General features: G+C 43.4%; 6 protein-coding genes and 2 non-coding genes across 13 annotated transcripts in view; 1 reads left to right on the forward strand and 7 right to left on the reverse strand.

The window, feature by feature from the left end:
- Positions 1–5,565, reverse strand: part of dgkd (diacylglycerol kinase delta) — a 30,752-nt gene extending 25,187 nt beyond the window's left edge. The window contains exons 1-3 of one of the 4 annotated variants that reach the window (XM_076282314.1): positions 5,431–5,565; positions 820–930; positions 230–310 (exon numbers count right to left, since the gene is read on the reverse strand). In XM_076282314.1, the coding sequence (XP_076138429.1) occupies positions 230–310; positions 820–930; positions 5,431–5,565 (327 nt within the window). Of the gene's footprint in view, positions 1–229; positions 311–819; positions 931–2,854; positions 3,141–5,430 lie in introns of those variants that run through there. The other 3 variants (XM_076282319.1, XM_076282317.1, XM_076282316.1) reach the window with 3 other exon arrangements.
- Positions 5,566–8,507: 2,942 nt separating this feature from the next.
- LOC143121331 (uncharacterized) lies at positions 8,508–12,952 on the forward strand. The gene is made up of 6 exons (XM_076281688.1): positions 8,508–8,544; positions 8,757–8,891; positions 9,442–9,666; positions 11,184–11,264; positions 11,559–11,639; positions 11,893–12,952. The coding sequence occupies exons 1-6, from the start codon at positions 8,508–8,510 to the stop codon at positions 12,816–12,818; spliced, it is 1,485 nt and encodes a 494-aa protein (XP_076137803.1). The 3' UTR covers positions 12,819–12,952.
- Positions 12,953–18,578: 5,626 nt separating this feature from the next.
- On the reverse strand, positions 18,579–21,590 carry sagb (S-antigen; retina and pineal gland (arrestin) b). Its single transcript, XM_076281539.1, has 13 exons — positions 21,543–21,590; positions 21,358–21,418; positions 21,223–21,267; positions 20,900–21,099; positions 20,678–20,737; positions 20,376–20,443; positions 20,137–20,272; positions 19,933–20,017; positions 19,742–19,817; positions 19,186–19,323; positions 18,973–19,050; positions 18,822–18,836; positions 18,579–18,645 (listed from the first exon to the last, which is right to left on the reverse strand). Exons 1-13 carry the CDS (start codon positions 21,588–21,590, stop codon positions 18,579–18,581), a joined length of 1,077 nt encoding a protein of 358 aa, XP_076137654.1.
- Positions 21,591–23,915: 2,325 nt separating this feature from the next.
- On the reverse strand, positions 23,916–45,778 carry atg16l1 (ATG16 autophagy related 16-like 1 (S. cerevisiae)). Of its 3 annotated transcripts, none has more exons than XM_076282334.1 (20): positions 45,628–45,778; positions 43,680–43,791; positions 43,106–43,196; positions 40,529–40,634; positions 37,628–37,701; positions 36,905–37,156; positions 35,596–35,661; positions 35,155–35,244; positions 33,367–33,423; positions 32,139–32,183; positions 31,234–31,336; positions 30,128–30,233; positions 29,440–29,510; positions 29,055–29,126; positions 28,779–28,899; positions 28,463–28,568; positions 28,033–28,182; positions 26,796–26,843; positions 26,578–26,679; positions 23,916–26,134 (listed from the first exon to the last, which is right to left on the reverse strand). In XM_076282334.1, exons 2-20 carry the CDS (start codon positions 43,783–43,785, stop codon positions 26,041–26,043), a joined length of 1,860 nt encoding a protein of 619 aa, XP_076138449.1. In that variant the 5' UTR covers positions 43,786–43,791; positions 45,628–45,778; the 3' UTR covers positions 23,916–26,040. The 3 variants fall into 3 exon arrangements, with proteins under 3 accessions (XP_076138449.1, XP_076138450.1, XP_076138451.1); XM_076282335.1 differs by having other exon boundaries at positions 45,633–45,770; XM_076282336.1 differs by lacking the exon at positions 32,139–32,183 and having other exon boundaries at positions 45,628–45,777.
- LOC143122280 (small Cajal body-specific RNA 6) lies at positions 29,687–29,954 on the reverse strand. Its single transcript, XR_012986624.1, has one exon.
- LOC143122281 (small Cajal body-specific RNA 6) lies at positions 30,525–30,792 on the reverse strand. Its single transcript, XR_012986625.1, has one exon.
- Positions 45,779–47,056: 1,278 nt separating the features above from the next.
- On the reverse strand, positions 47,057–50,282 carry cldn15lb (claudin 15-like b). The gene is made up of 4 exons (XM_076282337.1): positions 50,063–50,282; positions 47,920–48,084; positions 47,475–47,556; positions 47,057–47,183 (listed from the first exon to the last, which is right to left on the reverse strand). Exons 1-4 carry the CDS (start codon positions 50,280–50,282, stop codon positions 47,066–47,068), a joined length of 585 nt encoding a protein of 194 aa, XP_076138452.1. The 3' UTR covers positions 47,057–47,065.
- A 2,921-nt stretch (positions 50,283–53,203) lies between these two features.
- parlb (presenilin associated, rhomboid-like b) overlaps positions 53,204–57,500 on the reverse strand; it is a 9,080-nt gene continuing 4,783 nt past the window's right edge. Inside the window, exons 8-10 of the mRNA XM_076282338.1 lie at positions 55,177–55,278; positions 54,618–54,715; positions 53,204–54,106 (exon numbers count right to left, since the gene is read on the reverse strand). Coding sequence (XP_076138453.1) covers positions 53,974–54,106; positions 54,618–54,715; positions 55,177–55,278 — 333 coding nt within the window. The 3' untranslated portion in view covers positions 53,204–53,973. The remainder of the gene's footprint in view (positions 54,107–54,617; positions 54,716–55,176; positions 55,279–57,500) is intronic.

The following is a 57,500-nucleotide window of genomic DNA, read 5'->3' on the forward strand; positions in this document are numbered from 1 at the left end:
AACTATTTCAAGACTTCTTGCGGTTTTCAGAGACAAAACTAGCAGTGGCCTTCAGCTCAATTGAATGAGTTCAGAGCAGTCGGGTTTATTGAAACACAATACATATCAACATTTTAATTTTTCTAGCTGACCTAAAAAAAAAAACTAATTCCAGGAAGTGGTAAAAAAAATACTGAACGAGAGAGAGAGAAAGAGAGAATGAGAGAAATTACACAAGTGTCTGACTCACGGTGAAGCTGTTGTTGACGTTCTTCGTGCTGGACTCTGCCACACTTGCGTCTGTCAGGTCCACTTCATCAAAAATGATGGACTGAACAGGACATAGGACAAGGTCAGGTCAACGCAGATGACGTCATGCAGAGGGTACAGACCAAAACCCCAGAGATTGAAAAAAAAGAAAATAGAGAACCCCAGAAATTGAAAATAAAACATTATAAATGTCAAAAGGCATTTGTTTATGAGTACAAGGATAAACTCATACTACCTCCATACCTTCTCCACAAAACACCTAAGCCTGTATACATATAGGAACTGAAATGAAATGGATTTAAAAAGATTTAAAACAGGAACCCATCATAAACCTTTGTTATATAGTACAGTATATAATATATATATATAACATTATGGGTTTAGGAGTTTATTTATGATGGGTTCCTGTTTTAAATCTTTAAACTATATGCACACACATATATATTTATATATACATATATATAAATATACATATGTGTGTGTGTTGAACATTATGGCCTATGGAAAGGGGTTCTTATATGACAATATAAATCCCACTCTCTCACATACACATACACACACACAATATACCTTAGCTGTCTGGGCATAGTAGAGGGTTCTTCCACGCAGCTTGAAGTAGCGTCTTTTCCAGCGCTGAAAGGAATTTGTCTGTTTCATCAACTTTCCCTCTTTTAAAATGGTCTGGTGGAAAGAGAGAGAGATAGAGAGAGAGAGAGAGAGAGAGAGAAAGAGCGAAAGAGAGTCTTTATTGGCAGGGTTCACCACTTTATTTACCACCAGTTGACAGCAGTGTGCAACGATTCAGACCCCAAAACTATTCACACACACTCCAGCTCCAAGTCATAAAGCTTCACGCCGTCTGCATACTCATCAGGCTAATCAAAAGCATCACCACTTTTTACGCAACACGCCAGCCCCCAACCCACACCCCCCAAGACTTTACGCACAAACTGTACCGAAACTTTCCAGCCAGGGAACATGTCTGCTAAGACGAGCCTCGGGAGGCCAGGAGAGTTACACTGCGTATCTGAACATCTCCCTGGCTGCTCCCTCTCTCTTTCTCTCTCTCTCTCTCTTTCTTTCTCTCTCTCCCCGAACACCTCGGCGGGGGCCGAGGTCATCACCCCCGCCTCACGCTGAGCGCTGGGACCCGAGCCCACTGAGCGCGCTCCGCTGCTGCCTGCCTGTCTGCCGCTACGCTGCTCTACTGATGCGGGCAGTGCAAGGGGGCTACGCCGCTACCAGAATGCTGTGTGTGCTGGCATGGCTGAGAGGACACACACACACACACACACACACACACACACACACACACACACACACACAGACATGTCTCTCTCACACACACACACGGTTATTCTCTGTGTAATTCACACACATACACACACACAAACAGACTCTGGCATGTGTGTATTGACGCTTAGGCTCGGCTCCTGGTTCCATCACCCTGATCGAAGCTCACAGGTGGGGAGTTCCAGTCAATACCACAAGAATGAGACAGAGCCTTCTCTTCCCCCTGATCAATACCCATCAGAGGTCATACAAACACACACACAAACACACCTCAAATATGACATAACGCTACTTACTTAAGACAGTGATAATATCTGTCAGCAAATATTGATCCCAGCACACACCATTACAAAAACCTAGCCTACTGCTCTCAACCCACCATCATTAGGCTTTAACATATATGCATACAAAACACTACACTGGACTCAAAACACACACACACACACACACACACACACAAAATACACACATGCTACAATAAACGACCAAAATACACCCTGGGCTTACACTGAACACACAGTGACCACGGCAACTGTGCAATCTTGAAACGATCGCTTGGCCCGACAATTATGAGAAACAAGTTTCTTGGCCTGTCATTTTCCCCTGGTGAGAGACCACCCCAGCAGCGGCGCGTGTTCCCCCAACCACCAGCAGGGGGCTGCAGAGCCTCACAGATCCAGCGATCCACTGAGCGCACTCCCAACTCACCAGGGACCTACCCCATCCATCAGCGGGAAGCCAAAAATAGTCAAGACCAGCTGGAACGGGGGAAGGTGAAAGGCGGCTGAGATGAGGAAAGGAGGAAGAGAGGAAAGGAGGGAAAGAACAGGAAAAGAGAGAGAGAGAAGAGAGAAAAAGAGAAGACGAGGAGAAAGGTGGAGGGAAGAGAAGTGAAGAGGATGTGGGGAGAGAGATGAAGGAGGAGGAGAGGTGAAGTGGCCATTGAGAGCCATCTGGGTTCGCTCTCCATCTCGCCCCCTTCACCACAACACACACAGCTACTGCCTCAGCCGCCACAGCCTTAACACAGCCTTGTTTTAGACGGAGGTCTCTCTCTCTCTCACACACTATACACACAACACTATAAAAGGGACCGGTCTGACCACAGTTGCTTAAAATTAACATTCCATGACATCACATCACACACACACACACACCACACACACACACAAGTAGACAGGAAATAGATGAAAGGAGCTAAAATTAACCCGTCCTGATAAACACAGCCACAGGACCATATGAGCTCAGACGGCCCGACAGGAAAGACAAGGAGGAAAATCAACAGTGGAGGAGTACATACAGTGTGACACACCTGCTTACTGAGGGCTTCCATGTGCAGGACAGGAGGGCCTACACACACACACACACACACACACTTCCACTCCTTATCTTCCTCTTCTCCTCACTGTCTCCCGCGGTGCCGGCGCGTTTAAGCACAGCTTCGGGTTTCCTGGCGACACACTGGTCGGAGGCGGGCAAACACACTTTCAACGGCGGCCTTCGGTTAATATCCGTCCCCGCACTCAGACATGTACACACAGCACACAGGCTCCCTGTCACACACACACACCGCTTCGGTCTATTTTAGTCAACTCTCTGTTTCTCTCACTTGCTTTCTTATTGAAGCCCTCCCCTCAGGGTTCCCATAAGACGCTCTTGAGACAGGAAGCTTGACCTATGTGTGTGTGTGTGAATGCGTATAAGAATATGTGTGTGTGTGTGTGTCCACGTGTGTGTGTGGTCGAATAAGAGTCAGTGCTGTGAGCATCACAAAGGAAGTGGTGAAAGCTGTGCTGAGCATCTAAGCATTCAGATGTAACCAATGCATGCTTTTGTGTGTGTGTGTGTGTGTGTGTGTGTGTGTGTGTGTGTGTGTGTGTGTGTGTGTCTGTCTGTCTGTGTGTGTCTGTGTGTGTGCGTACCAGTGCAACTGCGTCCCGCAGCCAGAGAATGCATGCAGGTTTACTAGCAAATCTTCCCTTAATGTCCACACTGGCCACTCCATGCAATCAGATGCTAATGCAACTCAACGAGCTCGCTAATTACCTATTCCGCCATTCACACCAGTCATTACCATACATATTACATTTGATTAATACACCCCGCGCTCACAGACACACAGCGGCAGTTCACCCCGCCACATCCCTTCAAGTGGGAGAGTGGCTGAAGAGGACAAGAGCCCTGGGGGCCTTTCAAGAGGTTCTCCACAAAAAAAACAGACATTTTATTTCATCTATTTTCATTCATTTCATAAGCATGTTGGTTGGAACTTCAACAAATAGATATCGCAAAAAAACTTTAGATCTAAGCTCCACAGACAACATTTTACACACAAACTGACCTGTACAGTGTACAGAACTAAGTAGACCAAATCATAAGAATTTTAGCACAGTCTTCTCTTCACAGGCTGGTGATGTACTCGGACTGTGAAAGCAAAACTCCTCAAAGGGACAATACTCCTCAAAAACCTCTTCAGTTTCTTCCATGAAGCAGCACTGATATTTTGTGAGCATGCAATGTGGGCTAGCAGACAGGAATGAACTTACACTGAATTGAATAACAGTTTGAGTGTTTCTAATTCCAGAACTGAGGTTGCATCGTGATATACTGGCACATATCTGAGTCACACTCCAATATGTAATTCCAATCGCGTAGCTCAATGATCAGTTAATTACATTGTAGTTAGTCTGGTAAAGTAGGCCAACACCCGCCAGCTATCAGAACAGGATGCGGCGGGCGACATCAAATGATGGACATATGTTGGGATCTGGGTCAAAAATAGGCCCTCTTTGACCTTCTGCTTCTAAAGAGAGGACAGTTGCTACAGCAACCTTTTGAGTGACCCCTTTCATCACACCTAGAGCCCTTTATACGAAAATACAGAATTGGCTTGAAAACTACACGACCTTTCGTCTAACACAGGGGGTTCATTGAGATCAGAGAGTTTTGATTCCACTTGGCTCCCGTTCAAACAAAACGAAAAAAAAAAAAAGAATAAGCAGAGCAAGAATAAGAATTACCAAGCCATACTTTCCCTATTAAGATAAATATTAATTATTTTATTACATTTTCCTACCACCCCTACATGCATATGCCTTCATTTAGATTAGGATCTATCAAAAAGAACACGTTGAGGTAAAGCCTGTCATCAATTCCACCGCAGCATAAATCATTGATGCAAATGAGTACCTTCTACCTCGAGTTAGTTTAGGATCTTAAAAAAAAAACTCAAAGAACGCTGGTCAAATAGTAAAGTAATAATTCTAGAACACAGCGTCGTAAAATTTAATCTTTACCTACACGGACAAGGAAAGGCAAGAACAAATCCTTTTCATTGTATTATTCTGGAATAACTTAACTAGTAAGCCATTAAAAGACGAAGACGGTGTAACTTTACACTCGATGCAAGCGCTCTCAACCGCTGTTGCAGAGTATGAAGGCTATTATTTTTTCGGACGTTCTTTTTTCATAGGCTGCAGATGCACGAGGACATTTCAAGGTTCTATGATGATAGCAAACTGATGCAAATTTACAAAATATAACTAGCTAATGCAAACACACTTTAAGTATAGCCTAACAGTGGACATCGTCCGCAACGGCGCGCTTAGACGTACCGCTGCGCATGTTATTAGATAGCCAACAGCAGACAAACACCGTAATACATAATGGCTTAATCCACACCCTCCGTAATACCGTTATATCTCTATCCGCTTCTTGGCTCGAGCCAGAACACGTCTGAAAGACCGAGCCAGCGAGTTCCGTCGTGTAGGAAAACTCGAGGCTGTTAAATGGCCTTGGTGAATTCGCTAGCTCCGAACAGCCGCATATGTGCAAAGCGATGGCTCGTTCTTGAGCATTTTCCGCCATAAAAAGAAAACAATGAATTACCTTGCTTCTGATCTGCCCCGACGTGGAAACTTTGCGGATCAGTTTTTGAGGTGAACCGTGTTCTTGCTCCGGTTCACTATCCGAAGATTCCTCCAAGCATCTAGCTGCGGCCTCAGCTGCGACCGCCACCGCCATCCTTACATTTGCCCTGGGGGAACCATACGTGTAATGGATGGAGAGATTCAGCTCCACCATGCGGTCAAGACAAGATACTATGACTATCCAGTGTATTGAAAAACTACTCCACCTGGTGGTCACCTTGGTAACGTGATGAAACTGAGGCACCCGGCTCTTCACATAGAAAAAATATAGAGGATATTAGATTATATTAGGTTCAATTTTTAAGATATAGAGGACATTAGATTAGATTTGATCAGATTCAACTATTAAAGAAATACTGTTATTTATGGGGGAAAACGTATTTGTTACATATTTGTAAGCGTTGTCATAAGTAGGCCTAGGCTAGGCCTAATAGTAACTTCTTCAAATATCTAATTTAAGAATTTACACTAGGGGCTGAAGTTAATTAGTCGTTTCCAGTAGGATACACAACTCAAGCAGTCTGTGTTTCCTCTGCACGACCTCTCTCTACATTGGTTAGTCTTTTTTGACACATTGATTTTAAGGCCTTGCAACCTCCTTCTCTTATGATATGATTTGTTGAAGCATTTCCAATAAAATGAAATGACATTAAACTATTCAAACTTATTTTTTGAACAAGGAAAATTTGGTTTTATAAAAAGGCAAACCAGGAGTCAGGACTAGTTTCCAGAAACTCATGACATAATGCAAACTATGAACAGGGCTTGGAGGTATGGAGCAACTTCAGTGTTGACAGCGTCAAGGGAAACACTGACCTATGTGTGTGATTTATATTGAAGGCACTAAGCACATGTGCTATGTCATATCTGTATAACAACCGCTTTTACATTTGTTTCCTGAAGGTTTTCCCATGTTTATGGATGTTGCCAGTGATCACATGAGAGTGAAGTCCACTCACCTGAATTACCTTGAGGCTGAGTGCCTAACCTTCAGATTTCCCACCGAGGAATCTAGCTTCCTTCATAACAGGAACATTGGTAATACAACATAGATAATACATCTTAAAAGTATTTTTAAAATGAGGAAAGGCAATAAACAAACATGCATACATACACATTACACACACATGCACATGCACATGCACATAGTATAAGTATATATACTCTTTTGATCCCGTGAGGGAAATTTGGTCTCTGCATTTATCTCAATCCGTGAATTAGTGAAACACACTCAGCACAGTGAGCTGCCTGCAACAACAGCGGCGCTCGGGGAGCAGTGAGGGGTTAGGTGCCTTGCTCAAGGGCACTTCAGCTGTGCCTAATGGTCGGGGTTCGAACCAGTAGGGCACACACATGCACTACCCAGACATGCACACACATGCACACACATGCACTAACACACACACACACACACACACACACACACACACACACACACACACACACACACACACACACACACACACACACACACACACACACACACACACACACACACACACAGACAGTGTGGAAACAGGGTCATTTATTGGGTGTAGACAGCAAGGCCTAATTCTGCTTTTTGTGTGTTGGGCTGTGTTTGGTGGGCTCGAGTTTCTTAGCTGTTTTTAACTCATTATGGCACACTGAGAAAGAGCAGAGCTCTGATTCCACCAAACGGAACCAGGGAGGGTGACAAAAATTGGGTCCTCCTGATGTAAACACACTCCTACACACGCACACACACACACACACACACACACACACACACACACAACCACACACACACGTGCGCACACACCGCACAAACACGCACGCATACACACACACACACACACACACACACACACACACACACACACACACACATACACACACACTTCCCTCTGGCCCTTTGTGAACTCGTACATCCTATAATGTCTTTCAAAGGAGTTCAAGGTAGACCTTTGATTTCATCCTTCCATCTTCCTCTTCCTCATACTTTAGTCTCTCTAATGACCTCTTCTCTTTCTAGGACTGTAAAGTGATCATAGCATGGCAAGAAATACCCGTTGTTGTTAGATAATGTGGGTCAAACACTGAGTCCATATTCATCTCTCAGTCCATCTCTCTTTCAGTTCTTCCGCTATCAGTCCATCTTTCTTTCCGTACTTCTGTCTTTCAGTCTATCATTCTTTTAGTCCTTCTATCCTGGCCCTGTGGTCTGTTTCAGTCATGCGAAAGGGTACTCACTTCTCAACAGGAAATCCGAGCGTGCGTCTGTAGCACATTCACCGTGAGCCAAGAGTTAATCACTAGGCAAGCTATTTCATGGGCTGTTTCACCATGTTCGGTGAATTGGTGAATACCCTCTATTGTAAATGTCCTCATCACACTGTGCTGTATTTGGATCACGTAGTGTTATACATCCTACACCACAGATGAATTTTGGAATGGTCTTGTGACCAGATTGATTTGATGAATATATTATGTGACACATTACAGAGCAAAACAGTTTAAGCCTCTAGTCTTTCATTATGTTATTCAAGTTATAAACTTTGTATTACATATTTTAGTCTCTGTGTATTTGGTATCAATAGCATGTCTCCTTCACTTCAAATTATATTTAAAGTGCTGACTCCTGTTGCTGATGTTATCAGACAGGTATAAGGTGAACACATGGAGATGTGCCATGCACAGCAAAAGTGTTCTTGTCTCAAGTACGTTCCCTATAGCAGTCTCAGGGCAAAATGCTGGGATGGAACCATCAGTAGAAAAATCATAAGCTCATGAAAAAAAAGGTTCTTTAAAGCACCTGTACGGGGGGAAAACAACAGCATGTGAGTTCACCACAGACCTGATGTGACCACGTAGAGTTTATTATGCAATAACTCATGAGACAAACAAAGAGGCTCTCGTCAAAGTTTAATTTCCTTCAACGGAGAGGGCGGGAAAAAAATGAGTAAACAAACGCTTGTGTATACAAGAGGCATCACCTTTGCTCACAAGAGATGTGTATGGCCTCGACTGGTTCACCTGGGCATTCTCCATCTCTGGGCCCAATAATGAAATCACACCATGGGGACCCGCGGCCCTCTCGGGTTACCTGTGTGTGGTCAGGGGCGCTCACTTCAGCTATATCACCTTCACAAAGTGCCCGTTCACAAAATGCCCGTTCTCATTAGTTTTGTTTTTTCTCTCAGGCCTAATGAGGTCATCTGCACCTGTGAAAATGATATACTGTAGGAGCAGAAGGCCCCCCCTTTTTAGTTTTTTGGCCACCTGACAAAGGAGAACTCCCACCACCACCGCTCCTCCACCTTTCAGACGGCTGTGACAGTGACACTGGTGTGGGCGGAGTGCGCTGGAATGTACAGGTGTATAAGAGGAGTTCTCTGGCCCCCTCCAGGCTATGCTCTCTGACTCACCTGAAGGAAGATGACGAGATTCACATGTGGTTCGGTAAGACTGAGGACACTGACCTGATAGGGGGTGGACTGGCTGATTTGCTGGCTAACGTGGGGATGTAGTTTAAGTATGAGTTTGGTTTTAGCAGTCTCAGGGGTTTAAGATGAGTTGGGGCCCAAACCAGATTTTTTGGGATGAAGCAATGCTTGAGACCATTAATTCTAAATTGGACCATGTTAAACAAACAAAATGTTTTTATGCTTTGGATTTATATCACATAGGTCATTATAATGTATTATTATTACCTATGTGATATTTATTTACATGTCAAATAACTATTTATGAACTGACCCAGAAATATATTCTGTTGAGGTTGCATGAACTTTAGAGTGCCAGTGGGATTGATCTTATATGATTTTACTTTCAGTTCTGGAATAGCAGTCAGAAGGTTATACTATGAAAGAGAAATAACAGTCAAGCGCTCCATTCTCAAGCATTCTCTTCAACTTGACTGTGTCTCCACAGACTATGAGAAGCCTTGTGGCTCTGCTGCTGGGGGTTGCAGCATGCTCAGCGATGACCCCCCCTCCGTACCCTCCCCCAGGTACCGACTACAACATAGACAGAGGGCGCATGCTGCCCTCCAACGACTCCATGATGATGGGCGACATGGGGCAAATGACCGGCGACTTTGACACCAGCTACTGCGAGATGCTGCTCAACTCGCCCGTGCCCCCCACCGCCGACCAGGTGCCCTGGTTCTGCATCTGCCACAGCTGCAAGGGCACCCCAGGGCCCAAGGGCGAGAGAGGGGACCTCGGCCTGCAGGGTGGGACTCCCATAGTTGATTTATGTGTTGCCGTTGGTCAGTGTTTGTGGAGTGTTGTGTTGAGTTAGCTGTCTACTTAGGTGTGAGACTTGACTTATATTCAGTTGTCAAGTCCTACGTCACGGGCCCAACAGCTCTTTCGTCCATAAACGTTTGCTAGTGCAGCCAGCCGGTTTTCACAAGCTGTAAACCTTGTTACCATCACCTTCATTTTGGTGAGGGGTAATCGATCGAAAATAAATTGATTAACTCTAACAATTATTTAATTAGAGTTTGAGTAATTAGTGTAGCTGTGCAGCCAGATGATATGATCAAGGGTATCGTCCAGGCCTCTGCGAAAAACTGGATTTTTTTAGGTTGTGGCAGCAAGAGAGTAGTAGGATGACAATTTGTTTCTCTGAATAGCAGGAAAAAATCATTTCTTTTACTGTCTATGGAGAAAAATGAGCGGCTCTGGGACCAGTTGGACCTGGAAAAAGAATTATAGGCACATTATCACATCAACCGAAATATTCTTTGCATCATCATATGCATCATCATATGAGCAGTGTTGGGCAAGTTACTTCAAAAGCGTAATGCATTATTTATTACTTGTTACTGTCATCTCAAAGTAATTTGTTACATTACAATATTACTGTCTTTGAATTGTAAGGCATTACACTACGTTTACATTACTTTCACCAAAATAACAGGAAATATGGATTTGGTGTTCTCAATAGATCTTCATGTGTTCAATGCAGCTCATTACACGGCAAGAGGTGATGTGGTATGGCATAATGACTGAGCTAGGCTTAAGGCTAACAAAAGAACAATATAATGTTTGCAGTTATGGCTCATGGGACAATGTAGGCCCCAAAGGCCAAAGGTCACTCACAACTTAATAATAATAAACCATAGTGAAATTGTATGTTGACTTTAAATGGTTCTCATCATTGCTGGTTGCCTTTCCTTCCACTTACAGTGGTGTAGACTTAATGCAAATAGTTTGAGAATAATGGCTACGATCTTTGTCTGTAAAAGCAACATTTTAGTTATTCTCACTGCTTGAAATGAGAAGTATAGCCTAACCATGTTAGTTCTGTTGCATGAATGGCAGAGATAACTCAAATTCCCTTTCTACAGTCATCTAAACAAGGCAATCAAATTCCAGGACCAGCATAGATGACTTTTTAAAATTCTTGGATAATCTTCTCTGGTGCCAATTGAGCATTTCTCAATTTTGGATTAAAAAGCAAAGTAACTTCAGTTACTGAGAATTGTACCGAGTAAAATATTACTGAAATTGTATCGGTAATGCCTTACATTACTGCATTGCAGCAAAAAGCAATGCATTACTGTAATTACATTACTTTTTTAATGCATTACTCCCAACACTACATATGAGTGGACGATCAGTTTGACTAAATCTCCAGTGTAGATGCTCCTGTCCTAGCTGGGTGTATGGGTTTTAGTTGTGCCCTTTATTCTGTGGTGGTGTCTCTGATCTAAGCCCCCCCCCCCCCCCTCTCTCTCTACAGGCAGACCCGGCAGCCCTGGAAGGAGAGGGCTCACAGGATTCCAAGGTCGTCCAGGATTCATGGGCAGACCAGGAATAAAAGGTTTGATTTCATACTGGAAAACATACCTGCATATATCGTGTTTAGTGGTAAATATGTTGTAGGTAATTTATTTAAGGCACTAGAATGAAAGGTCATGTTGTGTTTGGCATGATTGTGAAAATCTTTGTAATGAAGACCTTCTGTAAACATGGCTATTATGGGTAGTATCATACAATGAGAACAGTGATCGGATTGAATGTGCATTGGGTGTGTATTATTTGAATGCATCTGTATTCACCTGAGTGCACATTTCACCTGTGCCCATTATCTCCCACACCTGGCCCTATCCCACAGGTGAGAAGGGAGACGAGGGTCTGAAAGGAGACAAAGGCCCTGTGGGATTCACCGGAGACAAGGGAGAGCGCGGCTTCAAAGGTGAGTTTGCACCTGTGGTTCTCTCTCTCTCTCCTTTTCTCATTCACACATACACACACACACACATGCGCACACACACACACACACACACACACAAGCTTGGCCTGTTTACCACAGGAAAAGTGTTAACGTTCTAATCATCTAAAACATAGAATGGAATAGAATATTATCCTTTCTTCTATACATTTTTTACATTATTTGGGCAGATTATCCATTTTGACAAAAGAGATGACATTTTCCGACTGTGTTTCAGGTGATAAAGGTGACGCTGGTGTAGCTGGACCTCCAGGCCTAGCGGGACCCAAGGGGGATGACGGAGAGTGCCCTGAAATATGCGAGCCTGTGCAGGGTTCTGCCGGAGAACCGGGCCTTCCTGGACCTGTTGGACCCAGAGGTCTGCCTGGGGTGGCTGGGGTGGCAGGACCAAAGGGGATAAAGGGCGACATGGGCGTCATGGGGTTGTCCGGTAAGCCTGGGCCCGCCGGACCAAAGGGTGAGCAGGGGCAGAAGGGTGAGTGCAACTGCCAGGATGGAGACACAGGGGCCCCCGGCACCCAGGGGCCTAAAGGCAAGATGGGCGACCAGGGGCAGCAGGGTCCCAAGGGGGATGAGGGGTCCGCCGGCCCCAAGGGTGACCAAGGAGACATGGGCATGACGGGCATGCCCGGGCCCTGCACCCCGACTGTCCAGTCGGCCTTCTCCGCCGCGCTGGCGTACCCCTTCCCGATGCCCAACAAGCCCGTCCCCTTCCCTGCCGTGCTCAACAACATGCAGGGCCACTTCAACCCCTCGCTGGGCATGTACACGGTGCCCGCCAACGGCACCTACGTCTTCAGCTACCACCTGACGGTGTACAACCGCGTGCTCAAGGTGGGCCTCTTCCACAACTTCCAGCCGGTGGTGAAGACCACGGAGCCGGCCGAGCTGGGCACGGCCTCCCAGACAGTGGTGCTGCACCTCAACCAAGGGGACCTGGTGTGGCTCCAGGTGAAGGACAGCACCACCAACGGCATGTACACCAGCAACGAGGCCAGCAGCACTTTCTCCGGCTACTTGCTGCACCCCGACAACTGCGACGTGGCCCTCTTCCGAGACTTCTGGCCCGAGCCTATCAAGGGAGAGTACAACTGGGGAGAGCTGGAGATGCCCACCACGGCCGCCCCGACCATGACCCCCTAAAGCCTCCCAGAGCACTCTGGAAGTCACATTCCCACCACCAACTTTCCTGACAGCATCCTCAATGATATTCCCACCGTGATTCAAAACAACCATCCATACCTCTTTCCGATTTCTTAGTAGGACGTTCCAGAATGGTTTAGATCTTGTACTGCACAAACATTCATATATTACTGATTTAATGAGTTTTAATTATCTGTCATAGATTATATCTTAGATTGACTTTGATACTACCCTCTGCTAAGCTCTGCACTACTGTCAAAAGACAAGTACTCAGTCATTCTCTCATTCTATAATCTGATGTGCGTGTTTTCTTCCCATGCTGTGTCACTCCATCGTTGTAAGCTATGTTTGAGTCAGTGTGTTTGCTAGTGATGGGCAAATGAAGCTTTGGTGAACCACTAAACCACAGCAGTGTGAAGCTAGCGACACTAATGAAAAAATCCAATATGGCTGCCACATGTAGATTTTTCAACATAAAAGTCCTTACCCAAACCAGTATATGTAACCAAAAATATTGGTTTGCTAAGGACTTTTATGTTGAAAAATGTATGTCGGCCATCTTTTTGCTTTTTAGCTAGTGTCACTAGGTTCACATTGCTGTGGTTCAGTGGTTCACCAAAGCTTCATTTGCCCATCACTAGTGTTTGCATTGTAATCTGATTAGCACCTCATTGTTGCATCTCCTTCAACGGTGTAGGTTTCCCCTGAGGACCACAGTAGGACTTGTCTCCTGGCAAAACCCTTTAGAACCTGTCCTTTTGTAAAGTGATTAGAGCCTATGTCCTGGGACATCAGACACTCTCTCTGTCTCTCCACCCACTCCCAAAAGGCTGGCGTCTGAATAGCAGGACCCCATTAGGGGGATCCATAGAGGAAGTGAGGGCGTACCCCATAAAGAGGGTGGGAAAAGTCACATAGGGACGAATGCCTGCAATTAGGTCAAGTTCTGATGGGAGTAGCCCACAAGTACCCTCCAAGTCCTGGAAGTGCTGTTATGGCTCTGCTGGTAATGTGACCCAGTGATGAAGAGGAAACAGAAGCAGAGAAACAGGCCTGAGAGTCTGGGTCCTCTGGTCTGTATTAGAGCCTTGTTATTGGCTTCATGCTGGATAGCTACAGTTCCGATGCCTCACCTTCCAAAACACACTGCATGAGTTGATTCCAATTCAGCTGTTCTAATGTTTTACTCTGTACATTGTTCGTCCTTGATAAATAAACTATTGATCCAAATGTCTCCTAGTTATATTTGGGGTACTGTTACAGATGGGATGAAAGATGTTTCATCTCTATATACATTACACAAGTTACAACCCAATAAAATACAAACATACATGTAAGTAATCAAATAGTTTATATCATGAATGTCAACAATTTCAGTACACTATTTTTTGAAGAAAAGAAGAAACATTTCAGTTACAATACATGAGCCCTATGTGAAATTCCTCTTCGAGTGAAGTACCAAACTAAGTATATAATGTCCAAGATGTCCATAAGTATTTATATACATTCACAAATCCATTTACTCTGCCTAGAACCTCCTACAAGCCTTAAAATAGGTCTACGTGGCGTGCTCCACTGGGAGGGTATTGTCTAAAATAGAACATAGCGCATATGGGAATATTTCGCTTGGTGTTGCTTTCAAAGAGGTCTGGAAAAAATCAGCGCATATGGAGCTGTGTAGCTGTGATGGTGGGACAGACAAAGAGGCCTTCATACAGGAGAAACATAAAACCCATAACGCACAGCGTACATACGGGAGCCTATGGCTCTTCACGCTACAACATCTGTCATGTTCAACCACTGTCACGGATGGTGGGGGTGGGGGGCTACTGTAGTACATCCTGTTTATGGAAGGATTTAAGTATAGTATAAGTATATATACTCTTTTGATCCCGTGAGGGAAATTTGGTCTCTGCATTTATCCCAATCCGTGAATTAGTGAAACACACACAGCACACAGTGTACACACAGTGAGGAGAAGCACACTAATCCCGGCGCAGTGAGCTGCCTGCAACAACAGCAGCGTTCGGGGAGCAGTGAGGGGTTAGGTGCCTTGCTCAAGGGCACTTCAGCCGTGCCTACTGGTCGGGGTTCGAACCGGCAACCCTCCGGTTACAGGTCCGAAGTGCTAACCAGTAGGCCACGGCTGCCCATTATTCAGGTTCTGGGGTGTGGTTGGCTGCAGCAGGATGGTGAATAAGACCAGCTGCTTTGTCCAAAAACCTCTGGCCCTCTAATGAAGACGTTTCTCTCCCAAGATGTTTATTGTGGATCACACACCATCAACCTCTGCTGAGCGTCAGACAGTATTAGACCTATGGCTAACTAGACACCATGTGCTCTACAGCTGGCTATGGAAGCATATTACTCTCAGCAGGTCCAGACTGTTTTTCAGCAGACTCCTTTCTAGGTCGACTCCTGAGACGGTCGACGTCTTTCTGTCCGAGGTGGGGATGAGGGGGCAGTGAGGTGCGCCAGGTGAAGATGCCGAGCTCCTGTGCCTGATACCCCCACACCCCCACGCCCCAACCCGTGCCCGTGTTTCTCAGCCCTCGGCAGGGGAGTCCTCCTCCTCCCCGATGATGCCCTTCAGGTAGACGCGCTTGAACTCCTGAAACTCAAGATCTCCCTCACTGCAGGGACAAATAACACGTGTGACCAAACTAATCCAACACACACACAGACACCACAACACATAGACATGAACGAACACATGGATGCGATTGCGAACACACATAAACAGACACACTGATCACGGACGCACACAATACATTTAAGCCGAACCACAAACATATACAGATAAAGGCATATCACTCATATACGGAACCCTAGAGAGGTGCAAGATATTTTTTGGTAGGCTATATATCCAGAAAATGTGTGCTCATTTTACTAATTACAGGGTTCCTACACATTTTCCATTTAAAAATTCCATACTTTTTCCATATTCCAATTTCCAAAGTTCCAGATTTTTCTGATCATAATCTTGAAACACTTAATATTCGTCCATTTAGTCAGGTGATTTTTCTATGAGCCAGCTGGCAATTTGTACTCGCTCAATCCAGTTGTCATCAACTTCAGACTGTAACACTTTTGCCATTCTATCTGGCGCATCACAGTTTTCAATGAATAAATACAACCACAAGGTTTTGTTTTCACCGAGCGGAGCTCATAGACCAGGGGTGTCAAACTCATATTAAGTAGTGGGATTTGTTGGAATGAGACCTCGTGGTGGGCCGTCATTGTCATCATTTTCTGCATGGGTATCAGAGTGTTATTTGATGATATCACTTATGAGCAAACAAGTAAAAATAATGTACTGCTGTCATATACTGCTCTTTCTCTCTTGAAATGCTCTACTTCCATGTTAGTTTTTTTGCTTCTTCCTTCCTGAAAATGGTTTGTAGTGCTAGGTTATCAATTTATCATATCATAGAGATGTTGCTTATTACACTTTGTTGAAGACAACTGGATGTGATATTTTTTTTCTAATTTTCCTTTCCCACTCAAAACTTCTTGGGGGCCGTATGAAACCTGCTGGCGGGCCTGATCTGGCCCCCGGGCCTTATGTTTGACACCCCTGTCATACAGTGCTTTAAGTCAGAAGGAAATGTCATTACCGCAATGTCTGGGATTTGTCCTCAAAGATACAAAAAAATAAGGCCCAAAATTTTAATTATGGAAAAAGTCTGAAGTCTACTTAAAGCTATTTCTTTATTGAGGCAAAATCTTTTTGATTTAATTCTACGACAAAGATCCTCCTAAGTACGATCATCAGTCGAACGCTCCCATATGCCACACAACAGCTTTAGTTAATGCATGAGACACAGTGCTCATTGACTGAGAGCCCTAATTTCAGCAATGGGGAAAGTGCAAAGTCAATGTTTATAATTTAAAGAAATGATTTTAATGTTATTTTAATGTAATATAATATGCTACTATGTTGTATGCTAATACTCTAATATATAGAAAACTGTGACAAGACATGAGCACCATAAGACCTAGAACTGCACACATTTTGCCATTTTAGATCTATAGCTATCTATATATCAGAAAACTCACACTTGCCCATTGTTGGATCATTTTCGTTGAGGAAGTGCTGTGTTGGAAGGTGCACTCACATTTTTAGTTTTCCGTAGATACAGCTTAGCCTACATATGATAGAGTCTAGTTCACTGCTGGCTGAGGCCTCAGAAATCAGATTTTTTTCTGAGGACCCTCATAAAATTGTATCTTGGCAATGTGGACTGACAGTTAAGCTACACAACAGGAATGGTTCATTATGACCTGAGTAGTGATTAGTACTGTAGCTGCAATAGTCTGGAATTACAGATATTTCTCCATACCCTTTTTCCTTTTTTCCATACTTATCCATACAAATTCCATACTTTTCCATACCGCGTAGGAACCCTGTAATTAGTGTGCTCATTTTACTAAATTGTGCTCTCATTTTACTAATTTGTGCTCTCATTTTAATTGTTGTAAATTGAGCGCACAATATAGTAAAGCGTGAGCACGATTTAGTAAAATGAGCACACAACATACTAAAATAGGACCACAATTTAGTAAAATGATACATAAAAATATCTTGCAATGACACCTCCTGGGCTCCGTATTCATATACTTCTCCCTTACTTTCCATGCACACACAATCAGATATTTGGAAGAAGCTTGAGGAAAACAAGCCTCAAGTGCAGACACAAGTGAAGGTGTCAGCCAGACGAGGAGATGAGAAGGGAGATAATAAACAGACTGTCACAAGAGGCAGACAGACTCCTGCTCAGTCTCCAGAGACAGCGCCTGCATGTATATGCCCTATCCCGCACCTTATATAACGACCCAGTTCAGTGGATCCCTGTCCTTGCGACAATGGCTCAAAAAATGAGGACTCGCAAGAAAGGACGGTATCACGTTTAAAGGGATGACTAGCTCAGCTTGCCTTCTTGCGTGCCTATGTCCTTCACTCGCCATTGTGCCCCGCTGTTACCATTGTGATCCGAAACATTTCGACATAACGGGCACAATGTGCCAAACAGGCTGTGCTCATGTAATCAAAAACGCTGAGCGAAATGTGAGGCTAACTAATGAGCACAGGTTCTATCCATCAACTCATCCAGGCCGGGAACAGGTTCTATCCATCAACTCATCCAGGCCGGGAACAACACTCACCTCTCTTTCTCTGCAGGAGAACACAAACAAGGGTGCAGCATGAGGATGAGAGAGAGAGAGAGAGAGAGAGAGAGAGGGAGAGAGAGAGAGAGGGAAAGGGAGAGAGAGGGATAGAGAGAGAGGGAGAGAGAGGGAGTGAGGGAGAGGGAGAGAGAGGGATAGAGAGAGAGGGAGAGAGAGAGAGGGAATCAATATAAATTCAAACAGAGGAAGAATGTTTTCATTTCAAATTCATTGTACCCTGGTTCTATGGCCCTACACTGGTTGGAAGGAAGTACACTGAGGACAAGTAGGTTGCACTAAAGCAAACAGGGCAAGTCTTTACAGTAAAGCACATAGCAGTCTCTCTCAGGGATTTATAATGGTCAGCAGGGCTACAAGCTGATTACATGCATTGGCCTTGCGCAGGCATTTGAGAATGGGTTTGTGTCCAATCAGCAGACCATTTGACATGTCCACTCTGTGTCAGCGGGAGATTACTGACATCGCGTATATAAATGTGGCACTAATCCAAGAGGGATCACTGTAGAGAAGGCAGCATGTTCTAGAAAGGCAGTGTTGACATCCACACATCAATTACCATATGTGTGACAGCTAGAGGGGCTTACCTGGGTCAGGTTTGGGGTGCATGAGTCGGAATGGCACCTCCACAGCGACCTCACTAACACACACACACACACACACACACACACACTCGTCATCTCATAAGCAATCACATAATCTTACGTTATATAATATGTACAGTATGTAAACATTGTATGATTGTTGTTGATATAATGTGTATGTAAACATTGTATGAATGTTGTTGTATGAATAAGCTTATGGAAAAATGTCTACCTTGATCCAATTAACCTGAAAACAAAACAAACGGGAGAAATCAATTGAAACATAGCAGAATCATTCAAATGAAGATGCCTTCTCTCTTCTCTCTCTTCTCTCCTCCCTCTCTTCTCTCTTCCCTCTCTTCTCTCTGTGCTATGCTACTCACCCTGCAGCCAGCACTCTGACAGCCACTCTGTAGGACACCAGCATCCCCAGGACCTCCTTCAGCACCTCTTCCTTCACACTGCACTCACACACACACACACACACACACACACAGAGAGAACACAAGGTCAAATAGTTAAAAAAAAACATAAAGCAAGACCACATCAGTACATATATGCGTACATTTCCCTTAAAAAGCTGAAAATGTGCTCACATGCTGGAGGAGGCGAGGTTGGTGTCCTCATGCTTTAGCTTGCCATCCAGTGCCAGCCCCCGCCTCTCGCGGGCATTGGCCAGAAGTGGCACGAGCGTATAGCTCTTCTTAAATGAGGTGCCCGCAGGAATCACGTTTCTGTAAGTGAAGGGCTGTGTTTATTGCCATATACTGTACATGTATTCATATTATAAAGCTTAAATAGTAATACTTGTTTACATCAAAAAATCATCTGAAGTCATACATGGTGCTGCTATTAGCAGCGTAATCATATACCATATAATTTCATATACATTGAAACTCATCTTGGTCTAAGGTCTAAGATGCATAGTTGCTTTGTTACATAACGTCACAGATAGTGAATGATCTTAGACCGACAATAGGGGAATCAAGTGGGCTTATGATAGTATTACACAGGGAATACATTGACCACTTAATCTGCATGTGTATAAAAGCATGACGCTTTCATAGTATTAAATGTACCGTAGTAGTGTATGAGCAGTATGGAGGGAGAGCTGAGAGTGTAGAGTTAAGAGAGTGTGTGTCTATCACTCACTTGTTCTCCTCAGACGCTGCCACTGACTTCACGTATTTGTCATTGGAGTAGAGCACCACTTGGGTCACCTGTTCCACTGTGGAGCACAGTCAGCATGTTAATGATGTTATTGCTTATAGACACAAAATCAAACAAATAAAAAAATATACAAAATAAACATCTAGTGACAAAACGATGGCCCTTCGTTATACCTGAGACGGAAAGGTCTTTGACATCTTTGGCAGAGCTATTGCTAATGTCCACATGGATGTTGATTGGCTCCCCATGGTAGTATGTCTGCAGAGGGAGGATTCAAGCAGAAATATATTTTACTTACAGCCAATCAGCTTACATTATGTGCATGATTGTCTCAGTGTTGTCAGGTCAGGAGTGACTATGATGGAGTTTAGGCTCACGTCTTTGTCCAGTTGGACCTTCATGTGCAGGGGTTTCTCAGACATGACAAACTCACAGGTGGTCTCACCAACAGGGGGCTCTGAACCTGCTTCAGGGGCATACTGGATCTTCCTAATGGCCAAACGCACTGAGCTCCTGTCAGAAGTGTGGAGATGTTTAGTGAATATGTGTCAGGGAGTGGACATGTTTCTAGCTCCATCAACAACTCCTATCCTCTAATTATAAAACAAGCATGTACCTCTTTTGGGCCTTCTCATCCTGGGTTTCTCCACAGAAAGCCTTCACCTCAAACTCCACTGCACAGTGCTGGAAAAACCAAGTGATTTTTTTTCCATACACACTCCACTTTAAGTACATGATATTGGGCTCATGAAAGAGTAGGCTTTCATAACTGTATTTAGACATAGCCTTTTTAAATATATCTAATTTCTTATTCAGGACAGACTCGCTGACTATAATATCAGTAAATCTGGAATATGTCTACAATAAGGTGAGAATGATTGGGATGGTTGGTGTCTGGTGACTGGAAGACATGTTTACCTTTCCAACATCATTGGATCCAGGCTTAAGGCAAACTGAGCAGGGCAGGTTGTCTGGAAACTAAGAAAAAGACACACATCAATACATTATTATTCTGGATTTTTGATCAAAAATGTAGAGAATACGTTCATCTTGTACTTTGCGGTGGCTTGCAGGATGTAAAAAGGAACAGTAGTGATTTGGACTATTGTGGTGTTATAGCCAGTTGTTATACATGCCCACCTCGAAGAAGAATGGATAGGCATCATGCCCGAGTTTGCGCAGGAGTTTCTCCTGCATTTGGGTGTGTGTGCTCCGCTCCCTGTCTTCAAGGGGCGGGTACACCTGTCGCGTAGTCAGGAAGATGTCCCGCCGAAATCCTATACCCATCACATCCATGTCGTCCCTCCCATAACGGAACGTGCATGATAGCATCACGAACACTAGGGGGCGACAGAGATATAGGAAATAACCTAAATAACTGTGTCCAATACACTCAGTTAGTTGTCCTATAGTTTTTTCACAGTAGCCTACTTCTTAAAAGACGAAAATGAAGTAAAACAAACCTTTTTTGCCTTTTACTTGTTCCGGATCGACCAATACAACTCCATCTGATAAATATACAGTACAGTCAGACAAAAATGGCATATATTGAACAATTACAACAGAGAAATCATCTCCTCACTTGGTTTTAGACTCACCTACAGGGTCCACAGAGTCACAATGATCCACAAAGTCTCTCTTCGCCATATAAACACCCACCTATACCAATACAGATAGGTGAAGGTGAGATTTCCTCTCACTCAAAGAATGTTTTTGACCAAATGGCACTAGACTTGTGTGTATTCTACAGTAGTTCAAACAGCAGTTGTACTGGCCTACTTACAGACTTGTCCCTGGAGAGCTTCTTGAAGACAACATGTTTAGGACTCATGGTGTCTACTTTTTATACACCAACAACACAGGTGTATGAAGTTACCACTGGAGGATCTACATACAAACATACACATTATTTTTCCACAGTACACAGATGTTAGAATTAATTTGCTGCCCCTGTGTCTTCTCATTGACTGCATTAAAAGTGACATGGGAAAGAACTGTTCAACAGGGTATGGTTTGAAATTAGCCTTATAGCATAATTGACAGTTGTTAGCTTCAAGGCTTCAACAACAAACAGCTACTATCTAGGGTCAGACAATGCATAACACCAAAGATAATAACAGTGAAGCTGTTAGCTAAGCTTGACTCACTGAACCTGATAGATAATTTACAGATAAGTTATTTCCACGATACTCCAAAAGTTTTCAAGAGCAAAAGTTTTCAAATGTATCAACCACAGACCCATAAGCTTTAAGAGTGCCATAACAGCTGATGTGTCAATATACATCTTGTCATCTCACTTATTTAAGCAATAAAATATATCACTAATCATGGCCAGAGGCCTCAGGGACCTTGTTGTGACCAAAACTACACAGTATTTCTGTTTTTAACAAAAACAAACCTAAACACACAGATCAATATCCATTGATGTACTATCCAAGACTGGAAAACCCCTTTTTGTCACATCATAATGTCTGTCTGTGAGTGTGTTTAATTAGTCAATGCAAGGACTGACCTGTTGAGTTGATGCAGAGGGTGGCTGTTGAGAGTGGGGCAGGGTGATTGGTCAGGGCTATTTGTAAGGTGCCCCGAGTGACGACCACTGCCGCAGCCCCACCCTCGCCTACGTCTGCCCGCATATCCCCACGCCTCTCCTGGGCACCTGAGGGAGCTCCTCCTGCTGGACAGGACCTCATCCCCTCTCCGTCAGCATGATTAGCACACCGCACCCAAGCAGACTCCAGCTAATCTCAAGATATGATGCAGGCTGTACATCAGCTATTTATCCCCATAAAACAGGCCTCAGGTCCCTCAATATGATCAACAAAAAGTCATAACTCTGGGAGCATCATTAACCCGTCGGGACACACAAAGTGTATCACAATGCAACATACTGTGCAAAAAGTGAGCCCTGGACCATTATGTGTGCTTCAATGCATAATCCAATGAAAATGATGGAGGCCTACATGGGTTTACATAGCTCATATTCAAACCGTTAGCCTCAAACAGTCACAGATAATCACATAGGGTCTAGATTGGGCTCAGATTATGGGCATAATCTCACAGGAGGTTCCCCTCCACAGTGGAGGGATTTTGGAAGGGAACCCTAGAGAGACAGCAGCACTCCCAAAAGGAGTCCTTTAGTGAACCACAACGCAGAAAGAGCCTGCTCGTCGCGGATAGGTGACTAAGCTGCAGAAAGCCTGTGTTGTCAAACTCAGCAGTCTGCACACTGAGATCAGCAGAGGCGGATTTAACCCAGAAGGGGAAAGTGAATCACCACCAGACTAATCAGCTGCAATCTCCAGGCTGCTGCTGAGACGCTTTTGTGCACTCAAAACACACCCAGAGCGAGAGCGAGTAGGAGATGTGGCTCCCCGCATCAACAAATGGGCTTTGGGTCTCTGGAGTGTGAAGCTAATTTCATCACTGGGAAAGCAGGATTGAAACACTAGTGTTTTAATTATTGTACATTAAGGAGTCCTAAAAGTGCTGAAGAATGAGGCCTTGTCTGACTGCACCGTCTTCCATGTCAGCTGATGGTGTAGCCTACTAGTTGAACTAATATGGAGCGTAACATGAGGGACGCCCCTGACACAAAGCTACCCTTAGATACTGATTCTTTATAGGGTTCCTTGATAGATTAAAAGGCCGATACATATAATTATTTTCAAGGGATTATTGTAGTGACAGCACTGCCATCATCAGGTAATTTAGAGAAAATCCCTCTGCAACCTCCACATGGCAAAGGGACTACTACAGGTGCATCTCAAAGAAATTGAATTTAAATTTTGTATTGAATATACCTGCATAGACTGAGATTAAAGGCTCAGGAAACCTTTGCGGGTGTTTTGACTAAATTAGATGATCAGAGCTCTTCTCAGGTTGACATTTCTGTATATTAAATTCTGTTATAAATGTTGAGATATTTTTTTATTTTATTTCCATGAACTGTAAACTGTACTCAAGATTACCATCATCAAGTTTAAAACAAAAAAGGGTTGAAATATTTCACTAAATGTGTAATGAATCTACATTATATGTAAGTTTCACTTTTTGAAATAAATTACAGCAAAATATAACTTTTACATAATGTTTTGAGATGTGGTGTAGTGCAGAGATATTAGCCATTTTCACAAACACAACCACACATTTCAACTGAGCTCACACATTTCATTGTTGTGCATACATTGAACACACATATACAGAGGATATTTCATATACATGTCATAACTTAAGAGTTATACAATCCTTTTGCCAATGGCGGTAGGCTGGCCAAGTTAGGGGTGGGAGTGTTTTAAAAGTGGTAAACAGCTTCTGTGACCCAACCCCCACTCTCTGATTGGGTGACTATGTGTGATGTCACAGCAAACTGTTTAGCTTTGTTTTCTTGTAAAGGTCATGCAGTGTTGCAGAGCCATGATATGCAATTCTGGATGTCGGATGTGGCGGTATGTAATATTTGTGACTTGTGCCTCAAAATTAGAACTAAAAGTTATTAAAGAAACATGTTTTTTTTTTTTTTTTTAAAAACAAAAAATGAACACAAGGAGTATCATATTGTGCAAATCCTCTGTATGGGCAAGGTGGCAGTGTCCAACAATATCTTTCATCCTTGCTATTCTGCCAAAGTTTTGTGACAACAGGCTGCGATTTCAAAATTAAAAAGTTTTATCAGTCTGGTACATGGCAGCGGTCAGTGCTGGTCTGCCCTACCTGAAGCTGTGTATTACCTCCTCACCTGCTACCAATACCTAAAACAAACACTTCTGCCTTACACAACACAGAGCTTTACACCGAGTTCACAAGTTCATTCCTAGTTTGCCTTAAGACTAACTGTCTGAAAGAAGTTGTTGGCCATTTTTGTTTTCCTAGATTTAAAAATCATGGTAAATGGACCCATGCCTTCTCGTCCATATTTAACAGGGATTATTAATTGGAAAGGAAACATGTTTTTAAAGACTTTAAATAGTCATGTGCAAGTATCTTTCACAAGCAATGGCAAGTGCCATAACATACAGTTAATTCCTGCTTTGTAGTGCCTCTGACCTAGCTGGCCTAACATTGGTCAACTCTCATAACCTATCCGTTCCTAAATTGTTCGTTTGTTTGGCAAAACCGCACTGTGCTACCCCCACCTGCACAGAGGTTAGCACACACACACACACCTCATGAGCTTCACGTCACTGTAGGTGGAGAAGCCATGACGCACATGGGTGGCGGCACACTGCTGGCTAAAGCTGGGCTTTTATACAGTGATGTCGATGTAGAGAAGTGCTGGTTAGAAACTGCATTCCAAGGAGCTCAATAGGAGGAGAAGGATGAAGAAGAGGAAGAGGAGGAAATGAGGTAAAGATGGATGATACGTTTCTTTCAGCTGGGAGCATTTTGGGATCTGGGAGACTGTACACACACACACAAGCCAGATATGGGGAAGCGGGACTGAAGTGTGTGCTTGTGTGTGTGTGTGTGTTTGGGAGGGGCCTTAAGGACACAGCTGACTGACCTCAGCAGGGAGGTCTCGGTTACTATCTGATTAAGGCAGAGTATAAGTGACTTCAAAGACCACGGGACAAATACACTCAAGCAAACATCCAAAAATGATATTCTCGCCCTCACACACATAGATAGACAAACACACACCCAACACAACATTCACTCACCTCACATTTCACTATTCAGTAACAAACGGAAAGGAATGAACATGCCACACACACACACACTTGCACACACACACACACACACAGTTAAGAGCCATGGCCATATTAAGCAGTGTAAAACTATTGACACACAAATCAGACAAAAGTTTTACAGACACAGATTAAGTTTAACATTGGCTGTATCTCTGAAGTGGCAAATAAAACAGGAGGGGGGAAAAAGACAAGTCTGGTGTCCTTTTTTATGAAAGACAGTGTGCTGTATGTTGGAGTTATATCGGTATAGATCACATACTGTATACTGGTGTGTGTGTGTGTGTGTGTGTGTGTGTGTGTGTCTCAAACCACCACCACCCAACTGCGGCCGCCTCGTCCAAAGACCCCAACCAAGCATTCATTTTACGCACAAGTCAGTTCAGCCGCCCTTTGATTATGAGAACACCAGAGGTCCAATCACAACAAGCCAGGAGGCAGCAACCTGGCTGAAGTGAGGAGCGAACGACTTCGGCTACGCCGTGCCATGCCAGGCCACGCCTGCTTCATGTTAAAACGTCTTTTCGCCCACTGCCGTTTGGGCTGGAGTTGAGCTGAGCCAATCGTAACTGAGTAGACGCAGGTGTCAGCCAATCACATGTCGGACCAGAGTACTGCCTTGCTGCCCTTCTCCACGCTGACCACAAAGGTGCCAGAGGGGGACCAGGAAACAGAGTTGACCGCAGAGCTGGAGAGGGAAGGGACAGAAAAGCTTTATGACATTGATTGTTTGTAGTGTAGTGGTCAAGGAGCTGGGCTAGCATGCAGTAGCCAAAAAAGTTGTGGGTTCAATTCCCGGCTTCCACCGTTGTGCCCAAGTTGCTCTGGGGACAATGTAGTGCCTTGTAATAGAATTGATATATGCAAGTCACTCTGGATGAAAAGTGTATACTAAATAAATCAATGTAAATAACAATGGCGGCAGTGCAAGGCCTTGCACATCCAAAGGCCAATTTTAGAACTAACATGGCAGATTCGCACACTAGGAGCTCTTTGGAGTGCGGATCGTCTTTGACATTTCTTGGATACTGATGACAATGGCACCTTCATCATGGCACACTTCATGACTGTTTCAAATGAAACATGAGGGAGATGGTAGAACAGTAGGACATGTTAGGTGTAGAAGCTCACCTATGGCCTTTGTCCAAAGTCCTGTCAAGCTTTCCCGTGAGGACGTTCCACACAAACAGGGTTCCTTCTGCAGAACCGGCTGCCACGTAGCTTCCATCCGGACTGCGCAAATTGAGGAAGAGCTCTTCAGTCATGAGGTCTGTCCTACTTTTTACATTTAAACAAATACTTCAAGGTCTGACATCTGGATGATTATGGAATCTAAGCCAGGCACTCACCTAAAGGTCACTCTTGTCCAGTCTGAACCGCACTTAAACCCCTGAGCACTGAAAAACAACAAAAAGACACACATAACTTATCAGGACTGTTGCATTGATCAACTGTCTGATGGGATGGGATAGACTGGTGTGGCTTTGGCTTTAGGATAAAAGATTATTTTTTTAAACGATTAATCTAGCGATTATTTTTTCGATGCATCGATTAATCTTAACGATTCATTTTTTCAGTTCGATTCGATTATCGATTATCTCCCCATTAATTGACTAATAGCAACTTATACATGTTGATTTACATATCTGACTGAAAAAAACATGAATTCCTTAACATTGGAATATATGTTTATTGCTCTTAAGATTCCAAAATAAAAGACTATACAAGTGCAAAGTAATGCATTCTTAGTCAGAGGTAGCATTCAGTTCAGTTCAGTAGGTCTAATTGAGTGCCTGTCACTTTAAGACGACATTCGTGAGGGAATCCCTGCAATTAACATTAACACCGTTAAAACGCTGCTGATGTGTGAATGCAATTCATAACGTAGTTCAAATAACGGTTCGTAGCCTACTTCTTCTTGGGACAAGCACTTTTGAGTCTTGGAAAACACTTTTCCATTTACATTGGGATTTTCCAAACATTCAGAGTCAATAAAATGAGCCCTACATGAGTAACAAAATTGACAAGCAGATGTAAGTAAGCATGCTAAACTTGACATCCAAACAGTATTCTAACATTAGCTTTGAGCTACTGCTTGATTGCATAACTTAACTTAGTTTGGTCTCCTCAATGTGGGCTACTATGTTGTGATGAGACCTTAGCATAGTTAACTAATGCAGCAGTTTTGAACAAATTTGCGCAGCATGGTCACGATGCTAAGCGGATTTAATAGCAATTTAGCCCACCGTGTTCTATGCAATGCTTCTATGTTGCAACAACAATACTTCAACAATCGTGAATATTTTGTTAAATGCACATGCAGAGGAGGAGCAGCGGGCTCGTTACAAGAGAGAGTGGCCGGGGCAAAGAAAGGCTGCGTGCGTAAAAAGCACAGCTCAATGATTTCGTGGCCCCAAGCCACAGATTAGTCAACGTATGGGAAACACTGAAGGTGTAAAATGTAAAATATTTAGCGGCAAACATTATGCTTAGTGAATCGACGCGCATATTTTGCGTCGACGTATTTTTTGCGTCGACGTCATCGATTACGTCGACGCGTTGTCCCAGCCCTATTTGGCTTCTTACCTGAAGGTCTGTCGCACAGCGTTTGTCCGTAGATCGATGATCTTCACCAGGTCATCACGGGAGCAGGCGAGCAGCTCAGTCCGATCAGGGTTCAGGTCCAGCGACGTGACCCGGCCCAGTAGTTCCAGCTCACGCACTATACTCTCCGCCCTAACACACAACAGACACACACACACACACACACAACAGACACACTTTACTCCTGTTCTGTTTCAATTCAGTATAAATATTACATGAGGACACATTTGACAGGTGTAATATTTGCTCAGACAAGGTTCAGTCATGTGATTCTGTTGACAATAACAAAGCAGCAGCACAGCAGATGTTAAGGACACACATAAACAAACGAGGGAAACTCACAAGACTACTAACACAGAAGGGCATTTGCAAAAGCCTGGAGTTCTCTGCTTGCCTGCTCCCTCTGGCTCACCTGATGTCCCAGAAGCGGACCTTCTTATCGAAGTGGCCACTCATCACACACTGCTCAGTGCAGACAATGTCATTACAGCTGGAGCCTGCAAACACGGTCTTCATGCCTAGCACAGACAGAGACAGAGAGAGAGACAGAGAGAGAGAGAGAGAGAGAGAGAGAGAGAGAGAGAGAGAGAGAGAGGTGAAATAACAGAAGAGTGAATGACATTCTTACTACAGTACCAAATAATGAAAACCGCACGGTCGCTCACTGAGAAGCACAGTGTTGTGTGGGGTTGGGGCACGTTTAAGGAAGTGAGCAGAGATATACTTACAGACTTTGCTGCGCAGGTCCCAGAGTTTAAGCGTGCGGTCGTAGCTCCCGGAGACGATGCGAGCGTTGTCCAACAGGAAGCGTGCCGCGAGCACTTTCCCACTGTGACCTGTGAGAGTGTGCTGCAAAAAGAGAGATGGAACACACACACACACAAATTAGGGATGCACCTTTACCTGTGTTTAACTAACACAAATGGATCTTTAAGTAAAGTAGTCTACGTTTGTAGTATGGGCGCTGGGCTAGTGTTAGCCTGTGGACTGGGAAATCTACTCACCCTCAGCCTGTAGTCGTCTACAGTCCAGATCCGACTGGCAAAGTCATTAGAGGCGGCCAGTAGGTAGGAACCCTGGATCATTCAGGGAGAGAACAAACATCAATCATTCATACGCAAACCAGTTTTCCACTGGACAATTTGGTACAAGAAAACATCTAATCTACCTGTGACTTAAGCCCAAGGGTAGTGGGTCATACACTGGTCTTAAAGCAATTTGGCAAAGCAAGCATACCATTTAAATCATGTGTATTACAGACATAGGCATGTCGTGCATTTTTCCAGGACATTTAATTTCAAAAACAACATGCATAAATCCGCATCTCATGACCTCGAAAGTGCATCTTCTTGGGGAGGCCTGTGAGGAAAAGAGTGTGCTGGTACTCACCGCGCTGTCAAACTCGATGCTGGTGATGCCAGCGTTGCTGCCCGTCAGCGCCCCTTTCTGCTCACAGTGACCTGCACAAGAGACCAGACACTGGAACTCAGCTACGTACAAGCTCTCTTTGGCTTCTACAGTGAACCACCACCACCACAGAGTGTTGGCTAGCAGGTGCGGCATTGTGCCACTTGTTACACAGAGGAGGTAATAAGTAGTCTGCAACAAGAAAATGGGCCCCTAAGTCTTTATAGAAGGTCTCAGCTTGAAAACTTGTGATCAGCTGCCTATCTCCACAGCCTGCCCTGACACTCCTGAGGGGGTCTGGTGTGCGATGCCTCCTATGCGTGACAGCTGAGTCTCCTGCAGCCACAGACTTTAAGAGGCATCAGGACTGTCAGCAGACCCTGGAACCAGCGCAGCACAACTAGAGCATGCTGGGTAAAGAGCAGGGCCTGCTGGGAGCCAAAGGGTGGCTGAGTGGAGACTTGGGCATTCAGACCTTTTACAGCTCATCATTGACCAGTTCCATTAGGTGATAAAATCCGCACTACCCTCCAACAGTCTCCCCCAACCAAGCCACACACACACACACAGTCTAACAAGTACCACACACACATTTTACTGGGAGGTACAGAGAATATAGTGCAGCTCAGACACACACACACACACACACACACACATACACACACACTACCTGAGACGACCTCCCAGAGTTTGACTCTGCGGTCCATTCCCCCAGTGGCCAGCAGGCGGGAGCCTGGACTGAACCGCACAGCGTTCACCTCCCCATCATGGGCATCCTGAAAGAGAGGGAGAGAGAGAGAGAGAGATAGAGAGAGAGAAAGAGAGAGAGAGAGAGAGAGAAAGACACACACACACACACACACACTATTAGGAGGAGCGGCCAACCCAGCACTTTCATATTCACATCCACATACATCATTTATACATAGACGATGAACTGCTAATCAAATTTATACTGTTTTTTTTAAGAGTTAAGAGTGTAAGACACATGCTTGCTTTGCAGCGTTCAGTGCCACTTAAGTATTAAGGTTTTAAATCAATGAATAATTGTTGGTAGGGGGTTTGAAGGTCTCAGCTTGAAAACTTGTGATCAGCTGCCTATCTCCACAGCCTGCCCTGACACTCCTGAGGGGGTCTGGTGTGCGATGCCTCCTATGCGTGACAGCTGAGTCTCCTGCAGCCACAGACTTAAAGAGGCATCAGGACTGTCAGCAGACCCTGGAACCAGCGCAGCACAACTAGAGCATGCTGGGTAAAGAGCAGGGCCTGCTGGGAGCCAAAGGGCGGCTGAGTGGAGACTTGGGCATTCAGACCTTTTACAGCTCATCATTGACCTTGTGCTTTACAAAAACTGGTGCCCCCTACGCTCACTTCAAACATGTAAGGTGTCCGTGAGTGTGGGTGGGTGAGAGCAAGACAATTAAAACTAAGCAAAAGCAGGCTGAAAAAAAAAAAACTATTTTTTTTTTATCAAAACACCAATTTCAACTACTGTAATTAGCAAATCGCAAAGGCTGCAATTAATCATACAGTTTGCAATTATGATTATTTGTGAATATTCTGGGTTTTCCATGATTTTGCAAACCAAATTGCAATATCTGACAGAAACATCGCAAATTGCTTAACCTTAATCGTTCAGCCCTAAATCAAAGTAAAATATTGAGAAAGCCCAGGCCAGAGCAAGAGTGAAGGTGACAAAGGTGGAACTGAAGAGAGGGAGAAAGAGTGTGAGAAAGAAAAAGAGAAAGGTAAGTGGAGAGACAACTGGGAACTCACAAATATGTGGAGGGCGGTTGAAGGCACCCGGACGTCCACACTGGATCCACTGGCCATCTCTGCGTTCTCCGGCGAGCTCCCGTACGAGTTCAGCGAGCGACGCCTGCCGACGGGGGGAGCGATTCAACAACCGTTACCATGCGTACCGACCCTAAACCATCTGCTGCTAAATCCCATCAACTTGCTTTTAAAGCAACCAGGAGGAGGTATGGAATTATGCAACAGTCACCGGTAGTTGGGTACAATGTTTGAAGGAGGAACTTGACTAATTTGAAATAAATTGCTAGGGAATGAGGAACACAATAAATTGCTAGGGAATGAGGAACACAATAAACCCATAACCTTAGCCACTAGTTCCTTCACTTATACAAATTAAATGGTGAAATGCTGTTTATTCTGTTGTTTTCTCAATAATCTGTTGCATTCTCAATACATGCTTTGAACAAAACTTGGCAACATCAGCGGAACTGCTATCTGCTTTCCTAACCACAGTCTTCCTCTTACTTCAGTTCCTATTTTACCAGAGGTAAGCAGCATTTCCTGCTTGGAGTGTTTTCACAAAAGAGCACTTTCCCAACACTTTAACAACACAACAGCAAATCTTCCACTTCACTAAACGCCAAAAGTTGAGTCATTCAAAAAGAGTTCCCCTTTCCCCTGATGTCTTTAGTTTTAAATTTACAGACTGTGAACAAGGAGCTAGCAGAACAAAACGTTAACGCCCATTACCAACACCCCCAGTCATGACAGAATACAGTTAAGTATAACACAGGACAAAACACACACACACACACAGCCATGCAGATGTACGAAGTGGAAACAACCAGCACATGCACACACAAACACACACACACACACACACACACAGAACTGTAAACCCTGCTGACACCACAGTGTAGCATCACCTGGAGTAAGATGGGGGGTGTCCAGGCTGCACACACTCAGAGCGGCTGCAGGCAGACAGAGAGAAGCAGTAAACAAGAGCACACACAAGCACCCAACACACCCGCATTCACACAAGACCACACACACACACACACAAGCACCCAACACACCCGCATTCACACAAGACCACACACACACACACACAAGCACCCAACACACCCGCATTCACACAAGACCACACACACACACACACAAGCACCCAACACACCCGCATTCACACAAGACCACACACACACACACACAAGCACCCAACACACCCGCATTCACACAAGACCACACACACACACACACACACACACACAAGCACCCAACACACCCGCATTCACACAAGACCACACACACAAGCACCCAACACACCCGCATTCACACAAGACCACACACACACACACACACACACACAAGCACCCAACACACCCGCATTCACACAAGACCACACACACACACACACACAAGCACCCAACACACCCGCATTCACACAAGACCACACACACACACACACACACAAGCACCCAACACACCCGCATTCACACAAGACCACACACACACACACACACACACACAAGCACCCAACACACCCGCATTCACACAAGACCACACACACACACACACACACACACAAGCACCCAACACACCCGCATTCACACAAGACCACACACACACACACAAGCACCCAACACACCCGCATTCACACAAGACCACACACACACACACACACAAGCACCCAACACACCCGCATTCACACAAGACCACACACACACACACACACACACAAGCACCCAACACACCCGCATTCACACAAGACCACACACACACACACACACAAGCACCCAACACACCCGCATTCACACAAGACCACACACACACACACAAGCACCCAACACACCCGCATTCACACAAGACCACACACACACACACACACAAGCACCCAACACACCCGCATTCACACAAGACCACACACACACACACAAGCACCCAACACACCCGCATTCACACAAGACCACACACACACACACACACACAAGCACCCAACACACCCGCAATCACACAAGACCACACACACACACACACAAGCACACAAGACCATACACACAATCATACAATCACTCACACACGCAGAGAAACAAGCAAGACACACCCGTATATACATGCTGGCCTGAGTCTGGGAATGGAATGCCTTGCCTGACATACCCAAATATGTTGGAGATGGAGTCCAGGAGCCCAGGGGGAGGCTGGGATATGCGCTTACTGAAGCAGGGAGTGAGGGAGGGAGGGAGGGAGGGAGAGAGAGAAAAACCATTAGGAAAGACGTGGGAGAGCAGGGTGAAAACAAATGGACTCTTGAAGACCCTTAACGGTTTACTTCCAAATCATGTTGTGGCTGTTGTAAAACACCACGTTTGACAAAGCACTGACAGGGCAAATGGCCTCTACTGTAACTGGTGCAGGGGGTAATTGACCGATCCCAAGCCCCACCTCCCATTGTCAGTCCCATAGTTACTGTTGCTAAGTCGGACAAGTTTGCAGGAAAGTGTGCGAGAACGCGTGTTCAACATGGGGACGCAGCACCCCCATTTAGCCGAGTGTAACAGTGTATGCTGGATTTCTGGGCGTCAAGTAATATTGATATATTCAAAAAACAGGCCAGAAAGGCCTTAAGTATGCGTAAGAACACATTCACAATGTCCGCTGTTATCAACGAGGTGGAACACCACAAATCGAGGACAAACCAATCCGGTGTTACGGATCTTAATGGGATGCATGTTAACTGGGGATAAACAATTAGCACGTTATCACGAGCAGGTAGTTTACCTTATTTGCTGCAGATGTGACTCTGATTCAATAAACAGGTCTGTGCAAACATATGGTGTTGACGTGCCATAACAAAATCTAACCATATTTCGAGGATTAATTGAAGACGGGACCAAGTGCTGCAGATCCAAGTTACCACGCAACTTGGGAGAGTGGCTAGCCTATAAGCAGCTCATGTTGGGGAGGTGGAGAGATAGCTTCGCTTCGGTAGGCCAATAGCCTACTTATTATTTTGAATGGCTGCTTTAGAAGGAAAAGTTCAAATAAACATGATACAAGTGTATTGAAAAGAAACCACTAGATCGATCCTAGTTTAAACCTACCACGCACGACATATCTGCATGGCAGGCAGACGCTATCAAGAGCAATTGCAGATGTGATTTGTCTTGCATAAGACTTCATCAGTGCTCGCTTAGGCTAAATGTGGGCAATGTAGTAGGCCTTTGGCGATTTCGAGACTGCATAGCCTATACAGCAAAGCATAGTTTTGAATCAGCACATGATTTGATCGTTAGAAGACATTGGCTATCTCTCGTTCAGTCATCAATAATGCATCGCAATAGGATATTGCGTTTGTTGAAAAAATGATTGTTAGCTTATTTCTTTGAACAGTCTTCATTCCCAAGTTAAACATGGCAAGGTAGCCTGTGCCTAAAAGCTGAAAGTATTCTTGTGTGTAAGGCGATACGTGATTGAGTACGAGTATGAGTGTGCGAGTTCAGTTCCTGCAAGGTAGGTATAATTTTTTGTCTAGGCTTATGTTGTCGTTTTAACAGTGGAAACCAGGTTTAGTTATGTTTTTGTGTGTAGTTATGAACACAAATAAAGGGAACATTTTCGTACACACTCAGATTTCTTTACTGAAAAGTAGCAGCCTATCCAAAGTTATGCAAAGTTAGGCCTGTGTGTGGTAGCGTTTCACACGGTCAGGATATCGGATGTCACTTCTACAAGTACCCCAGGCATATATTTGAAGCTTTTTGAGCTCTTTAGTTATTTATTTACTTAGTCTACTCGCAAAAGAAGCATTGTAGCATTCGCATACCCGGCATATTGTCATACAGAATGGACACTAGAAAATTCAAAATTGACTGAGGTCCTCATTGTGACATAGTAAAAGGGGGCGAGGCTTGGGATCGGTCAATTAGGACCGTGTGGCGCCCTTACCTGGGTGTGCGGCTGAGGGGTCGGTTAGGGGAGGCCTCACCGGGCCCCTTCCCACCAGCTTCTTCAGACAGCACCTCGATATCATCATCCCTAGAGAGAGAGAGAGAGAGAGAGAGAGAGAGAGAGAGAGAGAGAGAGAGAGAGAGAGAGAGAGAGAGAGAGAGAGAGAGAGAGAGAGAGAGAGAGAGAACAGGGGCAGAGAAACGGGTCAGTGATCAGAAGATATTAAGACAAACAATTGGTGCAGTTTAAATGAGCCATTATTATATTCTGTCTCATGAGACTCTTAATTTTGAGAGGCAGTTCCAACAGCGGAACAGTCACTGGATGGCAGGGACTCCAATTTCAACGGTCCAGGAAGGACATGTGTTGGTGCCTCACATGCGGGTCAGTAATACCCACTGACTGTAAAAATGGATCCAGCTGGACATCTCTACTTACGGGTCGATAGGCAGGGGCTCCTTGGCAGCGTCTGCCAGCTCCTTCTGCAGCTTGGCCTGCCTACGCCTGTGGAGAGAGAACCAGTGTGGCCATTAGGGGCAACTCAATAAAAACCGATTCAGAGAGACAATGGAGCCTCGGTAGACATAAGTAAACATTATGGCCATCTGGCTGATGTGCGCACACACACACACACAGTGTCATAGATGACAAAGCCATCATTTCCAAATATAATGGGTGAAAAAGGGAGAAACTGAAAGAGTATGAATTGTTTGAACACAACAATCTGCAAGACCAAGAGACAGCACTGAAGAAAACAATTTAAAAAACCTTACCAAGCCATTTAAGAAACATAACAATTAGCCTATTGTTCCTTCATCCATAGAGCCTAATGCTGTAGGCAACTCATCCTACTAGAAAAGTCCCAGCTATTGTCCATTCTGCCAACTAAATAATGTGGTCTGTAGTAGCTTCTAGGGTCACAAATACAGGATTTAAACTCTCAGCAGCCTTACAATGGCCCTCTCTGTCAGCCAATCACATGGCAGATCACCTCATAAGTTGCAACTGATAGGTGGGGCCTCCTCGTCAGAGCTCCTTTATCATTCTTTAATTGGCTCGTTGATTCTTGACCGTGAGATAGACGGCCAGGAGATTTCCCATCAATGACTGGGCACTAGACTTTAATGGCACATGCATTCATTCAGAAGAGGTCTCAACGACTCATTTCTCACAGCCTTTGTTTGAGGCTTCATGGCCTTTTACAGTAACGTCCAATGACATGATGGCCGCCATTTAGCCAGCACTTAGGGACAAAGGAAACTTCTGAACATGTTTACTCGCAATAGAAACCAAAACCAAGACAGACTCCACCCTAAAACCATGAACTACTCCTTCATTTCAACTATGTTGTTTAGATCAAAGAATTGATCTAACATTTCAAAGTTGATTCATGTACCACTTTATCACTTTTAAAAACCGAGTCATCGAGCTGCTGTTTCTGCCAGCACTTATATATAAGGCTTCAAGTTCTCACGCTTATGTTTATGGATGTGGCTTCCAGCAGTCTGCTCCCTAACTCATTTATGATCCGTCATTTCAGTTCTCATTGAGTGTCTGGCTGTCTATTCAATACACACATATATGACATGTATATTATGTCAGCGTGTTATTGTGTCCATGCCTTGGTAACCGCCTAGTGATCCCTTAAAAGAACAAAAGAAAAAAAGAGAGAAAGAAAGTAAGAGCGAAAGAAAGAGCTAGAGCGCGCAAGCGCGGATGTGTGTTGTTGTCGTTGTCGTCTACTGGCCTGCAGTCCTTCTCGTTCTCAGCGTTGAGGCGGTTGGCCTCCTGGGCCTTCTCGGCCATCCAGCGCGAGACGAGCTCCTGGTTGTCCTCGGTGGTGCGCCGCAGCTTCTCCTCCAGGGCGCTGAAGGTGATCTGCAGGGCGTCGTACTCGTCCTTCAGGGTCTGGTTGGCCCGCTCCAGGTCCTGCAGCTGGCTCCGCAGCTCACGACACTCGCCCTCCAGCCCAGAGATCTGCTGCTGATACTCCAGCATCCTACACACACACACACACACACACACACATTAAAGGAACTGGAACCATCACATGCATACCTTCTTGACAGATTATTAGCACGATGGGTTAAAATACTAGGATGACACACACACACACACATTAAAAGGTACTGGAACCATCACATGCATACCTTCTTGACAGACTATTGGCACGATGGGTTAAAATACTAGGAGGTCACACACACAAAAAGGTACTGGAACCATAACATGCATACCTTCTTGACAGATTATTAGCACGATGGGTTAAAATACTAGGATCACACACACACACACACACACACACACACACACACACACACACACACACACACACACACACACACACACACACACACACACACACACACACACACACACACACACACACACACACACACACACACACACACACACACACACACACACACACACACACACACACACACACACACACACACACAGTTGAAATTACTTGGCCTCATTGCTCTGGATCTCTTTGTCCTTCAACTGAATCTGGTTGTTCAGTTCAATCACGTTCTGGGCAAGCTGAAGACAAAGAGAGAGAGAGACGGACACAAACAAACCCGACATGAAATGCAAATTCTATGCAAAATATACAACAAAAGGCTCCCCTCTGCATACCTACAGGGCTTAAAGCAAGGGAAATGTCTATGCCTGAAGGTATCAGACATTTTTGAAGTGATATTGGCTATTGCCTATTTTCAAATCTTAAACTGCCCAGTTCACGCCTGAAATCAGGCATAATGTCAGAACACCGCGCCCTGCGGCTAACTTATTTGATGTGTTTTTTGGCGCATTTCTCATGCATGTCTGTCCTTGACTCCTCCATCCTCGTTGCATTCTTTCCTTGTTTCCTTCATGAGTTCCATAACGGAAGGGCTAGGACATAAGTTTACAAAAGAGGAAGGAAGGAGGGAAGGAAGGAAGAAAGGAATGGAGGACTGACAATGAAATTATATTTATCCCACCAGAATTCCCAAATAACATCAGAAACCGATTCATTCTGTGTATAACACAGTCTAACGTTTCAATCATTTTTGTTAATGCATTAGTTGTTCTTTCCAAAGTCTTATTATGCATAGGTTAATGAATAAAACTTTATCATAGGCATGTAAGTACACAACAAAAACGGTTCACAACCATCCGTGGCAGGTCTTAGACTGGATCCCCTGCAGATATGGGAAATCCCCTGTCCTAAAATCATCTCATTTAATGCAATGCAAATCTGACCACCGCAAAACTGACAGACATCATGACATGCAATGGCCAGGCCTTCATGAAGCCAACAGTGAACGAAACCCACAGGTCAGCCTAATGTTTTATTCAACTCAATTCCCAGCAATCATTGACTCCATCTCAAGACCTTGTGCCATCATCTGGTCATCTGGTCATCTGGTGCATTTGGCAGCAGCTGCTGCAATCTTGTGAGCACGATAAGAGGGCATGTCAAGACTCAGACTCAGAGACAGGGAGGCCTTTGATTTTCAGTGGAAGCGGCAGCATGGCTCGTAACGCAGGAGTGAACCTGAGGGGAGCCACGAGTGAGACGGAGAACTGATTCCCCTCAGGGCTGCTAAGAGGAGTGGGAGTCACGGATCATGGAGACGGGTAGAGAGATGGGCAGTGACATGGGCAGTGATAACGCAGATTATGCGATGATTATGCCCACTGGACACATGATTGGGTAAATACTACTGACATACTGAGCAACCAAAACAGGACTGATCAGCGGTATTGGTGCATTTGGGAGTGTGTGTGTGTATGTACAACCCCAAAACAGAAAGGTTGGGACGTTGTGTAAAATGTGAATAAAAACAGAATGTACTAATCTGAAAATCTCTTAAACTCATATTTAGCTGCAAAAATGGCACAGACAACATATCAAATGTTGACAAATTTGACTATTTCATAGAAAATTCTAAAGACTATTTCATTTTGAATTTGATAACAGCAACATGTTTCAAAAAAAGTTGGGATGGGGGTAACAACATGCTGGAAAAGTTGTGTTATGATAAAGAAACAAACTAATAGGGTAACAGGCAACATGATTGGGTATGAAAAACAAAGAAGTAAAGATGTTAGGGGTATTCATCACTCTGTATAAACCTGTGTACACAAGTGATTAAACAATGCAATTTTAATGCTTCTTAACATGGAATTGTGAAGAATTTGGGGAGTTCAACATCTACAGGACATAATATTACTACAACATTCAGAGAATCCAGAGAAATCTTTGCAAACAAGGGAAAGAGCTGAAAAACTAATTGGATGGCCATGGTCTTTTTGACCTCAGATGGCACTGCATCGACACCAGACCTGTTTCCAGACCTGACATTATATGGGCTCAGGAAAACCTCTGATAACCACTGTCTATGTGCAGTTTGATACTCAATTCAAAAACTGCAGCCAAAATTGTAACAGCCAAAACTGTATGATACAGAAAATACCACCTTCTTATCTGGGCCTGAGCTTGTTTAAAATGGACTGAGGTAACATGGAAAAAGGTCCTGTGGTTAGACTAATCAACATTTGCCATTCTTTTTGGAAATCTTGGACTCATCTGGGCTAAAGAGGACAAGGCCTATCCAAGTATCCAACCAATCCAACTTGTTTTAGTGCTCAGTTTGAAACCCAACATCTATGATGGTGTGGAGGAGCATTAGTGCCTACAGCATGGGCATCTTGCACATTTGGGAAAGCACAATCAATTCTGAATGATGTATACAGGTTTTGAGCAACATATACTGCCATCCAGACAATATATGAAGAAAAGACCTTGGGAAGACCTTGAATATTTAAGGAAAACAATGCCAAAATGAATTCTACACATATTTAAATACTATTATCTGTCTGGAGTCCAGATTTGTCAAAATAGGTGCATAATGGAATGAAAAACATGACAAAGAATACCCCATACTGTTGAGCAACTGAAATCCTATAGTTCCAACATTCCAACTTTTTCTGTTTTGAGATTTTTTAAATTCCATGATTTCCATGTCTCTTGGGAAGCCTATGGACAGGTTTTGTCAGTACCTACTGTGTTGATGGTGGTCAAGCATGGCTAACAGCTTTTGGACATTTTTCTAAAATCTCCCTCTCTACTGCATAAGGGGGATCCACACAGGGTGGGATGTGAAGAAGACACCCAACAGAGAACCAGGCCAACAGCACGTATACACCTGAGCACCCAATTAATGCATGTGCTCATAATTCATCCGCAGGTAAACAGCGTTAAACCAGTAGGGACAAGAGTGACTCATTATCGGAGGCAGGTGACCAGACTGATGGAAAACACCCTGACACATGGGAGGTGTGTGTGTGTGTGTGTGAGTGTATTATAGGGAGTGTCTACCTCTCCACGTTTCTTGTGCAACTCGGTGAGCTCCTCCTGATGCTTAATGCGCATCTGGGCCATTTCCTGACTGAGGGCATCATTGCGACTGGCGTCCGACCCCGGACTGCACAACAAAACACAAAACAAATTTAAAACATTAAAATGAAGCAACAAATACCATATCTTTGCCACAGTCACAGACCACTCAAAACTCCATGCCATGTTGTTGGAGGTGCAAACAATATCGGAGGTGCATTGATAGCTGCGGAAAATTCAGAGGTCAAATGCAGTTTCATCACTAGGTTTTGGGATGCGTCATCCCATTACATTCTGACCTGCAGCCTATATAGTTCTATAGCAGGCTATAAAAATAAGTCGAGGCATTGTGGACCGAAAGATAAGTTACAGATTGACTGACGAGGTTTGGTTGATTTCACCATCAGTTAATTTCGAAACAGGCTGGAACCTTAGAATCTTGAAATATCAAACAATTTAAATCATATCATGGTTGGTAGGTTGCTTTACTGGTTGATATTGAGAATGGTGGTATGATGCTGTTGAGACTGTTAGTGTTAATAAATGAACAAACAATTAGTCATTCACTAAAAGTCATTTGTCCCCAGGGCCATTGAACTGTTTAATGCTTCACTAAAGGAAAGAGGAGAGATAGACTTCTCTGCTTAGTCTGTCTGCCTCTCCACCCTCTCCATGTTTGAGTACTGACTGCCCACTACTGCTTTACTACTGTTTTACTAATGTCCACAGCCTAATGTTTTTACTACCGTTTTCCTGCTACACTGTTTTTCATGCTATATTAGCACACATGATCAATGGCTTCTGCTACAATACTGAATGGCTGTAACCCTATTACCTCAACCTGTTCTTGCACTGACATAATTTTTTATAGTTTTTTATATTAGCTTGTCTACATTATACTTTACTCTCCTATTTGTCCATATTATTTATGCTGGTCTCTAGACCTTATTATTGCACTGTTGCACTGTTGGACTAGCCTGACAAGCCAGACCCACATTAAAATGTAGGGTCTGGGCACTCACCGTTCGCAGTGCTCAGTCCGAGGGGCGGAATAATCGGTTGTCTTTCAAATTCCCTCTGCACGCAATAGGACAGCACTGATTCCTATGCGTTTTTCCACCAGTGGAGCTAGTTGGCTAGTTCAAACTTTTGCCAACTTAAAACAAGCTTAACTCGTGTCACACTGTTGGCCAACAGCAACATTCATCTTCTTTGTTTTCAAGTAGCAGGGAATTCAAGCCAAACCGTTGCAACTCTGCCATCAATCATTATGTTAAGCCCGCCTAACGACTCTATAAACGATTTGATTGGCCTGATAGAAGTTTAATTTTTCGAGCTCACAAGCCAACGGAGAGTTGCTAGACTAGCCCTGGAAGCAAATGTAATTTGCTGCCGCTACGGTGTGTCTAGATTTCTAGGCTACTGTTGGACTAATGTTGGACTACTTTTTGCACCTTCACCATGACACTCACTCTCTTGAGCACCTTACCATGCACACAGAACTACAGGACTACTGTTGGACTACTTTTGCACCTTCACCATGACACTCACTCTCTTGAGCACCTTACCATACACACAGAACTACAGGCCCTATCACTACAAGCATCTCATGCTTGATCACCCTCAAGCACACTGGATTTTTTACATTTAATTTATATAGTATATTTAGTATTTAGTTTTTCTTATCTCCTACTGTCTCTATTGTACAGTGGAGTTTGGTTATATGTTTATACTTATATTTACCATTTCTGCTGTAAGTGCATGTTGTGTGTGATGTCTGTATGCTACTGAGACCCCCTGAATTTCCCCTTGGGGATCAATCAATCAATCAAGAAATAAAGAAAGTAAGTAAGTATGTATCTATCTATCTATCTATTATTTTGACCTTCCATCACATGATTGTTCTTTGCTTAAGCGGCAACAAAGAGCAATATTTCAGAGGTGTGATTAATATTAAACAATCTAGACTAGAGTAGGCTAGGCTTAACTCAACATTAGGCACCTCCGACATGTTATCTTTTCCCATTCCCAAGTTCCCATTATGATAGCCAATGTGCCAGAAGAGAACAAATGTGGAAATGTATACAGTTCTTTCATCATACTAATAAAACATGGCAAAAATACTTTTATAACTCTTGAGCCAGCTCCTATCTACATTATCTCTCTGACGACACACCCTTTGTTAGCACCTCCAACAACACGGAGTAGCTGTTGCCGCCCACAAATGCCCACATGTTTGTGTCAAAGAATATGACAAAAAGATAAACATACAAAACAATTCCTGCCCCTACACACCAAATGATAAAAAAATCCTCCTGTTCTCAACAGATTAGTTAAATATCAGCATAAGAAACAAAACATTTGCAACATTGATGTAATGCCACAAATAAACAATTCAATGCACACGTACACAACTACACCGCAATCCAAGACCTCTGATCATTTTGCAATCCAAGACCTCTGATCATTTTGCAATCTAAGACCTCTGATCATTCTGTGGGCCGGGTGCCAGAGACTGAGCCCAGTCTCCTGTAGGTTGATGGGAGTGTTGGGGCCTACCTGAGGTCGTGTCTGCTCTGGTCATATTTGTCCGTTTGCAGCCGCTCAGAGAGCACAGCCTGCAGATCAGACTTCTCCAGAAGACGGTTGTCTAAAACACACACACACACACACACACACACACACACACACACACACACACACACACACACACACACACACACACACACACACACACACACACACACACACACACACACACACACACACACACACACACACACACACACACACACACACACACACACACACACACACACACACACACACACACACACACACACACACACACACACAAAATACTCAGTCTGAACAAATACATCTTTACACCATAGGTCCTGCAATAAATCCACAAATATTGTCTTAAAATATTTTAATTAAGCATCCAAAGAAATGTGTGGAATGTCTTCTACAGGTATTAACAGAAACGTGACCTGCAGGGGTGCTAAGACAAAACACTAAAGTCTAAAGGACAGTTCCAGTTAACATAGCCTAGCAGTTACAGTTGAGATAACCTTGATTAGAGTGGAATAAACAACAGCGCGGCGTCAGAAGTGAGGGGACGTTTACTCACACTGGTGGATGATTTCCTCGAAGGCCTGCCTCTGCACGCGGTCCCTTAGCTTGAGCTGCTCCGCGATGTGCTTCTTCCACAAGCACTCCTCCCTCCGGCCTGCCATTGCCACCTGCCAACGCAGACCCAGACAAGCGCCCCCAGAATCGTGATTCAATTCCATCAGTTATTTACTTAGTGTCATGACAATGCACAGTCCCTGAAAGGGATACTGGCCAGAAAAAAAGTTAATACAAGCGGTGTACAATTTATTCTAATTATGGGGGACATTCAGCCAGAGGGCAGTCCTAGAGAGACACAGGTGAGGTGAACATACAACATTTTTCATCAAAAATGTTTTGCATACAAAAACAGATGACTTTGTTAAAGTAGATAATGGTCCATTCCAGATATTAGGTTCACAGTGCACAGGACGACACTATTGTGACGTTTCCTTTGAGATTAATTAAGTATGTCTAAAGAAGACATGAAGATACAGTTGACACAGACTGTTTTACCCAAGCCACCAGACACTATCGACTGTCCAATGACAAACTATACTGCATCACTGAGAAAGCTTTGTCCGTAAGAAGTATACTAGGTGCATCCTTAAATAATGGCTAAAAGATGGCATTATACCAAGTAGTAACACTGAATGGCAACTCATGGGAACTATTTGCTGAAGCGGAGGTCGTTTGAGGAACCAAAGATGTTGACTGTCATGTCACAAAAGAAACGAAAACCACCTTTAAAAATGCCTGAGGAAAATCAGGGCACGGCATCAGTAAGTACGTTACTTGTCGAACTAATGCTGTTCCAATTAAAACATGCACCAATTTACGGAAACTGGGACAGTGGGCGCGTCCATTATATTTGCTCTTCCCTCCCGAACACCCATAGCTGAGATGGAGACATCCATGTGAACTTCTGTGTTTAGAAATTGAAAGGTAGAATGCAAAATGTAGTGCTAGCAGCTAATGGTTGTCCAATCTACCATCTAGTCCAATCTACCTGTGTTACATCAACAAAAACATCTTGGCCTGCATTTAGTGGTTTAAAATTCAAGCAAAACAAATCGCTGGAAAATCGACTTAGTTAAATCTAGAAAACCCTCTAAGCTGAAACGAAATTGCATAGTTCTAGATAATAGATTGTCAACGAGAAAACAATCTGCATGACTGCGAGCTAACGTTACGTCAAATACACAATTTCCTTCCACATGCAGTTTTTTATTAACTTACTCTTTAGTTTCACTAACTAAAGCTCAATCCAAACTGTCCACGGCTAACTGTCAACAAATATCTAGAGGCAAGTAAAAAGTAAAGGAAACAGATATGTTATCCATCTATAATGCTATTTGCCAAGTCATTATATGGCTTTGCTGACATAAAGCTGCAGTGGTTTTCTGTGAACCCCGAATCTAGAATATACAGTTAACGTTATGTTAGTTGGCTAACGAGCTGATTTAATAACAATCCCATCAGGAGGTAGACATTATGTAATCATCATAATCAAACAAGCAAGGCCGCTGGGCTAGCTAAGAAAGTGAATCATGACTACACTAAACGCCCCACGAGACTCGCGTGTTCAGCATAGCCCATATCATGCTAGCTAGCAAAAGGTAGCTAGTCTAGCTGAGACAGCAGCCACAGCAGCACACACCTATGCTTGACAGGATACTAGCCCAACTCGCTACATAGCCAACTGCGGTAATATTCGAAAACGAGAGTTCAGGGGCAACTTCTGAGAAACACAAAACGACAAAACAACTACCCTTCATCAGTTAACCCCCTTGACATATGACACCAACATTTGTCTGATAGAGACTTTGCTTACTAGCTAGAATTAGCTTACTTGCAGCTACTAGCAATAGCTTAGATTTACATTTTTGCAGCTAGCAGCATAGGCTAGCAGTGGTCTACCAGTTCAACAATGTTAGCCTACCAAATAGAAAGGGAGAAAATGTTACCTTACAACATTTAACCGTATATCCCGACGCCTAATAAACGTGCGCAGGGATCCTTGTCGATAGTCTGTGAAATAAGTGGAAACCAATGCTCTTTAAACAACAGTTTATGCCTCAGCCAACTCCAGGTTCGTTTGTCTTGACCACCATCTTGCCTCTAGCAATTATTTCCTTCATGGCGACTCTTTATGGCAGATTGTCGCAGGATTATTACACAAGGTAAGAGCACATGACCATGCGCAAACAAAACAAAAAAGTTATTAATGCAAATATGAATCAGTTCTATCCTACGATTAATGGATCCATTTAAAACTCTTTCATAGTAGACTTAAGAAATCGAAGCCTACGTGTAAGCAGATGATAAATGACGTGTTGATTGCAAACATGCTATTTGGGATTTGTTAGGCTTCTGAATGGGCCTACCGGGTCCAGGGGCCCTGAAGCCCAAGCCTCTGCATTAAGTCGATAGTCTATGTTCTCCAACTCTGATATCTGACTGAAACCCCTCAGTCAAATAATATTGGTTATGTTATGTGATATGTCTTCATACCACCCTATAACATGAGTTATGTCCTTCACCCCTGATATCTGAATGGGGCCCTTCATGGGGGCTTGACTCTGAGCCCAGGGGCCCAGTGGCAATCCGTCCATGATTTCATAAGAGAAGGTGTCCCCAGGTCTTTCAATCATCCAGCAGGGGGCGACAACAGAGTAACAAATACTTGGGACAACTGAGACAGATATGGGCTTGATGTATGTTTGAATACAAATTGTTTATTTATTCAGCAAGACACACAATTCCAAAATAAATCCATTATCTACAAAATTACAGTTGTAATGCTAAATTAATTGCTCATACCAACACACACAAATGAGGTCACTGTATACACAAAGTAACAATAAAAAGACAGAGATAGGCTACAAGTTCTATAAACCAGTAAGGTTCAAAATCCCTGTGCACAGCCCTTCTTCCTCCGGGTGCTGATGGTGTGCAGTAGAACTATTGAAAAGTCAAAAACTAGTATACATCGCACACTGGAGGGTATATTTTGCTGACTTTATTTCCTTAAACCAGTCTTGACATACAATGGCAGATGTTCTTTAAAGCATTGTCAGACATAAGCCTTGGCGCTTCCCGATTCCGACATTGGGGCCGTCCGGTAGATTGTCTTCGTTGGTCCTTGCGCAGAGTAATTATAGCTGTAACCCCTATGAGAGAACCAAATCATGAGATCATGTTCAATCATCATTAAATACTCATACAGAGGCCCTAAGGCCGAGGGGACATGGGTAAAAAAAAATTGCAAACCAGAAACGTATATGTGTTTTTTGTCCCATATTCTAAATGCATTCATAGACTGATAAATGTTCACATAACTGACATAGAACCCAGGATGGCTAAAAGTTTTCTCTTTGTGCTAGATTAACCAGAAGGCATAACTCACCCTTGTGGCAACGCTGATGTTCCCATCTTACATGAACAGCACAGCAGCCCTCCTCCCAGGATGGCGAGAGCAGCTGCCCCCCACCCCATGTAAAGTCCAGCACCCAGCTCAAATCTACAGAGAGGGAAGGTAATGGAGGAATGAATGCATGAATGCATATCTACTGTCAGAGGAATGAATGCATATCTACTGTAAGTCTGAAAATGTGTTTGTGTGTGGTGTATGTTTTTGTTTATGTTTTGTGTGTGTGTGTGTGAGTGTGTGTGTGTGTGTGGGTGTGTGTATGTGTGTGTGTGTGTGTGTGTGTGTGTGTGTGAGAGAGAGAGAGAGAAAAAATGGTATATGCATTTGTATGGTACAGTTATTTCATGACCTAGTCTATCAGGTATTCTGAGAAATGCTCACTTTGTGCCTCCGTAGAAAGGGTCATAAAATTCTTGCACAATGCGTCCAGCATACCAGGATACAGCAGATAAAGTGCATAAGCCTACAAAAAAGACAGAGAGAGAGAGAGAGAGAACAATCATGTTTATAAATAGGGACTGCAGACAGAGATGTACATGGTTTGTGAAGGTCAGATGATAATAAAAAACACATAAACGATCAAGGTCAGAGTTTTATTTCCAGGGAGCATGACTGTTGATGAAATGCATGTTTTTCTTTTTTATAGATTACTTGGAATTACACATTATCTTCAGCACTTGTTTATGTTCATTCTCTGTTGATTATGTTTTGACCCAAAAGAACTAAAGGTCAGATCAGGATGACAAACACCTCTCCACATGTATTTAATAACCAGTTTTTACCTGTTAAATACTGCTTTTGACCTAGTGAGTGTTATAAGACTCACCTGACAGGATAAATAAACTGCCTCCTGTTAAGGCGATCTTGCCCTTGGCCTCTCGGGACGTGTTTCCTAATTTAGTACACTTCAGTCCTAGCACCGCCACAATGATGGATGCCAGGCCGAGAAGCAGGGCGATAATCATTAAGGCGCGACATCCCTGAACATAGTCTGCAACAAAGAAGACGCAGAGTCAACACAACACACAACATGTCCACAAAGGCAGCAATGCCAATGTCTTCTTGATGCGAGCCATCAATTTAAACATGACCACATGAATGCATAAACACACACACACACACGTTTTGGGGAGATGATAAGTAAATAAAGAGTAAATAAAGTAAGAAAAGAAAGACCATATAAATTCAGTGCAGTAGATGGAGCAATACAGTTAGTATACTACATTACAAGAATGTACATGAGTGAAGCTGAATTCGAAAATGTCTCAGAGCCTTTCTGAGTCATGAGCGTTAACCTGGTCCTCCACTTGGTCACATCAGGTGCAACATTTACCTGGCAGGGCCAGCAACGACTCAAAGTCTCTGCAGTTGCTGATGCCGGTGCTGTCCTCGGCACAGGAATGCCAGAGGTTCTGATACTGGCGCGAGGAGATAATCACACTGCCCGAGAAGGAGGAGACCTTCCAGAAGTCATTCGTAATGCACGCTCCCGTGAGTAACCAGCTCGCGACGCCGAGGAAGAAGCCTACAATCTCCACACCAGTGGACATGGCTGACCTCCAAAGCAACCAACGCAAAATATTGGATAAAAAAAAGTCCTCCTGTTGAAGTCCTCTAAAATTTGACAGTGAAGAAAAAACAGGTCTGGTCCTGAATCTTGAGGACTTGGTCCTGAATCTTGAGGACAAACAGATCCCACGGTGGCGAGGTTATATGATTGGGTTTTGTCACTTACTGTTCACTACTATCTCACCAACGGGAACTGCACTCTTTTTATGCTAGGGCCATAAACCCATTAAACTCAGAGCCCTTCCTTGTGCGCTCATGACGACAATATTGATACTAGGAGTGTCTTTGTAGGCTATCCAACCAAATGTGCAGAGAGGAGCTGGTGTCTTTGTTTCATCGAAAGCAGAAACTTACTGTTCCCGTGTTTATGTTTCATGTGTAATAAACTGATCCTTACAGATTAATGTTCTTCATTTGCTTGTCCCCTGCTCTATTTACATTAGGCTAAGGGTGTGAGTTTTTGAACATTCTTACAAAATATTATTTTCCGCAACAATTCAAGGTTCTAAAATTCCATGTTGAATTCAATGAACCCAGATATTCTTTAGAATGTTCATTTTCCAATATTCCCGTCACACCTGTGTGATGGTACTAATGGTTAACATTATTGTAAAGTGTACTATGGAAGTGAGAAACCTGTGCAATGCTGTTTATGTCTAAGGCACCTTTGCAGTCAAGTCAGGTTTGTTGTGTGCACCTGAGCATGTTGCCTTTTGCATTTTGCCTTGTGTCAGTTACAAATCAAAATAATATACGTGATAAAGTGTGTCAGATAGTTGCTCTGTCACACACTGATTGTCATCTAGTGGCCGTGGCCCACTTGTTAGCACTCTGGACTTGTAACCGGAGGGTTGCCGGTTCAAGCCCCGACCCGTGGGCCACGGCTGAAGTGCCCTTGAGCAAGGCACCTAACCCTTCACTGCTCCCCAAGCGCCGCCATTGTAGCAGGCAGCTCACTGCGCCGGGATTAGTGTGTGCTTCACCTCACTGTGTGTACACTGTGTGCTGTGTGTGTTTCACTAATTCACGGATTGGGTTAAATGCAGAGACCAAATTTCCCTCACGGGATCAAAAAAGTGGCCAACTAAAGTACCATAATGGATGAGAGCAGCAGTGAAATTTCGCAGGTTCTGGCCTACATGTGTAACTTCCATCACAGTCTCTGTTATGACATTCAGCACCATGCAACCTAACTGATATAATCCGGCATTGTGATATAATCTGGCATTGCTATGTTCAGTTATATGCTGTTAGATTGTCACGCATGCAGTTGCATGGCAGTTGTTTGATGTACACATAAAGCTTATGCATACATGGATGTGGGGAAATGTGAGGTCATGTGTGGATTACACACACACACACACACACACACACACACACACACACACACACACACATACCTGGCAGGCCCAGCACAGTCTTGTGTTTACTGCACTGCACGGATCCCATAGAGTTTGATGTACATGACATCCACAGGCCTTCATAGACCCAGCTGCTGGTCATGACTGCTTCAACATGGCTGCCCACGCGCCAGGAATGGGAGCTGGTGCAGCTGGACTCCATGCACCAGCCCAGCACGCCCAGCATCAGGCCCAGCACCTGCAGCACCTGCACGGCCATGGGGAGTGGCAGGGGTCGGCAGGGGTTGACCTGGTCCTCGATGCACCTGTGGAGGTGGGAGGCAGGGGTTCAGGTATCTCAAGGTCAGGTTTATCAGTGTTGTTGTTGTTATCAGTGTTCCAACAGGCAATGATATTACAGAGGCGTAATGTGTGTGTGTGTGTGTGTGTGTGTGCATGTGTGTTTGTGTGGATTGTCTGTCTGATTTGTCAAATAACTAATAAATGCTAAACAAATTAAAATAAATACTCAAAATACTCAATAAATAAATAAAAAATAAATAAAGGACAAGAGACACCTCAGGGCAGATATGCTAAATAACAACAACCTTAAGTATGCGGCATTTAAATGTATAAATGCTGAGGACAGCACTCCCATATATGCTTAATTCTGATGTTTTGGGAGGTCCTTTGTTAGTTAGTAATTGATTTTCAATGTTATAACTACACTGAAATAAATAGTTTTACAGAAATACATTAGCATTTTTTGTGCCCTTTGAAATAATAACAGACATTGAGCAGTGGAAGCCTTAATTGCAAGGCTTAATCCACACAGCAATACACTGATATCACCACTTACTTCAACTGTGACGAGATCACTGTACTCCTTATTAAACCGTTTTCTCACGTTTGTGGTTTCCAGTGTCCTATTCTCCTCAGTTCTTTAGGTCTTCTATTAGTCGTATGATAATGAATACGTTCTTAAGAGGTGGCAGGATGAAGAACAGCTCCAGTGCGAGGGGAAGCTTCTGGAATCAGGGCCCTCTGGCCCCTGAGTCAATATTGGGTTTGGGGGTCGATGGCCCCTCTGGGATGACCAGCTCTCTCAAAAGTCCAACACACTTTCAGGCTGCCCACAGCGCACAACACACATTCGAGTGCAAACATGACATCAGACACAGGACTTGGTTTTCAGAAATCATGTTTAAAACTACATAATTTATCCAGTAGGTAAGGAGACAAGATCGGATACTTGTAGTTTATTATTATTAAGGCATAAAGTTGTGCCCATTCACACTTTCACAAGATATATTACAGAATATGTAGTGGACAAAAATACAGTTTTTACAGTTTAAAAGTTTTGTTTTCACAAAAGGCTTGTTTCTCTCAAATTCTGTTCACACAATTGTTAAAGTCTGTATGCCCTTTACTTTTTCCAAGGTAATCCATCTACCTAACAGCTGTGAATATCAAAATACCTCTTAGACCTTTTACTTCAATTCATGAAAATTAGGAGTGAGAACTAAATTGTTTGCATTTATATTTTGTACTGTGTTATTATATTTTTGTTGATAATAAATGTATATTGTATAATGTATAAATCTAAATTCTCAACAATTCTCATGGCGGATACTGAAGTTGACAGGAGATGGACGTGAAACGTCCATTGAAACTATGATTACACACCGAGTAAACAGGGAAGGAGTATCGTCTGCTCGCCCGTTGGTGGACTTTAGCCATTTTACAAGATGTTTAACACAATATCCTGTCACGAGTAACCAAGAGAAACCTTACATCATAATCATCGTGTGTTGACCAACATTTTAAATTTCAAATAAAAACTGCTTTATGATCTAGGCCAGAAAACCTCCTGTATCACTCTTGTGATAAAACAGAGAACTGTTGTGATACTTCCAGGAACTTGCTTGATAACTAGGCTGATCAATGATTTACTTTAAAAGAGATCAAAGTCTAAAAGTCATGGGTGGAAGCAATGGCTTTAAGTTCTCCATTTCCGATAGGCCTATTTGTAAGGAAGACCAGCTAATCTACGACCCTGTTTCCCAAAACGTTGGGATGCTGTGTGAAATGTAAATAAAAACAGAATGCTATTGTTCTGTACGTTATAATGCATAGTCACATAAACCGTATATGTAATTGAAAACAGTGTAAAGACAATATATCAATTATTTAAAGAGAGTATTGTTTATTGATATCTTCATTTTGAATTTGATGCCAGCAACAGCAAGGGTTGGGACAAAAAAGTTGGAACAGGGGCTTGTTTACCACGGCTGCCTTACTTCTTCTTTTAACAACAGTCTGTAAATGTTTGGGAATTGCGGAGACCAGTTGCTGGAGTTTTGACAATTAAATGGCCTGCTCTTGCCCAATATAGAATTTCATAGGATAGGACAGCTTATCAGCCTGGGGTGTTCGTAATCCTGTTTTATGTTCCTTGATGCCCCCAGCATGACAAGTCAGCCCATTTTAGCACCTGGACTCTTCTACTATGGAGCCTTACTATATGTGCAGAATGCACATGCACAGGCTCGAATGGGCAGACCAGGTTGGTCAGGATGGCTGCCCAATGGCCGGCATGGCAGAAGGCTCTAGCAGATCTAGCAGACAGATTCTGCCAGACCAGAAGGACCAAGATTCATTAAGCTGGACCAATGATTTCGCCAAGTTAAAGTCTACGCCCGTTACAATACATTTCCCATTGCAGACTACCCAGACTCTCTTCAGGAAGTGAAACAAAGTAGTAAGCCTGGTGATTCCAGGCTTGATGAAATCTCCAAATTCTTCGCAATTCCCCACTGAGTAGCATCATTCTTATATCGTTGCATTATTTCCCCACACAGATTTTAACAGTGATGGATACTGCAACATCTTTACATCTGAGAGACTCTGACTCTTCTAAACAAGCATATCATTTTCATGAAATAGACAAATTGGTCAGTTTCAAGATTTGATATATTGACTATGTTCTTTGTGCAACTGAATATGGGTTTATGAGGTTTCATTTTATGCAGCGTCCCAATGGGGTTGTACAAAAACAAAACTGTCAAATTGACACCACACCTAAACATGCATCACAGTTGTAACTCATTTGAAATAAAATGTAAAAATCAAATAGCTCTTTTATATTGATTATGTGCATGTGTTGGTAATGCTATAAGAAAATTCTGACAACCCAAAGCATTAAACTGTGTGCTTTAAATATTTATTTAATTCAAAAAAAATAATAATTGTGTAGACACAAACTACAAAACCTCTGCATTCCTGTACATGTATACGTTTAGTCCATTTGTTTTTCCATCAAAGGAGGTCGATACGAGGGCACGGTCATTCTTTTAAATGTCAAACTAACACTGAGGAACCACAGTCATGATCTCAAAAGAGGACGGGCAGAGAGAGAGACTGCCACTTCCAGTTACTCTTCACTCCACTCTTCAGTGCACAGTGAAAGAGGGACAGTTGGGCTTCACTTAAACTTTTGGCCTCCGATTCAGCATAAGGAGCAATTGTGCAGCTGAGATGACAATTTCACCCAGCAGCCCTCACCCTACCTGTTCCTCTCTCACACAACTGGAGGACTCAGGCTGAGCCATGTGACAACATGTGCGTGCCACCTATTACTGCGTCTGAGAATGTGTCGGATGGCTCGGGTATGTCAATACGGGGCTTTGTTTTCGGGGCTTTTTTATAAAGAGAAAAGAAATGCATCTACCGCATTTGTGGGGGCAACATGAAACATGTAAGCAGGGGGTGGTAGCCCTCCGCACAGGCATGTTTGTGAGTGTGGGAAATTTTTTACACGTGTGGGTAGAGTTAAAAACAAAAACAAACAAACAAAACAAACAAACAAACAAAGAGGTGGTCTCAGAGTTGCGTTTTTCTTCCTGCCCTCAACTCTCTGCACTGTGTATGTCCGTATGGAAGTCTGGGAAGCCCAGGAGCATTGCAGGTCTCTACATTGACCCGTTTCCTCCTCCTCCTCCTACTCCTCCTCCTCCTGGACCCCCTGTCCGGAAGTCATGCCAGATCTTCACCAGAGGCTCCCGGTTCTTCCAAATCAGCTCATGGCCATACCACACATACCAGCTGCAGGAAGACATTTTGACAGGTCACAGAAATGTAAATAACTGTAAGCATAAACAATGTTACAGCTAGAAAGGAGAATACGGAAGAGTTCTGCTGAACCCTCACTTAATTGTACTTTTGTGAGGCAAATGACACACATCTTACTGACATTAAGGACATTATTCCCCCACACCTGCCAACATCCCGTTTATCCCGGGTTTCTCCCGTATTTCAAGTTTATCTCCCGGTGCCCTCCCGTTTTGTTATTTTCCCCGGAAAACTCCCGTAATTTGCATGGTCATCAAACTTAATTTCAAAATCACTGATCCATATTTTTTTTCTGTTAGTCTGACATTTCCCAGGTTGCCAGATTGTGTATGAAATACACCCTACACATACACCATCATTTTCAATTTAAACAATCACTTTCAATTTAACCCCCCACCCACCCCCAGCCTATCAAATAACATGACTATTCACAGTTGAGAAGATATAACCAACACTACAAATTGCTAGGTTTTCGCATACTCACATCCCAAAAAGAGCTCCGCCCAAATGTGCTGCATGGTCAAATAACTTCCATCCCAGCACTAAGCCAGCTGTATCCATGGCAACGATCGCTTTCAATGCCTAAAAAAACGGTTGGCAAAAATTTGGACATTAAGGTATGAAAGCATGTCCAGTTGCATGAGTAACACTGTACACACAGTCGTCTACTTAAAACAGCATTGCTAAACAGCATTTGCTGCCTCCGCTATTCAAAATTCAATTCACTGTAGTACCTCCGTGATTTCTGACTCTAGTGGACATTTACAGTACAGCACATATAGTATCCATGGGTGTGCTTTACTTCACTCTTAAAACAAATGTGTTGAAAACAACACAACTTGCGTTGTTTTTAACACGTCTCTGTGTCCAGATAGGGACAACACAGCTTGTGTTGTTTATTTTTTTTATTTGCTACACAATATGTGTTGAAAATAACATAACTTGCGTTGAAAACAACACAACTTGCGTTGTTTTTAACACATCACTGTGTCCAGATAGGGACAACACATTCAGCACCACAATGCCCCCACTAGGCTACTCACATTGCCTGCAGTGAACGTGTACATGGGCAGGAAGATGATGGCCAGTTTGGCCTCCGGCATCTTGGTGCAGACGGCTGCGAGAACTGTCATGATCGCTCCAGACTGTTGAGGGGAAAGAGAGCATGTGATCAATATAAAAAAATTAAGCATTCTTTCAACAATCTGTAAGGGTACAAATAAATTCAGCTACAACTACAGTGTCTATAAAAAGTATTCACCCACCTTGGATATTTCCCCTTTTGCTGCCTTTATACATTTGACTATTGATCAAATTAATTAGGCCTTTTTACAATAATTTACAAAAATCCCCTCTTTAATTTCAAAGTGAAAGCAAATTTCTCTCTTTTTTTGCAAAACTGCTCAAGCTCTGTCAAGTCCAGCCAGGATTGAGGTCTGGGCTATGACTCGGCCACTCCAGAACGTTTACCTTGTTGTCTTTAAACCATTTCTGTGTATTTTTCGCTGTATGCTTTGTAAAGTAAATCTTCTCCCCACAGCACGATGCTGCCACCTTCATGCTTCAAATAAGAGATGGTGCATTTGTGGTGATGTGCACTGTTTGGTGTCCGCCAAACAAAGCATCTAGTCTGATAGCCAAAAAAATCTAATTTGGTCTAATCAGACCAAAGAACCTTCTCCCACTTGACCTTGGTGTCTCTCCCATGCCTTTGGGTGATCTCTAGTCGAGATTTAATATGAGCTTTGCCACTCCCTCATAGAGCTTTGACTGATGAAGAACTCGAGAAATAGTTGTTGTATGCAGTTTCTACCATCTCAGCTGCTGAAGCTTTCAACTCTTTCAGAGTGGTCATAGGTGCTTTGGTGGCCTCCCCCAGCAGTATTCATTACATTACATTACATTACATTTGGCTGACGCTTTTTTAGCCAAAGCGACTAACAACATGGTAAACAGTTTAAGTTTTAGAGCAATTCTCAACAATTTTAGGACAATTTAAAAAACATTAGAGTACAGTAAGAATAAGTGCATCAGTGAGTGCTGTTTTTAACAGTTACTTGTCAGTTTAAGACGGCTGGTGAGTGCTAGGATCAGTAAGACTTGTTGTAAGTGTTGCTATGAGAGGAGATGTTCTCTAAAGAGCTGGGTCTTCAGGAGTTTTTTGAAAATGGAGAAGGATGTCCCTGCCCTTGTAGGAACTGGCAGTGTGTTCCACCAACGAGGAACAACAGATGAGAAAAGTTTGGATTGGCTTGAGCGTACCGGTGGTAGAGCTAGACGTCGTTCGTCAGAGGAGCGCAGCGGTCTGGAGCTAGTGTAAGTCTGTATGAGGGCATTCAAGTAGATTGGAGCAGAATTCCTCTTGAATTCTTCAGTTTGTGGTGACGGCCCACTCTAAGATTTGCAAGATTTGCCATATTCCTTAATGATGGATTTTACTGAACTCCAGGGGATGTTCAGTGACTTGAATATTTTTTTTTGTATCCATCCCTTCACTTATGCTTTTCAATAACCATTTCTCGGAGTTGTTTGGAGTGTTCTTTTGTCTTCATGGTGGACTTTCCAGACACAGGTGTCTTTATATAACTATACTATACACATTCACTGTACTCAGGCGATCTCCATTTCACTAATTGTGAGACTACTAACCACCAATTAGCTCCACCACTGTTGATTTAGGTCAGTCATATTAAGGGGGCGTGAATATTTATGCAATCGTTTATTTTGCATTATATATTTTTTATTAATTAACATTACCTGGTAAAAATCTGCGTTTACTTTGACACGGAAGAGGGGATTTTTGTAAATTATTGTAAAAAAGGCCAAATGAAATCGATCAAGATTCCATTTATAAAAGCAGTAAAAGGAGAAATACTTTTTATAGGCCCTGTATATTGTATAGAAATAGAAATAGAATTTGGGTGGTTTATGGGTGTCAAATAGCAAAGGAAACCATCAAGAGGCTGGAGAACCATAATGGAATATACAAAAAAATGTTGTACCACAGGTAACTTCTATTGACTATTTGAGTGTATACAGGGATCCTACTCTACATCAAAAGTAAAATTCCATGACTTTTCCCTCACAAAAAAATGGAAAATAATTTTCATGACCTACTATATAATGAATGGTACAATATACCAACCAAAGATTTCAGAGCAGCCGTGTAGCGTTCATGCATACTTTACTTTTTTTGAGCGGGAGATGAATAAATGGGCATTAAATAACCTAAGTTGGGCTAACCACATCTACTTAAGCAAGCAGTAAAGCTAATAAGATATACACCAATTCTGTGTGGACATATTAATGTATTTTGACAAGTACAGTACATTTTAAACTGCTACCTAACTGCTATGCTAACAAAATT

The sequence above is a fragment of the Alosa pseudoharengus genome, unplaced genomic scaffold, assembly GCF_046254945.1.
Source record: "Alosa pseudoharengus isolate Yale_2024_CS ecotype anadromous, Long Island Sound unplaced genomic scaffold, YU_APseudo_1.1 YU_APseudo_1.1_scf_13, whole genome shotgun sequence".
NCBI classification, from domain to species: domain Eukaryota; kingdom Metazoa; phylum Chordata; class Actinopteri; order Clupeiformes; family Clupeidae; genus Alosa; species Alosa pseudoharengus.

What these genes read in the sequence shown, in the direction of transcription:
- LOC143121331 (XM_076281688.1), top strand. Translation starts at nt 8,508, where the DNA reads ATGGGGACCCGCGGCCCTCTCGGGTTACCTGTGTGTG. An exon ending in GGGCAGACCAGGAATAAAAG is followed by an intron (nt 11,265 to 11,558) that starts GTTTGATTTCAT and finishes CCTATCCCACAG; the next exon opens with GTGAGAAGGGAGACGAGGGT. An exon ending in GGGAGAGCGCGGCTTCAAAG is followed by an intron (nt 11,640 to 11,892) that starts GTGAGTTTGCAC and finishes ACTGTGTTTCAG; the next exon opens with GTGATAAAGGTGACGCTGGT.
- sagb (XM_076281539.1), bottom strand. Translation starts at nt 21,590, where the DNA reads ATGAGTCCTAAACATGTTGTCTTCAAGAAGCTCTCCAGGGACAAGTCT. An exon ending in AGCTCTCCAGGGACAAGTCT is followed by an intron (nt 21,419 to 21,542) that starts GTAAGTAGGCCA and finishes GTATTGGTATAG; the next exon opens with GTGGGTGTTTATATGGCGAA. An exon ending in GATGAGAAGGCCCAAAAGAG is followed by an intron (nt 20,273 to 20,375) that starts GTACATGCTTGT and finishes CACTTCTGACAG; the next exon opens with GAGCTCAGTGCGTTTGGCCA.
- atg16l1 (XM_076282334.1), bottom strand. Translation starts at nt 43,785, where the DNA reads ATGGCAGGCCGGAGGGAGGAGTGCTTGTGGAAGAAGCACATCGCGGAG. An exon ending in TGCACAAGAAACGTGGAGAG is followed by an intron (nt 37,702 to 40,528) that starts GTAGACACTCCC and finishes CTTTGTCTTCAG; the next exon opens with CTTGCCCAGAACGTGATTGA. An exon ending in GCATCGAGTTTGACAGCGCG is followed by an intron (nt 29,127 to 29,439) that starts GTGAGTACCAGC and finishes TGAATGATCCAG; the next exon opens with GGTTCCTACCTACTGGCCGC.
- cldn15lb (XM_076282337.1), bottom strand. Translation starts at nt 50,282, where the DNA reads ATGGCCGTGCAGGTGCTGCAGGTGCTGGGCCTGATGCTGGGCGTGCTG. An exon ending in GACTGTGCTGGGCCTGCCAG is followed by an intron (nt 48,085 to 50,062) that starts GTATGTGTGTGT and finishes TCTTTGTTGCAG; the next exon opens with ACTATGTTCAGGGATGTCGC. An exon ending in CCTTTCTACGGAGGCACAAA is followed by an intron (nt 47,184 to 47,474) that starts GTGAGCATTTCT and finishes CCCTCTCTGTAG; the next exon opens with ATTTGAGCTGGGTGCTGGAC.